The sequence below is a fragment of the Anas platyrhynchos genome, chromosome 1 (genome assembly GCF_047663525.1).
Source record: "Anas platyrhynchos isolate ZD024472 breed Pekin duck chromosome 1, IASCAAS_PekinDuck_T2T, whole genome shotgun sequence".
NCBI lineage: Eukaryota > Metazoa > Chordata > Aves > Anseriformes > Anatidae > Anas > Anas platyrhynchos.
Genome location: NC_092587.1, coordinates 4,699,237 through 4,770,417, shown reverse-complemented (window position 1 = coordinate 4,770,417; position 71,181 = coordinate 4,699,237). Strand labels below are relative to the sequence as shown.

At 45.3% G+C, this 71,181-nt stretch overlaps 1 protein-coding gene and 1 long non-coding RNA gene across 6 annotated transcripts; one reads left to right on the top strand and one right to left on the bottom strand.

Moving 5' to 3' along the window:
• Positions 1 to 39,605: 39,605 nt before the first annotated feature.
• On the bottom strand, positions 39,606 to 67,408 carry GATA3 (GATA binding protein 3). Of its 5 annotated transcripts, none has more exons than XM_027460793.3 (6): positions 67,231 to 67,408; positions 57,655 to 58,276; positions 54,503 to 55,039; positions 51,575 to 51,720; positions 46,337 to 46,462; positions 39,606 to 40,111 (listed from the first exon to the last, which is right to left on the bottom strand). In XM_027460793.3, the coding sequence occupies exons 2-6, from the start codon at positions 57,893 to 57,895 to the stop codon at positions 39,827 to 39,829; spliced, it is 1,335 nt and encodes a 444-aa protein (XP_027316594.1). In that variant the 5' UTR covers positions 57,896 to 58,276; positions 67,231 to 67,408; the 3' UTR covers positions 39,606 to 39,826. The 5 variants fall into 5 exon arrangements, with proteins under 5 accessions (XP_027316594.1, XP_071899383.1, XP_027316601.1 ...); XM_072043282.1 differs by lacking the exon at positions 67,231 to 67,408 and adding an exon at positions 60,814 to 61,628; XM_027460800.3 differs by lacking the exon at positions 67,231 to 67,408 and adding an exon at positions 58,912 to 59,075.
• On the top strand, positions 58,459 to 61,178 carry LOC140003406 (uncharacterized). Its single transcript, XR_011811966.1, has 2 exons — positions 58,459 to 58,679; positions 59,071 to 61,178. It is a non-coding gene; the product is annotated as an uncharacterized lncRNA (long non-coding RNA).
• Positions 67,409 to 71,181: the final 3,773 nt, after the last annotated feature.

Genomic DNA, 71,181 nt, shown 5'->3' with positions numbered 1-71,181 from the left:
AATCAGGCTCAGTATTGGGTTAGGGAGCGGCAATAGTTGTTCCATAATTAACTCTGAAACCGGGTTCTCATTAGACTTTGCTTTTCATAAACACCCTTCCCTCCACGCATGCCTAATTTCCTACTACTCATCAGGGAGGCTAATAGGGACTGAAGTCAGTAGTAAAGCTCCCATGGGTTCCACTAAGGCAGATTCACACCCACATCAGAAAGGGCAGTGAACTGGGTGCATCTCTTTAACTATCTTTTTTTTTTTTTTTTTTTTTTTCCTAGATATATGCACAGCACCTTGCAGCACGAAGATCAAGCCAGGCTGCTGCAGCCAATGAATGTTAAATGCCCGTCACAGTGACACTCTTAAAAGGGCAGGATATTATATCACCCTCCACATTGTGTGAAGTGTTTGCTCAGTGTCAGCTCTATTCAAAACTACTGTCACATCTCTCTTAGATTTTTTTTATTGTCATTCTCTGCTCTTTTTCCTTAGGAATATACATGCACCCTTGTTTATTCACCCTGCCCTGCTTCTGCAGTGCAATAAATGTGGGCAGATTTCTTGTCCCGCATAGAGCAGACCCTTTCTCCCACATCAGGATCAGGCCCATCTTATCTTGTTCTGGCTGTGGGAGTTTTGCCAAAGAAAAAAGGCTAGGAGGACAGCTGCAGGAGATGGGAGGATGGGGGAAATGGGGCTCAGAGGCAGAGTGGAGCTGCTCTCCAGAGGTATAACTCCAGTTCTGTTCCCTCTTATGGCTGTGGGATTAATGTCACCATTGAAAAGTAAGGCGGACACTTTATTCATTACACCAGTTGTCTGTACGGGGTGGATCTTATCCTCCTATAACAACAGGATGCTCTTCTCTCAGAGGTGCCTGTCCATTGACCCTGCCTGGAGAAGGTCCCATGACCCATCTAGTTTAGCCTGGAGGTCCAACATCAACCTACCTAAAATTAGGAGAGCTGTATGCCACCCAATGTCTGCCCTAGCAGCAGGGTGCTACCCATGGACAGGGAGGACACAGGAGGCAAGGGGGGGAGCTATGCTTCTAGTTCTTCTCCCCCTCCACCCTGGCCCTGTAAGTACACACTATGTTAAATCTGCTTATCAAACCAAAGGGATCATATTTTTGAGCCTCTTGAAATGAATTAGCCTCCAGTCAGCAAACTTTAGCTAAGGAAAGTCTTCTCAGTTGATATCCTGTCTAAGGAACCAATAAAGAGGGCCAACGTGTGGTCTGAGAGCCCAACACAAGGCAGAGATGTCCTGATGAATGGAAAGGGATATCCAAGGCCACATTTATAAGTCCTATAGTTGCCCAATTCATGACCCCAGAAGAGGAAAGACCTCACTGCCATTGCCTGTGATGTTTATCCACACATGGTGATCATCCATTCCAGGGGCGATGTTGCCAGATGATCCCATCTTTCATTGTCCCAGCTTCTGAAGAGCCTTTTTCCTGCTCTACCTTTGTTCCTCTTCACCTCAGCCCCCCTACACTCAACCATCTCCCCTCCCATAGGCCTGAAAACCAACCACAAGAATGTGAGGAAGAAAGTTTCTGTGCCTAGGTGGTGTTGAACAGCACAGCCGAGTGAATGTCTGGCCATGGAGGGTGGAAAGTTAATTGGAAGGAGGCTTGGTGATTCCTCCTGCCAAAAAAGTGAAAAGCAAAATTCAACAGAGCAAGCTCATAGTGATGAATTCCTCCAGCTGGTTCAAGCAGACACCAGCTTCTGGGAAAAGTTCTGTCCCAGCCAGGGACGTGACATGGCCAAAAGCTCTTTCAGCTTTGGGAATGGGGTAGTGGACCTGTCCATACAGTGTGTGTAGTGGGAGGGTGATCTCCCTGCCAAGACTCAACGAGGGCAAAGAAGGTGAAACAGAAATGAAGTGACCCAAGCCATGTGGCAAGCAAGTGATGGAGCCCAGTACAGCATCAGTGGATGATGAATGGTCACTGCTAGCCTCCCCAGCACCTTCTAGGTAGCCACTTGTGGTATCCCTAGGAGTGCTGCTCCTACAGACATCAGGGGCTTCTCAAATCAAACCTCCCAGGCTGAGCAGCCATGAGCAGTTGTGTTCCTGTTGGGCATGGTGAAGCTCACCTCTCCCAAGATGTCCCCAACTCATTCGTTCAAGCAGGAATGGTAAAACTGTACATACGTACAAGGAAATAACAGTAGGGTTTAACTGTTGATGGGAATGCTTGCTTGCTTGGCAAGAAGACACAAATTCTACTCCCACTTTTTTTTTTTTTGAACCAGATGACTAGGGTGGTTTGTTAGCTCTGCTCCACAGGTCAGCCCCAAACCTGCTTTTTGAAGAAATGGTGGACCTGAGAACTGGTCCCAGCATGTACATGAGGATCCCTTTGGACCAGGAATCTTCAGCTGGGGGGTAGCCCTAATAGCCAGCTGTCTGCCACCCCCTGCCAGCTCCCTCCTGCTTTGGCAGGAAAGCCTGCCATGAAATGCCACAAGTTCTAGCCAACATCATACCCGAAGGGCCATCGCAACCAGTCAGGGCAAGTTAGAGCAACCCCAAGGCTGCTTGATGGCATGTTTACCAAGTCCTGTGTGTCCTCCACAGTGTAGAAAGAACAGAAGAAGAAAAGGTGACTTAAAAGCATCCCTGTAGTTGGCTGACTCCGGATTTTAGCGTTATGGTGTGTACACATACATGTATGTGTGTGCGTGTGCATGTATCAATGTGAAGTATGGTGAATATGTGTGAATGAGTTCAGAGCCAACATTACAGCTTCGGGGGAGCCAATCCAACATTGTTACTCATCTAATTCCAAAGAGCAGTTATTCCTTTTAGTCAAAGTTTTATTTTTGTTTCAAATGTGATGTGGTTACAAACTCATTCCCTTGTATAATTTTGCTTTCCAAGTTAATTACAAGATGTTCTAATTAATTATATTTAATGATTAACGTACAAACTCACAAGGAATGAACATAGCTTAGAGAACGTTTGCTCTCAAAAGATATGTCTAGACTAGTTTGGTTTATCAGGAAAAGGTTGAAAAATTAAAATGAGAGAGAGCCAGGGAGAGAGAGCAAAAATACACTGTGTAAGAAAAAATAACAATAAAAAAAGAAACCCAATTATGTCCAAACAAGAGCATATTTTTCTTTGGAGTTCAAACACCACCTTTAACCATCTCCCCACCCAGGATCTGATTACTTTTAATGGGACTCTGCTTGTGATTTAAGTTGTTGTTCATTTGTACAGTAATTAAGCTGAGTTGAGTTGGTGTCTATTACATCATGGTTTATATTATGAATTCACACTGCAATTATGCGCGTGTGTGCAAGGGTAAGTGAGCAGAAAAAGGACCTTCTAGTTAAGATCACAACTGATAACTCCAGGCTGGGTTCAGCTGAGCTCTGCCACGCACTCCTCCAATCTCAGCCATGTTACCTCAAGCCATCCAAGTGACACATACAGGAGTGGGGACATTGCTGCCAGACATCATAGTGACACATACACAGGAGGGTAATGCCCTTGAGGTAGCAAGATCCTAAGAGTCCGTGAGGCTGATCCTTCACCCCTAAGGCTAGATGGCTACTGACTCCTGGGCACTAGTCGTTGAGCAATGAAACATCTAGCCCAGCAGGAGGATCATTTTAAATGGAGTATCCATTGCCATGGGAAACAGTTAGGAATAAGAACCAGAAGCATCCATCCAGGGGTAAAGGGAACACATATATTTATAGTACGTGAACTTCTGCTTGTAATAGACACACATCATATGTACATATATGTTAAATACATAACTTCTACAAGACATTTAGATTTTATATTGGTAGAATGGATCAAGCCAAAAGATGTTTCAAAAACAGATTTCTAAAACTACTTTTCTTTTTCTTTTCCTAGTTATTGTGTCAAAATCAGCAAATTAGCAGCAGGCTGGGAAACTTTCCTAAATATTACTGCCAAAAAGACTACAACAATTTTTTTCAGGAAATACATTCAGAGCCCCCAGTATGAAACATGTGGGTGCTGTGTTGGAGTTAGTGTTTGCAATGTCATATTTTTTCACAATCTATCTGGGAAAAAGAATGTCCCTCTACAAGGTGCTGCATGAACACAGACTCTATTATTTGTCCCAGACATCTGAACACTCATGGGAAAGGGTACAGGTGTGCCAGCTTCCATTTTGTGCAGTGAGATCAGGCAAGCATCACCTCCCCAGATTTATTTGCACCAGCTCAAATGCTGTCATCTCATTACCAACTTCCACCAACTATTGTACTGGTACAGGCTGAAGGGAGAGAAAAATCTTGTTTTTCCAAGTCACGATGAAGTTGTCAGACACTACTGACAAGAACATGAAGAAAAACACCAAAACATCTTGTTTCTTACTGAAAACGTCACTTCCATTCCAGTATTAGATAACCCTGCCTTGCTGCCCCAGTTTTCCCTCCTCAAGATTTTTACACCATTAGGAGATCTGGGAAGTGGCCACAAGTGGATTATGAGGGTTCAAGAAAATAACAACAGCTGAAAAAGGCAGGGAGAAATCACTGAAGATAGGTGAGGAATAGACAGATGAAGATAAGTAGGTGAAAATGGATGAGGAATCATAAAAGACCCTTTTCGGTCTTCTAGAAACAAAGCTGCACAAAGCAGGATTTTAGGAAGGAAAGAGTTAACATTTGGATAAAACAAGCATCACTTTTAACCCCCTTTCTATTTCAGTGCTAGGATCCCAGATAGGATCCCAAGTCCCTTTTTAGCATCTCAGGCTACAATCTTGAAAACATTTAACTTGAGCTACCCTAGTAAATAAAACATGCATGGGGCTGTTCTTTGGCCCAGAGGCCAACTGGCATGGACTGACTTGCGCCCATGCTGATAAATGTCTTTCCTTCCAAAACCGGGGCGCTGCATCTGAACTGCCTGTGGTGATGCTGCTTGGCCCGGGCTGTCCCTGGACCATGCCCAGGCATTGTCTGGGAGAGTTCTCATTGGAACAGGGCAAAATCATCTCCAGGGACCATGCTAAGGGTTGGATAGTTTGGGAGAGCGTGTGCCAGTACCTGGGTTTGAGCCCTGGCCTCATGTAGTTTATCTGCACTGCCATAGCTTTAGGTGCTTAAATGTAATTATTTAGGGACCTAATTCCAGTGGATCTCCCTGCACAATGCACCCAAAAACAGGTTTCATAGCAGTCTGCACATGGCTTCAGAGCCTGCCTAAACACACCACTAGAGAACACTAAGGGGAAAAGAGAAAATGGAAATGTTTAAAATCCTGCCTCCCTCTAGGCTGTATATACCATATTCTGGTGTGCAAGAGGATATCTTCCTTCCTTTCACAGAGGATTCATTGCCCTGACCCCTCTCCTGGACTTAAGCAAAAATTTTTCTTTCAGAAACCTGAGGAAGGGGCATGCACTTTCCTCTTCCCCGTCTCTTTTATCCATCTTCTGAAGACCTCACAGGCAATGTATAAGCACTGGGTGAGCTCATTCCTTAATCTGAAAGTATTTGAACTGTTTTACCAGGAGCACGCATGAGCAAAGGTGTAAGGAGGAAGGTCTGATATTCTGAAGGCAGAGGACAAATAGGAAGTGTTGAGAGATGTTAGCCAGAAAGGGTTGTTATTGTAAGTTATTATTATTAAGAAATTGGAAGCAGGAAGGAGAAAAATACAAAGAAGTAAAGATTGGAAGACAATCTAAAATACTGTAGCAGAATAAAAATTTGCTTTACTGTTAATCCCACTGAAGTCTCTAGCTTGGTGTTGTCTCAGCAGAACATATTCTGTGAGCAACTTGCGAAGTAATTTGAGCGTCTCTGAAGTGCTTTGGCTTTCATTGGCTCATCCAGTATTAAATCATCTGGCAATGAAGAAAAGTGTTTAAAGTTAACTTCCATACAGAACAAATTCCTCTGGAAAACTCTTGTCATTCAGCCCAGTTTACCCAAAGTCTGGTAGCCTTGATTAGGCTGGGGTTGAGTTTGAATTTTGCTACTGCACTTTCATTTTCTCTTTAAAAAGGGAAAAAAAAAAATATATAGGGAATTTTAAAAAAAAAAAAAAAGTGCTGCTAGCTTCTTTGGACTTAGTCAGTTGGTGGAAAACTTAGATGTTTGAGTGAGGAAAGAGGGAAGGAGGGAAGACAAGGCTGGTTCTAGGTTTCTGACTTGCTTGTCTGTCATTTCTGCGTGATGAAATTGCAATTGTAGTTCCCCCAAGACACTGGGGAATAAAAGCCTTGCGTAGGTGACACGGCAAACCCTAGAAAGCAAGGTGCATTCCTTCTCCATACTGCCTTCTAGCCAAGAGCTTTAGTTAGAGACAGTTCTAAAAGCATCCTGGTATCCCCAGTCAGCGGTGGTCTCACAGATACCCTCTACTTCCAATTCCACAAATGGATCCTTCTTATCCACACTAGTCTTTTCTGCTCTACTTTCAAAATGATAGGGAGGCAACAAGGCTTTTGAAGTTCCCAGAAGCCCTGTTTCAGTGCTCTTTCCTGCACACACCCACTTAGCCGGCACTGGGAGCTCCCCATCTGCAGGCAGCTTGATGCATCTTCCACACATCCACCTGGTCTGAGCTGGTCCCATAGACTTGACACCTGCCACTTGCTCCCAACTACCTTCATCCCTTTCAACCCCAGTAACCTCATCTCCTTTCCCTTGTTTCCAACCCAATTCCCTGTTCTTACTAGCTATACTGACAGTCCTGCTCATCTCTTCCTACCCGCGGGCTTGGGAAGCCGAAACACCCCCGTCAGGTAACACACCTAGTTAACTGTGTAATGCTGTACCTATGGGGCAATTCCATCCCAGCACCTGCAGGGATCCTGATTACACCCTAAAACATGATATTTCAATTTCATTATCTGATCGGGCATTAGCAACGAGCACCACTAATGAGTATATTAGTCAGTTCCTTTATTAAACTAGCGGCAGCATTTGATGCAATGACCTCCTGATGTAGCTCTTTGATGCCATGTGATTTGATTTTTATTTCTTCTTCTTTTTTTTTTTTTAATTGAGAAAGATACAGCAAGGCAAATGGAAAAATGGTGAGGAGCAGAATTAGCACATCAGCAGTGCAGGCAAATACATGTTCAGCAAAGAGGGTGAGTTTTATATGAGCTGCAGAAAAGGCAAGTGGCGAGCTCTAGCTAGCTAGCTAATATTTGAATATACCCATTCATTATTCCTGCTATTATTATTATGAATTTGTTGTTGTTGTTACTCTATTACACAGCCAGTCCTGTGGACTGGTTTTGCCATCTCCAACCTGGCGATCTTTCACCCTTCTCAATTGTTGTTTGGCCGTATTACCACAGGGTTTGTTGTGCAAGAGGCAGTGCAAGCACAAAACAAAAAGGGGATGCCAGCCCCAGGGCATTTCCAGGGTAGGTGTCAGATGAGTGACAATGGGCAGATACAGATGGACAGAGGTGCATAAGGAAATGGGGACACGTGTGGCTAATTCAGAGGTGAAGGTTTAGAGAACAGCTTTGGGCTTAGCCAGCTACTGACTCCACCAGGAATGTACTGTGTTCAAGCATATACATTCCCATGTCCTGGCAAAAACCCAGGCTGGAGAATAATATAGAACATCCTACTGAAACTCCCATTATAGTTTTCACTAGAGAAATCATTGCAGTTTCCCTTCCAAGATGCTCTGGTAATGTGATCACAGCCCTGGATGACTCCTGCAGCCCTTTCCAACCAGGACTGTGTTTTCACAGATTCTATCTCGGGTCCAGTTCCAACTTGATAGTTAATCATATGATACTGTTCAGGGCTCTGTCAGATAATAACTAGAAGTATCAAGTTAGCTCAAACTGAACTATTAGGTGTTTTGCATGTGTGAAAATGCCTTGCATGGGCTTCCAAAGGAAGCAGTGCACTGGCTATAGATTGATTGTGACACTGTCCTGGCATGCTGACATGTGAAACACATTTGTAGGATCTCCCTGGCTTTGGGACTTCAAGGTCTGCTCACTCAGGTTTTTGGAAGATGCTAAATACACAAGAGATCTTAACAGATTTTTTATCTGCAGGTGTTTTGCTCCAGGAGGTCAAGTAGCACCAAGGCAAGCTGGGAACAAGAGGAAAAAAATAGCTTTGCTGGTAGATATTGGAAGACCAAACTTGCCTACTTGCTACATGACTTTGTACCCAACAATTTAAAATCCTACTGCCACTGTGTCAAGTAGAGAGCCTAAATTTAATAGTTATGTGCCAATGAACAGTTGTCGTCTCCCTCATGACAAAGCCCTCTGCTCCCTTCTGCCACGGGGTATGGTGCCTGCACTGGCCTACTGAGAGTCACCTCAACTGGGTTTGTGCTGAGTCCAAAGGGTTAGTTCAGATTCCCTTTCAGTGAAAAGTGGGTCTCACACTGAGGTCTGGGGTTGAAATCTTTCCAGAATCATGGCCTCACATAACTGCCGCAAGGGGCCCACAACTTCCTTTGACAATCAGGTTCAGCAACTGGGTGCTTCACCACCTGCCTTCATGTTAGCATTGATTTTTTAAGGGATATCTACAGAAGACCAATCAGGAGCTAAGGCCCCCTCCTCCCATATGCTGGAGTCAGGTCCTGACCTTTGTAGCTCAGCCAGACTGGCCCCTTTTATGTTTTTTAGCAAACTTGCTGCTGCAAATTACCCACCCCAGCCACACATCCCCACATCCCCAGCAGCCCTCCAAAGGCCAAGCTGAACCCCAGCACATCCAGATCTGCAATGGGCCTGCTTCCATCTGGCTGCCCAGTTAACATCCTCATGCTGCCTCCTTAATTATAATCCTTTTATTTTATCTAGCCCCAATTGTAACAGTTGGTGAGTCACCAGGCTCCATAACAAGACGATCAGGACACATTTCATATTACACTGCAGTTTTCATTCCAGGGCGTGGGCTGAAGGCGTTGTTTATTTATTTTAATTTGGTTCGGTTTGGGGTTTTCTCACATGTGATGGAGTACAGAGATTTAAGCAGGGGGTAGAAGGGTGGAAGGGGTAAAAAACAAAAACAACCTGAATCCATCTGGATCAATTAAATCTTGTTGAAAAGTTTTCAACCCCAGGGTTGCCTGAGGTAGGTCTAATAGTCACACTCTGGCATTTAATGAAAATGCTAATGATTTCTCCTTTGGAATATATTTTCACTTCTAGTTTGAACAAGATGCATCTCTCCAATCAATTCCACAAGCTCTTTTTTTTTTCTTCTCCCCATTTTTGCGCGTGCCCCTCCAGGGCAAATTAAGAAATGATTGCCTCTATCCAAAAAGTAGCTGAAATGCACAGCCTTGTGCTTCACGTCACAGGGGTGGGGAGGAAAAATCTTTGCATGGGAGCAACAATTCCATTTGTGTCTGACTTGCATAGGAAAAAATGGTGTCAAACTGTTCTCACTCTGGCTCACCAGGGAAAGCTGCAGGCACACGTCTCTGCTGGTGGAAACTACCATCAAGCCAACAGAACTGGCTTTAGATTTACAGCAGCTGAAGACCTCACCTACAATGTTCAATTTTCTGTTTAGTAGCTCACTATAGCCGGAATAAGAGTGCGAAAAATAAAGAGGAATGTACAAATATAGGATAAGACTAATCTTTCCCAACTTCTAAGCAGTAGGAATGAAGATCAGTGCTACAGTTCTCCACACACAGTGAAGAAACATATTCTCTCCATCCCAAATTAAGCACCAAACTTTCTGATTGAAGTTGTAGTACAATGACTGAAACAAATGCAGCAAGCAGGAGAATTGCCACAAGTCAAACCAAGTAGAATTTGCAAAGGAAATTCAAACAAATCACAGAAGATTCCAGTAAAGGATGCTAATACTGAACATGGGCTTAGAGGCATAAAAGCTAATGGGAAAGAGGAGATGGGAGGGGAAAGAGACACCTTGAAATTGCTGTCAGCTCAAGGGAAAAATAAACAATCTCCCTATGGAGGTCTGAGAGAAAAGTCACAGAGAATCATTATTTTTGCCTAGAGAAATATATTAAAAAAGGCCAGGGCATGTGATTGCCCTGCTCAAACCTTAGTCCCTAGCAACTTTTCTCCTGTGGCACCAAGCAGTCTCACTGGCAAGCTGCGGCATGGATCAGGAGATGTTATGTGCCAGGCATCATTCCCAGTACCCATGGATCACTCTTCTTTGGTGAGGAGGTGGATTTTAGAGTTTCAGTGTGCCATCTCAAGCTCTGCCATACATCTTTAAGATCAAAGAGTGAGCCCTGGACCAATTTATTTATTTGTCTAAATATAGGCACAAAGTCTGGTTGTGAATAATGTTAAGAGGTCTATCAAGTCACACGTTGAAGTAGTTGATCCAGAAAATGCAGGCTAGCATCAGCAATAAGCCAGACTTTGGAACACCTTCAGCAGTAAAGAATAATTAAAGACATGGATGTAAATGAAAATTGCAATAAAACACAGCGTGTTTTCTGACAAAGATAGATTGTTCTGAACTGACCTGATAGTTTTCTTTGATAAGATCACTGATTTTCTAATGAAAGGAAATGCAGTAGATCTAATCTCTCTGGACTTCAGAAATGCATTTGTTATGGTACCTCCTGGGAAATTATTAAGTGGTAGAGTATAGAGATTAGGAGTAGAATTTTATGATGGAAAAAAGAGTGACTACGGAGGAAATGACAACAGACAGTGTTGAGAAAGGAAGTATTAAACTGGAAGGAACTTATGACTACAGTTCTTCAGAAATCAGTTTGGGGACTGATTTTATTTAATATTTCACCAAATGTCCCTGTCACGAAAAGCACAAGAATGTTATCAATATTTGCTGCCAACAGAAATTCAAAAGGCACTGCTGTTAGGATATCAAGTTGTAATAGATGAAGTGCACTTGCTTGAGAACTGGAGGTTCAGTATTGAAGGGGCAACGCATCTCACCTAACTTTATCTGCATTGAACACGTAGTCCAAGGTAGCTGGTTAAATTCCTGGTTGCCTATATTTAGGAGATGAATTCAGAATACACAGATGAAGTACTGAGATGATGTCAAGAAATGGTGAGCCAATGTCATGGGAAGAGAATAAATGTCTTGGCTTATTGCTGTGAACAAAGAAAAAACTAAGAGACAATAGCATTGATTTATATAAATACATCAGAAAAGTAAATAAGAAAAAAAATCTATTTAAACTAAAATATAGTATGGGCACAACAAATGGCATAAACTGAAACTTAATGAACACAGGCTAAAAAATATAACATAGACTAAGATGAAGGATCCAAACAGCTTCCAGTTAGCATAATAAGAGCAAAAGCGTGCACACAAGAAACTTCCTTCCACATCAACATTTTTCAGTTCATGGAAAAGATTAAAAGAGAGAATGGAAGAAACTTAGAGACTCAAGAGATGCCCTCCAGTTTTCTGTCTGTATGGGAGAGAGAACAAGTAAACTCAGGGAAAAACCTGTCTGGTATGCTACACCAGAACTGCATGGTTGTCCTTTTAGCACCTGGTACTTCCTTTTTCTCACTAGACTGTTGGTGTTTCACTTGTAACAATACACTAATTGAATAGCACGTTGACAGATTTGCATGCCACAGTCCTCCAGCTCCTGATTTCTTTGTTGCATTTGTGTACACCTAAGCCCAGGAAAATAAGATTAAAAAAAAAAAAAACAGACTATCAGGAGAAACAAAAATACACACAGCACTTCCAAACTAGTCTTGAGAGCAAACAATAGTAGGAAGAAGTGAAGAAGTAACTACCACTCTCAGGACTCTCATATGATCAGGTCTGCAAAGCAGATGCAGGAAAGGAGATTTGCAAAGCAGATGCAGGAAAGGGGATTTCAAGACACAAATAATACCTGGGCCTGAAATGGAAGCTTTGCTGTAGAGAGAAAAAAAAAAAAAAAAGTGCTCTCCAACTGAAGTGGATTCCTTGTGTTGCTCGAAAGTGACTGGCTCATCCTCGGTGTAAAGGAGCGGTATTGTATTAACCGGTCTGTATCAGTTTCCTTTCCAAGGCCTGAGATGTCAGGTTATATCACTTCTGACAGACAGCACAGGCAGGGTAACACAAGTCCCTGATGGTGCTGAGCAGACACCCAGCTGTGCTTCCTTGGGGCTCGCATACCCCATCAAGGCTAGATGTGGCTGAATAACATTGGTCAAGAGCTAGAACAGGTGGTGGCAGTGGACTGATAAAGGCAAGTGCCTGGATTTCATGGGGTACCACATTAGCTTGATGTTCTCGCTAGGATCCCTGATGTCCAGCTCCCTTTTCTCTGTGAGCTGATCTTGGCCAAAAGGGAACCATGAAATCACAGCATCCTTAAGTCTTTACTTACAGTGACCAAAAAATGCCCTGGGAATCCATACAGCTGAGAAAGGTTTGGAAGATGCCTGATTATCAAAACATAGGCAAAAATGGGTGCTCTGGAAGTAGGTTAATTTTTTTTGGGTCTATCATTGTTCTGCCTGCTCTCATGTGGTCTTGTTTATGCTTAAACCAGCATTCTGAAACAAGCACTGCCAGGTTCTGCATCATGACGGCTAGAGTTGGCTCTTTCATTATGTATCCATTCCTAACTGAAAAAAAGGCATTTGCCCCAGGGAAGAAGGAGGTGAGCTACTGTCTGAGCTCTTCTCTGTACCACCCTCTACCTCACATGGCTTCAGAGCCAACATATACAAAGTTTCCTTTGCCTTCAACCTACGTACCTGAACGTAGTCCCACTCCCAACTATTTCCTCCCTGCAGTTGTTTGCCCACTTCTCAGAATTACATTTCATTTGTGTATGGCTTGGATCCAATGGAGAAAAGAAAAATCTCCAGCGCCAATGCAGTTGTTTGCCATGGACCTGGGTTTTCTCAGTACAGGACCATTTGCTTCCTAGATAGTCCGAGACTCACAGCTGAAAGTTCTGAGATTTCCCTGGAACTCGAACTGGGAATTATCCCCAAACCCTACATTTAAACAGGATAACGTCAGGGGAATCTGGACCTCCTTTTGATCCTTATAGCATCAGCCCCTCTCCAAGCTCAAAGTAAGGCAGATTGTGACTTGCATTCTTGGCCCACATGAACATCAAGATAGATGCTGAAGACTTCTTTGTTCCTTGAATGTCAACTGTAAGTGTGAGTCATTGCGGCTTCGGTAAGGAGGGAACCTCTCAGACAAGGTCTTTCTGAGAGATGACAATTGATAGCTTATGCAGAAGATCCAGTTTTAAAGATATGAGGCTAGATTCTCAAGGACACTTGTCTCCCATTGATTCCTAAGTGCCTTATAAGATCCAGTCATAATGACTGAACCTGCAAATAATTAATTTCAAGATTTGTTTGCTAATTTTGAGTGCTTTGTTTCACCTCATTATAGTGTTTAATAAAATAAAGTATCCATATATTGCCTAATTAACAGCTTAAAGCTCAGTTGTACTCTATCTCTTGAATAGTGGTTCTTTTGCTTCATAAGCTGGTCCGTCCATTGACTTGGGACGCAAGGTGTGATTGTTAGACTCTCAGTACAGCTCTATGTCTTTTTCTCATTAAGTGAATTCAATGGGATTTCTTACATGAGGGTGGAGTAACTTAACAATGAACAACTTGGCAAAATTGGGCTTTATGTAATTACTTGAGGATTTGGCCCAACGTACTGGTACAACATGAGATGTATCTCATGATCTTTCACTTGCGTAACCCTCTTCCTCTTGTTGTTTATTGTCATCCCTAGCTGGGTTAGTTCCTTGGGGCAGAGACCTTTTATTTAATTAGTCTGGAAAGGGCCTGGCACACCTACAGAGCCATATTAATAATGAGAAACAGCACTAACCTACCCACAAGGAGATGTGAGCTTCCTTACAAGATATGCGACAGGGTACGACCATAGTGATCAGTCATGTTCCGAACCAACAGGGCTTACCTGGGATTGTCTTGGGTGGGAAACTTATCATCATATGTCCTCAGGCTTTTTTTCCTCTTATGTTCAGAGAAATGTCATTATGATAGATCATGCACTGATTAGATTTACCTCAAATAATAAGCTAATAAGTGTTTCTTCCAGCCTCTGGAACTCCAAGACACTGGAAGAGGGAAAAATAGCAAGTGGACAGCAGGTCTCATGGAGCTCATCTCCAAGATTTTTATCTCACAGTTGATTGACTACTGATAGAATAGCACTAAGGTTATAGGAGGAGTTCCCCTATTATTTGTAAGAAAAAGGAAGAGAAAAAGAAAAAAAGAAAAAGAAAAAGAAAAAGAAAAAGAAAAAGAAAAAGAAAAAGAAAAAGAAAAAGAAAAAGAAAAAGAAAAAGAAAAAGAAAAAGAAAAAGAAAAAGAAAAAGAAAAAGAAAAAGAAAAAGAAAAAAAAAGAAAAAGAAAAAGAAAAAGAAAAAAAAAGAAAAAGAAAAAGAAAAAGAAAAAGAAAAAGAAAAAGAAAAAGAAAAAGAAAAAGAAAAAGAAAAAGAAAAAGAAAAAGAAAAAGAAAAAGAAAAAGAAAAAGAAAAAGAAAAAGAAAAAGAAAAAAAAGAAAAAAAAGAGGAAGGAAGGAAGGAAGGAAGGAAGGAAGGAAGGAAGGAAGGAAGGAAGGAAGGAAGGAAGGAAGGAAGGAAGGAAGGAAGGAAGGAAGGAAGAAGGAAGGAAGGAAGGAAGGAAGGAAGGAAGGAAGGAACTTAAGCATGTGTTTGTGCCATTTTATTTAAAAATGCCACAAAGAAAACTGAAGCAGGAAGTGAATTCTGTGGTGTTGGATAGGGCATTAGCAGAGTAAACCTTTTCCTACAGGTAGAGCATTCATGTCATTCCTGTGTGGATTCTCTAATGTCTTACAGTGACAAATCTCACATTGTGGCATTTCTTTCAACAAAACCTCCAGCTCCAGTCAGTTGCCTGCTTCCCTACAACCTACATGAGCTGAGTATCTTTAAATCCTTACCTCTGTTGTAAAATGTTACTGAATTTGATTAATGGCTTCCAGAGTTATTGTGTGGACAGACATGGAGAGGTGCACACCCATCCCAGCACAAGACATGATCCTATAGGCCAAATTTCCATCAAAAGGAAGCTTAATGAGAGGGACATGGCCAACTCCACATTGCTTGCTCCCGGGGTGTGAAACACTGATCTGCACCCACACTGCAGATCACTCTTTGTAAAGAACCTGACAGTCCTCATTTAGCCCATGTGTCATGCCTTGCCAAAAGCTGCATTCTTTCTTTCCTTTGTCACTGCTTAAGGAAGAGCCTAGCCTGAACCTAGAGGTGTCATTGACTTTCCCTTTTTGTCCCATTCAGCACTGTAAAACAGAGCAGGAAGAGCATGCTACATGTGTGGGTTTTTGCTGGATATACTGCACAGCCTGAATTTCCGAGGCATGTTTCAGAGGCTCTCTCTACTGCCAATGGTGAGAAATGTAGGCACTTCCAAAGAGCAATTCAGACATTACATGGGCTGAACACAGGCTTCTCTGTCAGGAGCCCAAAAAGCAGTTGAATTCAGCTTACAATGGAAGTAACGTGGGTTTTGTTTGTTTGTTTGTTTGTTTATTTTTAAGCTGAAAAAGGCTCCAGAGTCATCAAACCTTACCACTTTCCTCGGTTTGCGTGATTCTTTTAATATATTTCAGGCTGTGGATGTCAGCTTTTATCAGAGACAAAAGACAATCTGAATGGCAACAAAACTAAGCTGGGAATAAAACCGAAGTCTATTAAGAAAAAAAAAAAAAAAAAAAAAAAAAAAAAAAAAAAAAAAAGGACAGAAAGAGAAAAAAACAACAATGCACACTAAAATATTCCATATGCTCTTATGGTGGGTTGCCCTGGGCACATAGAGAAAGATTGTAACTAGGCACAATCTGATAAGGTAGAATGTGAACTGCTAGCTACTAGGCAACCACCAAAAAAAAAAAAAAAAAGAATGAAATAATAATTAAAAAAAAAAAGACAGAATCAGCATACACATAAGAAAAAGGTAGAAGAGGGAGGTGAAGTTGAGTTTCTGTGCATAAAATATCACTATTCACAGAGGAGCAGATGTTAATAAAACTTTTCAAGGGTTTCCAAGTGAGCCTGTGAATGACGCTGCAGTTTGGAGGCCACACAAGGATGTCTGTTGTAGTCTAGCTGGTTTTCTTTCCCTTTTTGTTTGTTGCACACAGTGGAGAAACACACGCTAACCACATAATCACAAGACACCCTTGGCACCTCCTTCTCCCTCTCTTTGTACGTCTCACCCCATTGTCGAGCCTTGTCATTAATAGAGACCTTGATCCTGCAATATGAAGCATGCATGGGACAGTTCTCACACAGAGAGCAGCTGTTCAGGTGGAAAGCCATTTTGCACTGGGATGCAAGGAAGGACACAAATTTTTGCACCAAGGTCTGCAGAGGTAGTTTTGCTCCCAACTTATGGCTCTTCCAATAAAACCTGTGGACGTTAGCACATAATTAGAAGTTAAGCTTTGGTGGATCAAGGCCTGAAATCACTAAGAACAATTACTTTTTCTTGGCTCTAGAGCTCTGATTGCTGATTAGGAATCCAACGCACTACTGCAATGAATATTAATGCTAATAATAATGTAGTAGACCTAAGCTTGCAGCTCTGGTTCAAGCAGACTTCCTACTGAAATTAGCCAGGCCTCCACATATCCTGAGAAAGTGCATCTACTTACAAAATGGAAATGTGATCCTACAGTCCTACCCCATGGTAGTAGTCAGGCCTAGGAACAAGGCCAAACAGCTCAGCAAGATGAGCCTGTACTAGGGCCATTTTACATAAAGAAGGAGTAATCATGGAATCACAGCTCTCTGGATTGGGACCAAGCCCCTGAGTCACAGAGCAGGACCCCCCTGTTGTAGTTTCTGTAGAAATGCAGAGCAATGTGGGAACATGGCCTCATGGAAGGAGACAAAAGGCAAAATCCCTTATTCTGGGTTTTTCAGGCAAGCTCTTTCACACCAACCTGCTGTTTGGCTTTGAGCAAATCACTTTGCTTGCTTAAGTTTGTTGTTTTTTTTTTTTAAATTAATACTGAAAATGGGTTTCGACACATTTTTCCTCACGGGGGTGTTGGGAGCCTGAGTTAATAAGCTCTTGCCAAGTATTAAGAGATTCTCAGATGAATCTCACTTCCCCTGGATGTGTACCATGCTCGTTGTGGCTGTGTCTGAATGCTTACGCATGTATAATTAAGAAGGACCATGATAACAGAAAGTGCAAAGCACTGCTCCTTTCTCACTGCATAATCATGTCTTGGAGGTGGGTGGCCCAAGAGGAAAGCATTGCATCAGGTGCAACACAGCTTGCTGCTGGGGTATGTTCTGAGAACAGTCAGTTTTTGTCTTTCACTGAAATGGGGCTAGGTATAACCTTTAGATTTTTCACTATATGCTAATTAAACCTTCCCTGGGCATTCAGCTATTCCCTCCAGCCCCTGCTTGCTTTCTGTGCGCAAACCCTCTACAAGCCTACACAGGCACCCATCAACTTTCATTTTAATTTACCTGCAAAACGCACATGCTCCTGCTTTCATGTCAAAAAAAAAAAGAAAAAAAAATAACCTAAGATATAAAAACCATCGTGAAAGCCAGTGGAATAATCTGTTGCCTACAAGTCAGACCTGGGATGGTAGGAATTAGACCTCCCACATCACGTTTGCTTGGAGGGCTCTCTCTTCCCCTTAGCCTGCAGTGGAATTCCCATTCCTACCACTGCAATGGAAGCCAGGCCTGGCCCGGTGTCTGCATACCATCCCTTCTGTGCTGCAGACTGTTTACTTCAGAATTTAAAAAAAAAAAAAAAATGGGGGGGGGGGGGAATGATCCTGAACTAACAGCCATCCCTTTGTTGTGTGTGGTATAGGCAGGGCAGGTGGAAGAATCCTGCATTGGTTGGAGGCCAGGTTGCATGGCCTCCCCAGTCTATTGTCACTGGGATCTGGGTGATCTCAGGTGAGACAACATGATGGAAAGGATGAAAAGGCAGGCTGGGTCAGGCAGTCTGACAAAGTGGGATCGCTATGTTCCCTAGCGTCTTGTCCAGCTTTAAATGCTAAATATGATAAGTGCCTGCTTTTCTGTGACAAATGCTTCACTGCCCATAAGCTCTCACAGCAAGAAAACTCCTGATACACAGGTTCAACTTAAGCTCAGCTTTGCCCCATCACTTGCTGTTATATTATGTAGCCATGACACTGTATTATATCATTGCTGTTGGTACCACACTTTGTATCACCAAAGATAACCCTACACACATGTAGAAATCTCTAGATGGTTATCACAGCACACTTACAAAGTGGAGACACCACCGAACCAAGTGGTATGATTCAAGCCCACAGTCTCTTCTCAGAGATGTGGGCCTCTCCTGACCCAGCAGCCACCCTGATCTGTGAGGAGCACTGGGTTGCTGTTGCCCCCAGGGTGTTGTTCCCCCTTCCCCACTCATGTCTCACCCCAACAGCCAAAATGGCAGGTTGGTGGCTTCCACCAGTCTCCATGCACTCATGTGCCAGACTCCTTGGTGAAGGGAGGAAGGAGGAGGATGGTGAGCAGAGCCAGTGTTCCAGGTTCCACCGTCTGCAAAATTGAGGGCTTGAAAATACTGACTCAAGTCAGCGGGTGCCAACTCACTGAGGCCCATACCGCACCCTCTCTTTTTGGCATACCTGCAGCAAACACTGGGGAGCCTTCAAAATGAGGGCTGCACAATCATTACGATCTACAAAATGGCTCGCAGAACTTTGCCAAACTGTGTGCTTCAGTGAGAGATTGGGGAAGGCTGGAGTTGGCAGGAGGATTTTGGAAAAGGCATGCAGTAAGGTCTCAAGATATTTGGGTACTTCACCTGATGAGGTTTCTGAGAGAGTATGATGAGAACTGGGTGGATGGACAGAAGACAGCAGCCATGTGCACGAGCACTCATTGCCTCCTACATATTCAGCCACACAGACACGGGAACAAAACCATGAGGTGGGCATTCAAGGATGGATCCACTTAGTACACCAAAAGTCCTACAGCAAACGCTCCCCTAAATACATAGCAATGCATATTACACAGTAAGTCAGCAGTAGCTGCCCTACTGGGAGCAGTCCTATGGAAAAGTCAGGCTGCAGAAAGGAGAGAAGATCACAAACTAGGGTACACAATTCAGGTTAAGAGGTGGGGTGGGATACAGAAGGTGAGCAGTGAAGAAATAGCCCAAAAAACATCAGACTTTTTGAGCCAAGAGAGGATTTTCCCTCATGAAAGAACAGGCCACCCAGAGACACAGGTTCCCACCCAGAGCCATCAAGGATTTTCCTAGGATCTTGAACTATATTCTGGATAAGATGGTACAAAAGGGCTTTCAACTCTACCAATCCCTGATGTGGTTATTGGTATAGTGGGAATTCAAGGAATTATTTTAAGGAATCAGAAAGGATGTCAACAGGAACGTCAATGTAATATAATAAAATCAATTGAATTGCCTTTTCCCACTGCCTCCTGTTGGAGTTCCCTTTGATCCAGGAGAAAAGCAAACTTTTGGATAGGTCACCTCTCCTTGGGAGGTCCTGGGCAAGGAGGACATACAGAACCCGAACATGCAGAGTCACTTATGGAAATGGGAGACGCTCATCCACTCTTCGATATGATGGGTTTGTTACAGCAGAGATGCCTGTTAGCTTGTTTTGCATAGCTAATGAATTAGGTAAATATTATTAAGATTCTAATGCAATTCCCATAGACCTCTTGACAAGGCAAAGTATTACACAGCTCTTCCCAAAGAAGACCCAGGTCCTCACCCACATTCAAATCCCGTTTCTCATCAGCCTTCCTCAGATATCCCATATGGCAGATGGACAGAGGGCTGCCGCTGCCCAGAAGAAAAGCAACAAGCCCAGCAACGCACCTAGGTTCATGAACCCCTTTGATAGCTGCATATTTTTTCCTTGTGGTTTGCAGGCAGAGGAGATGCCTTCACAGCCATTCCCAGCTGCAAAATATGGTTGGCAGTTCTCTGACAAATTAAGAATCTCGCTCATGATCCTCCCCTTTCAGTTATCCAAAAGTCAGATCATTACTTTCCATAATGGGTAACGGCTGTTTGCCTACAGGGCAACTTGTGATCTCTTGGGCTTGCCATGTAACTTATAAGTAATTGGTGGTTTACAGATACTATGAAGCCTTGTATTTTTCCTTGGGAGACATCAGACAAGACGAGAGAAATTATTTCTAATGGTGATTGTATTAATCACAGGAAGAGGAGGTTTTAAGAACCACTGACAAATATGAGCCCATAAGGAATAGAGATGAACCTGTCTTCGGATACCTAAAGGTGAGAGTAAGGGATTGACATTCCTCATCCCAAAGTTCCTTCACATGCTATTTACTGCCTTTGCTACTTTTCTAGACAAACATCATATTTACTTCCATTCTGCTCTCAACAGGTCTCGGTACAGCACCCATCTGTAGGCATTCAGACACCTTTCAGTAGCACTTGAAGGACAACGACCAGCATCTTCCTATTCAGTGGTGTCAGTCAGAAGCAATCATCGGAAGGCAGGCCACAGCAGCAATAACCTTCAAAGATACCTAGCTCAGCGACCTGGGGGCTCACATAACCTCTAGCTGGAAAAGTTGCAATGTTTCTGAGCCACCCAGGACCTCTTCTACAGGGACCAGTTTGCTGTGGTCTCTTGCCACCTAGCTGTACTGTTTAAAGACATAATCAAATGGATTCCTGAAAACAAGCCCTGTCTGTAAAGTTCCTTACAACCCCTAACACACCTGCTAAGGCAGCTATCGCCTGGCTATGCACTATCAAAGGTGTAATAACAAGGCAGTATCCTGCTAAAGCTCTAGGGGAAAGCTTGAACAGAAAAGCCTTCATAGTCTCAAGGCAAGGAAAATATTATTGCACTTCCACAAAGCAACTTCCCTTCCTCCAGAACAACCACCTCAGGTCTTTCATCTCGGTGAGCTCTTCACATTTATTATTTTAGAGCTTTTTCACATCGAGAAATGATTATTTTTGTTCTTGCTCTGAGATCACTCCTTATTGTTAGTTAAATAAATCAAACTCATGAAGAAAATAGCAAATGCTTAGCAAAAGTGTATTTCGTCAAACTGTCTGATCTTGGGGATCCCAGGTATTTATTCTACATGGAAAACCTACTTAGCTGGATTTATATATATATATTTATTTATTTATATATATGTGCACACATACTATATATGTATGTGTACATACATAAAAATATCATAGGTGTCTGTATACATGTATATGTAGTGATTATTATCAAGTCTCTTTCTCTTTGCTGCTGGAGGAGATCATGTTTCTTGAGTCCAGACCTAAAGACTGTCTCTTTCATAGGTAACAAAGACAAAAAGTCCCAGACACTTCCATTGACTCCATTCCCTTGGGAAATTTAAGTTTTGTCTGCAAGAGGGGCAAACACTTCGCTGAGAAGGGGAGGAAGTGAGATCATGTTCCCATCTGCTTCACTCCGTGCTTCACCAGCAAAGCCTCTCTGCCAGGCTCTAGGAAGGCTGATGCAGGTGGTAAACCCTGAAAAAAAAAAAAAAAAAAAAAAAAAAATAATAATAATAATAATAATAATAATAATAATAATAATAATAATAATAATAATAATAATAATAATCCTACATTTCTGGATGACCTAGGAAATCCTGAAAATGTCCCTGGATATACCATCACTTCTGTAGAGTCCCTTAGTGCCAGGTAGTTCCCTGCTGCCTTTTAAATGTCAGGGCTGTGATTTCATGGAGCAGATTAAGATTTGCTCTTTATTCACCCTTTGATCAAGACTAACTTCCAGTGCAGCCAGTGGGATCTGCTGGCTTCCCTTTTGGATCTGCCCCATTTTGGGTACTGGTTTCTGCAGTAACCGTCCATGCACGCTTTAAGGCATGTTTTTGTTTCTCATCTATCTATTCACTCAACAAATTAGTACAGTCTAGTCTTATGCAAATTGGAGGTTCGATTTCCTTGTGTACATTGAAACTCTTCCTCTGCCTTTACCAGCCAATGTGCAGCTACTGTTATTTCCCTGCTAGGATGGGTTTTCATTGCTCGCTGCAGGCTGTAGAAGTTAATACATGTGAATACAGTCCAAGTAAGCTAAGCATGTGTTTTACTATATACAGAGAGTAAAACATGGGGACAACAGAGCAGGAAGGGGTGGGGGGAAAAAGAGAAAAGGTCAGATTTGTTTTCTTTCAGATAAAGTGAAGTAAAAAATAGAAAGAAATAATAATAATGAAGTCTGGTCGACTCAAAGGAAAGAGTACAATTAATTACTACACTGTGCCCAAATACAAAATGGAAGCTGACTCCCAGATGCCTTTAAAGAGTGGTGGAGGGTGCCCTCTCACACGTGAGTGCACAGAATGGAGAAGAGATATAATATCCTTTCGATAGCACCCAGAGTTGCCACAAAGTCCATGGATCAGTTTGTTGGGTGAAAAATAGAAACCTGTTTATGATACCCACAGCAGGCTAGGAGAGCATAGAAGTGAAAACGAAGAGGAAAATTTTATGAAGGCAAGAGAGTTTACAAAAAGACAATCCCACAGCAGATCATGGCCTGGATCCTACAGCCCCAGCTCCGTGCTCCAACCACTAGGCAATAAAACCCGCCACCCAGCTGCTGTTTTACTTGACTTCAGTTATGCTAAACTGGGGCCTAATTTGCACGCAACTGTTATTTTGTCAAGGGAATTGTAACATGTCCTTTGCCAGCATAGTTAAAACACCATGATAGATGTTATTCTGATGACAGCCATCAAAATAAGTAGATAGATTAACAGACAGATAGACAGAAAGAGTTTGAAATAAGGAAGATACAGAGAGAGAGAGAGAGAGAGAGAGATGGATAGATAGATGAGCAGGAAGAGCTGGGAATATAAGAGATTATATAGATAGATAGACAGATCTTGGCATAAAGTACTCATATCAAGGTGCAGTTGGCAGGCCTGATTTAATGCATCATTTGTTCAAAGCACTCATCTCCCTCCCTCCAAGTAAAATGAAGTTGTTTATGTGCTACGGAACAAATCTGTGTGTGGGCTCCCTGGGTCATAGGATTGCATGAGGTGAAGGACCTGATCCTGCCAAGTCCCCTGCACCCTTGTGCCTCTCTGAAACACAGGGTGAAGGGACGGTGCCCAGCATCAGCACCCGAAATGCCAAGTGCCCTGGCAGACCCGGCCAGCGCTGGAAGGAGAGCCAGGACATAGGGAGGAAGGAAGGAGGGTGGGTTATGACTTACCCGCATCATCTCATAACCTGCCTCAAGATGTATTTAAATTATAAATAAGTAGTAAGATTCTTTCTGTCAACACATTTCAATTTAGGACTTCTGGTTTGGCAAACAGTTTCACAAGAAAGCTCCTTACAATACCCAAGGCAGTGTGAACACAGCGGACTCATGGCCACTCTTCTGCATCACAGAGCACCCTTTCCAATTTCACCTGAGAAATACTTCTTGTAATTTGTTTAAACTTTGGGGCTCTCAGGAGGCTGCCTACCCTTGCTTTTCATTTAAAGCAACTATACCTTGCTTCTGTGCTGCATTAAGCCCCAGTATAAATGTCATTTTGTCAATCCAATACCAAAGCCCTACACGATGTTTTAACAGAGACAGCTTTATGTAAAGCTTGGAGCTTAGGAAAAGAAACAATGCAAATAAAAGAATGTAATTCTCCTATTAAATAATCTTGCTTTATTCTCTCTGACTCCTCCACTACCCATCCCTATCAGCTGGCCCACTTCTGCTCTCTTTCAAGGTAGGGGCAAAACTTGCCCCAGTTTCAATGAGAGCAAAAAGTTGTGCAGCTCACTTCAGCCTCAACTCTAAAATTATTTTGGGAGATTTTATTTTGCCCTTTACCTCCGTAAACCAGGACCTTGGTCTGTCACCCACAGTGAAGATTCAACTTTTCAGTCAAGGATGTCAAGGCTGGGTGAAGGTTTCAACTCCTGGGAAAAGCCCCACCTCCAAAGCCACTCACAAATGAGAGCCTGGGTTTTGTTCTGCAAGAGCTCTGCAGAAGTGTGCTGGAAACCCACCCAGACCAGATGGCCTCATGTGGTATTTCAGCACATCCTGCTTCTTGTCCTACCTTACAGGAGTGAAAATGAAAATATGAATATACTTTCCAAAACCTCAACATAGTTTTGGTGCAAGGGTGGGGAAGGCAAAGCTGCGGTTTTGTTTGCATTGCACATCCACAGAAAGTTCAGTGTTATTTTTTGTTTGTTTTGCTGTTTGTTTGTTTGTTTTTGCACCAGGGCCTGATTCACATTTTGTGAAATGTCTCAGACAAGACACCACTGGAACATGCCATTTATCCGTAGGGGAAAAAAGGTCATTTGTCAGCCCAGTTTGCCTAGTTGTTGTAGTGACTGCGTTCTTGACTGCTTTATGTGGACAGATAACTTCCATCTCCTACTGTAATTTGAGGAGGAAACACTTCAAGAATCCCAGATTTTCTCCTTGCCTGGAAAACTGATGGTTCTGATACCATGGGCCAGGTCACATCGTGTCTTGCATTCATTTTCGGTAATAGCTTTTTCCCTCAGCACTGTGTGGCAATGCTTAATTAACAAATGCTCAGACCTGAGGAAAGACGTCGTGAAAGATTGGAGATGTTTGAGGTGTATCACCAGAAGTATTTTCAAAGAGGTCACCAGTGGTGACTCACTTGAGTGAATTACTGTATTTTCCAGTGGCGTGGCCAAGCATAATAAGTGCAGAGAAAAAAAAAAAATAAAAAAAATGACAGATTCAAAGCAAAGCAAAATGGGAAGTTTGAAGGTTTTCATTTGGCTTTAATGAAACAAACAACAAAAAAATCATTTGAGTCAGCCCAAAATATTTTTTTCAGCTGAAAATGAAATGCTGAGTATCATTTGGAAGTCATTTAAAACTTCTCTTTCTTTCTTATCTTCTTTTCATAATTAGGTCAATCCTTCAAAGTAAATGCCATTTGGAAAGAAAAAATGCAAAAAAGCTTCAGTTTAAAAAAGTCAGATCAAATTGTTATTTTCTTAAAGGAAACATTTTACCCTGAAAATATTTTTATTCCATAACTTTTAAGCAGTTCCTTTGTTTTTTTTGGTCACAAATTTCCGCAAAAAATTCAACCTGAGTTTTGGTCTTTGGCAAAAAGGTATCAAACCAGACCAAAAGTAGAGAGAATTTTAGTAGCCATTATATTAAAAGGCTTGCAGAAGCATGATGTCCACAAGCAGAAATCCAGGGTCACTACTGAGCTTGCACAGGACTACAGGACTGTTTGCACACCAAAAGAATGGTCAAGTGTCAAGCAAAAAGCTTCAGTCTTGTGACCCTCACATTTTCCCTTGTGGTCTTCATGGCATAAAGTTTGAAAATGTAACAAAAAATCACATTTCCCATGGAATCTGGGTATTTGCCCACCTAAAAGGGTGAAGATAGGTGGAGGTAATATTGCCGTTTTATGTGTTTTTTTTAACTTTTTCTTGAAATCTCGGGGTCGAATTATACCTGTCCCACTTACAAATATCTACCAGAAAAAAAAAAAATCTTAAAGAAAGTGCTGTTGCTTGAAACATGCAGCACAAATGAAGATTTATTCTTACTATTGGAGTGCTTTTGGCTGAATGGCCCCGTGTGTGTGTCATGTTGGATGCTGGATATTTTGCCCCTAGGGTAAGGGGCACAACCCACGTGTTTATGCATGTGCTAAAGCGCAGTTACCCTGACCACCCTATCAGCCTATCTCATTATCAGCCCCTCCATCTGCCTGTATATTTCATATCATCATTCTCTATTTATTTATATTGCCATGATATCTGAGATCCTGCCTACACTCAGCTGCCAACATCTACAGCTCGTGTGCTGCACGGGAGGGGAATGCATGAGGAGCGGCTGCACGGCTCAGCCCAGCCCCACACGGTTGTATAATGAAGGCAGATTTGAAGCAGCCACTTGCACAAAGTGTAAAATCTGTGTGGGTTTGCTTTTTTTTTTTTTGGCTGGGGGGCTGTTTTTCAACAAGGTGGATATGTGGGGAAGTACAAAAAGGTAACCATCCTGCTTCCAAACAAGCTTAAATTCTCTCAACTGGTGTCAGCAATTATTTTTTTATATATTTTTTACTTGATTTTTTTCTTTTACATTTTTTTTCTTTTACCTCTGACATTTGTTTTTCAAACATTCATTCCCCAGCCATGTGCTTCGCTGGTCTCTGGGTGTTAAGTACAGGGAGGTAACATCTAATTGTGGTTTTCCTGAGGGTGCTGAAACATTTTAAATGCATACAGGCTTGAGGTCAGTGTCCTGGAAGTGTCAGCTTTCGCCCTCGGAGGAAGCTGGTGCAAGTGGTACCTCGTGAATCACTCTCCCAAGGCCGTATACCTGAGATTCTCAAATTCTGCCTGAAGGAGGGGAGAAACATGGCTCAAACACTATTTATCACCCCTGTCTTTCAACAGTGTTAGCGGAGTCATCCAATATCTGCGGCACTGCCGAGAGACTCCGGCCCATGTCTGCAAGGAAGGTCATGCAGAGGTAACCGAGCACTGCTGCAATTAACCATTTCTCTTGACCCAACAGGTTGTTCCCCCTTTAAATCAAGTTCTGGGCACAGGCTGGGCATGTTCCTGAGGGATTTGGATGAGACAGTGTCTCTAGAAATGGGAGATAAATAGCAACATGAGAAAATGATTTTTACAAGTTCCCTACTGGGGTTCTTATGCAGAAACCCCTGTTCCAGGCTGATGAGGTCCCTGTTAGCAGGAATTGAAATTAAATTTCAGCACTGCTTTTAGTACAGTGTGTTTGATTCATGTTGTATCTCACTCTTAAGGCCCAGATGGCCTTATAAATGTCAGTGAGCTTTGCCCCATGTCAAGTAGGTGGAGCTATTATTAGCAGTAGGTCAAGTATAACTATGATATTAGATTGGGATTTACGCTGAGACATCCCTGCATTCCTGGATTACAGGGGAGCAGGTGGAGGACTTGTGAAAATGCATGACTTCGGTTCATCTAGACCCACTTTTCTTTCCCTGCCAGTACCCAGAAGAAGTCAATGCATCCTGATGTCTTAGTAGTCATCCAGATTCAGCCCTAACATACTAAAGTAATGCCCAATCTATGAACCTGCTGACATACCTACCCTTCAGTATGAAACTTTGGGGCCCTTTGTAAGATGATTCCTTGCATTGCATGGAATCTAGTTCTGTCCCTAGAGTCTCTCTGTTGATCTAAACCACCTTCTTTCAAGGACGATGATGCAATAGTGCTCTTTTGCTTGTTGAAAGGTCCATGTAGATCTGTACCACCAAAAGAGAGGAGAGGAGAGGAGAGGAGAGGAGAGGAGAGGAGAGGAGAGGAGAGGAGAGGAGAGGAGAGGAGAGGAGAGGAGAGGAGAGGAGAGGAGAGGAGAGGAGAGGAGAGGAGAGGAGAGGAGAGGAGAGGAGAGGAGAGGAGAGGAGAGGAGAGGAGAGGAGAGGAGAGGAGAGGAGAGGAGAGGAGAGGAGAGGAGAGGAGAGGAGAGGAGAGGAGAGGAGAGGAGAGGAGAGGAGAGGAGAGGAGAGGAGAGGAGAGGAGAGGAGAGGAGAGGAGAGGAGAGGAGAGGAGAGGAGAGGATACCTACTGAGCAGCTATTAAGTTACTCCAGGTAGCCTAACCTCTCAGCTCCTCTACTTATTAGTGCTCTTCTGGCAAGATGGGCACAGAGATCTTCATGCCAAAAATCCAGTGGGAGTAGTACAAATATTTGCCAGCTGAATTGATATCTGTGCATTTGAAACCCGTTAGATTTATATGCTCAGACAAGAAGTCCAGCTCTTGGTTGTGTGTGTGTGCTGTTTTTACGCAGCATCATTATTATTGCTCATCATTCTGCCTGGACAGAAATTTGCTATCTCAATTCATTGCTATTGGTCAATATGTCACTCACAGATAAAATAAAGCTTTCCTTACACTGAACAGCTCTACAGGATGTCTAGTGAGAACAGTAAAACGTCACGATCTCTGTTAATGTGGGATTTCTAAAGTCAGGCCATGTTGACCTGGCTTGATTATTGATCACAAACAGAGTAGATTAAGCCAAAGTATGACCTGGAAAAATTTACCCTTCAGTAGAAGAAAGGGGTGGAGCTGGTTCAGAGACTGAATCAAAAGCTAAGGAGGGGAAAGAATAGTTCCAATACAACTGAAACTGGAATTTTTAGTTTTGTGATGATTTTTTTAAAAAGTTAATTATAGGTCAAGACAAAATATTTTGTTCAGTTTAAACTTTTTTTTTTTGATTAATTCATTTTTTTAATTTAAATCATTTTTTAATGAAGAATACCATTTAAAAATGAAAAATTAAAATATTTTACATTGGAAACATCAAAGTGAGCACATTTCCAAGAGAGAACCATGTCAAGAATGTTGAAAAGAGACATTTGGGGATTCATTTCCTCACAGATTTTGCCAGTCAGATTCAAGCCCAGGTTTTGAAATGAGTCCCCATCACTTTGGCATGCTATTTTTCTAGTTTGTCTGACTTAAGAAAAAAAAAAAAAAAAAGAAAGAAAAAAAAATAAAAGCTCCAGGGAAACCATGAATTATTTGTTTGCTTCACCAAGAGCTTAGTTCCTGTGCAAGAAATGAATGCAGTGACATAATCCAATACCATCTTTAGAAGCCAGAATTACCTCTCATGTTATTAATCTTTGGGGTTTTCAGACTGGCGACTGAAATGGCTCACCAATTTTTGTACAGTCATGCTTTGTGGGTAGTCATGCTTGCAGACTTAGAAGAACTATCAGGTCTTTACCTTCAGATAACAGTATTTCTCAGATAGAACATCACCTAGTTCCTGCCATGGAGAAACAATATTAAGTACAAGTATTGTAAAAGGGATTTGGGCCTTTCTGAGGTCACTAATTGGAGCTGGACTGGGTCTGTACTGTTATGGCAGCCACTGCATGCTGTGCTTTTAGCTTGGAAGCTTTTAACATCACACTCAGAAATGTATTGTTATTCTTGCATAAGTAGATACAATACTTCACATCTCAAATGATTTCACAATCTTTGATGATACTAATTCAGCTCATTTTTCAGATGTACAAAAAAAAAAAATAGAACCTAATAATTTACAAAACTAAGCATCAGATCCTAAACCTCTCTTCCATCATCCCAGATAGTTTTGAAATCTAATGTGATCAAGAAAAACAATGAATATAATGAATTATTTTTTCCTTTGTAATAAATACGTGCCTAAATGATGGTAATTTTATCACTGGGCAAATGCACAAATTAAAACAGGACTCAGGATTCTTGATTAGATTTCTGTTGTTTAGCAGCACTTTTTAACAGTGAAATAACACCCCCTTAAGTTGTGTAGAGCATTAAATTCTACGTAGCTGAGAATCAAAGTCTTTATGTGTTTGTTTGTTTACTTATACAATGGCATTTCAAGCTCCTTTAGCATGATTGCTGTGCCTGGACATCCTCCAATTGCATGCTCAGATATTAGATAAGATAAATGCTAAAATAATGTGTCTATAATTATTGCTGATGATGCCAGAAGGCTTTTTGATACCACGTCTAACACAAAAAAAAAAAATCGTAATAGAGCTAAGGGAAAATCATTGCAGCACCAAGTGTAACATCGACAGCATTGTCAGAAATGAAAAGGCTCAGACATGAAAAGTTCTAGGCCCTGGGATTTTGCTGGGATGTTATTTCAGGAGAGGAACGGTGCAAGACTGTCCTTCTCTACCTACTATATTCCTTGGAAAATTCTTTTTTATTGAGTAGAGCCAGATCACTTTAACGAGAAAATCTTCTGTGTAAAGGTTAAGGACCATCAAAGTCATCCTTGCATTGCACAAAGGCAATTCTTGCAAATTTTGGACTGATACCTGAGGTGGGTTATCTCTCCTACCTCTAGCTACTGGCAAAGCAGATATCTTCAGCAGAGTTACTCAGTGGAAAGAAATGGGCACTTCCAGGATGTGGTTCACTTCATCCTAAAATGACTGTCTGAAATAACTATAAGATTGAAACCTTAGCATTGCCTTTTCTTTCCACTTACTGTTGAGAGAGTCCAGAGAACTACCTATAAATAAATCTCTCCTCTGCAGGATTTAAAGTTGCCTGGGAAGAACTTCAAGCCTGATGAAACATGACAGTGGACTACATATACCTGAAAAGGACATTTCTCCCACTGGATATTTAGTCTAGTCCTAGGACATAACTTCAAGCAAGAGGAGGTGGAGGAATATACGAAATGAACCAGGTGGCATGATAGACATTCAGAAAACCGTTGTAAGAGACCTCAGGGGGAAAGTCAGTTAGTTTCTGTGTCTACAGTGAGTCACTGATCATCTCCTATAGTCACTGGTGAAGGATGCAGAGATTTTAAGTACACATTGTTGGTGTTTTTGTTTTGTTTTGTATTGTTTCTGGAAATTAACTACAAGGAGTGTTTTAACTCAAATGTTATTTCCTATTTGACCTAGCTTCACCAGTGGCTACAATTTAGGACGGAACTTTGTTCTTTGCATTAATTCCAGCCTTAGTTCTACAGTTCCACCACTACCAGAATCAATTACATTGATGCACTTGAGGGCAGAGATGACCATCTAAAAATGTAAAAGGACAGAGATGACCATCTAAAAATGTAAAAGGACCCAATCCAAATGCTGATCCCACTCCACTATAAATAAGGTGTAGCTCCACCTTCCTTAGCTATAAAGGAATATATCAGGATACTGGTAGTGCAACAAAAATAAAATAAAATAAAATAAAAAATAAAATAAAATAAAAATAAATGTGACAGAGAAGGATCAGTTCACCACTTTTCCACCTCTTTTTTCATTGCTAGAGGATACATGTACTGTGAACATTTTGGAGGAAGACCACCATCATCACAACCTCCTGCGCTGAATATCAGTTGAATGTGCTCAATATTACATCCTGGGCTTGAATCTTCTCCTGAGAGTTTCTTTTTGAAAAGCCTCACACTCCAGGGCACGTAATGGTATTTATTGATCACCTCTGACAGGTTGTCTGTTCCTTTGAGGACAGAATGGCTGACAGCCCAGAATATCCACTATCCTCCCTTTGCTCATGATCCAAAGTTGACAATCAAGGTGGGAGTCTTTCCATGAGCATTTGTATCTCAGGAGATGGGCCTTAAAGAAAAGAAGAGGGACTTTTCAGAAGATTCTTCTTCCAGTAGATCTGAGTAGATTCATATTTTTGAATCAACTGCTGAACCAACTGGATCAATCCTGCTGTACTTCCTGGTGCAAGCTGCCTCTGCTTTGCTGAACACAAATAACAGTGGCAGCAAGTCATTACTTGGGCGAAGGCCCAAGGTCATGGGAAAGTCTTCCGGATTGAGTGCTTAAGACAGGGGAATGAACTCAGAAGACACTTGACTGTAGGTGCATTAGAAATGAGATCATACATTTTTGCACACAGGAAAAGACGGGGTTTGATTTAGTAGAAGAGGTACAGAATAGACTGTTTTGCAGCTCAGTCTGCTGAGTTATGTTTGTGGGTGTTGTTCCTCCTGAGATATGTTTTGATATGCTGAGAAGTGCTAAGGTTCGTGTAGGCCTTTAGGTCTATCACAGATATCACTGCTCCTCACCCACTCCTGCAGCTAGAATGATGCAAATGGCTCTGCAGGTGGGCAGTGTGCAGAGAATATCCCCTACTTGGTTAGTGCACTCTGCCCATATTTCCTAAGCTATAATCAGATACCAAGCTGAAAATTGGCCAAAAACATTTGGAAGACATTGCAGAGCTATCTAAAAACACATAGAAATTTTTGTGATTATCCTAAAGCCGTGGGAATCCACTTATCTATCTGGGTCAGGTTCATTCCAGACATTCATCAAAATCAATAATCTATAGGTGTGATAGATGTTTTCCAGCCTCTGTCACTGGATTCACATCAACTACCATCTTCTCATTGTCTTAAAAGAAAAATGGTCTGTGCTCCCAACCAAGCAGGAGATTTACTGTGGAGTAGAGAGAAGATTTGGGTATCCAGTGGCCTGGAATTTAGTCAAAGCAACCTAGTAATTTCTAGGAGTGAGCAAAGAATATGACCCGGCAACTGATTTTAGTAAGATTGGGATAAAGACCTGGCCCTCAAAGTTTGAAAGCAGAACTGAGTTTTTTTTTTTCACTTTACACACACACTAAGGATGCATGACATCATGTCAGAGATATGGATCATGTAGACCAGAGAGAATGGAAAGGAAATGTGATGAGAACACAGGATTTCATTTGTAAATCATATAAGTCATTGTAAAACATTTTAAATCATCCAAACTACCAACACACTCTCCCCTGACCCATCCTACTGAAGTAGAATAAGCATTTATGTGCTTGACCAGCCTGACATCTTCAAGCGTGGGGGGTGAAGACATACCAGTGGAAGGCCTGGAAAGCCTGTTGGAACCTATCTGTCTTCCAACCCAGTTGTCTCTTAATAAATAAATAAAATCCCCCAAAAGCCAGCTGCTTCTTCTGGAACAGGTCAGGAACAATTTGAACAGACTTCCTCTGTATCATGGACAAGTGAAACCTGAAATGTGCTGCTAAAGCCAGAAGCCAAACTAAACCTGCATGTTGTCCAGTCTGAGGACTAGAACAGAAAAAAATAATATTTTGGAACAGTGATTCAAAGCATAGACACTGAATTTGATGCTCAGCATTTGCATGACACTTCAAGTCACTTTGCCAATGAGTAAATGAGAGGTGTCCTTAGCAGAGCTTTCAACTGGCTTTGACATGCCCAGATGCAAAAGGCAACTCCACAGAGCAAAGAGAACAGCCATTCCTGTGAGGCTTCTGTGAAAGACCCATACATATGCAACAGGGACAGATACACATCATTGAGTCTCATAGGCCTTCACCTTTCTCTCCCATGACTCTTTTGGAAAAGGCCAACTAAATACAGACAAGGTTGACAGGCCTATATGCATGTATAACATTTTTTGATGTGCAGGTTTTTGTAGAAAAGCTGCCCTATGGAAATTTAACAGACAATAATATCCCTGTTATGTACATCTATACAGTATGCACAGTACAAAAATTCTTATAGAAAGGTTATCAGTGTCTGACAAACTTACTTGTGTTTTCATAAAGGAAAACATCCTGCCTGCTATTAATGGAAAGGCCCTGGGTGACTGTTCAGAAATTCATCATAAGTTCAGTCTCTCCTTCCTCATTTTTGGCTTTCCCATGGGTCCTGTTCAACTCCTACTTGAGGATCCTCCTCTCCCAAGGCTCAGCATAATTCTGTATTCCCCTCCACTTCCTGTCCCAAACTGGTACTTTAAAAAAAATCTATTATGAGGCAGCTGCAACCCAAGATCACAGTTCAGGACCTGTGCCTATTCATTACTGTTTCCTCAGAGTCCCTAAATATAGTTTATAATCTATCATAAAATCTATAAATCTGCTCTAGCATGACTTTGCAGGAAATAAATTCATCAGCAACCATTTTTGCATCCATGCAGAAAAGGGATGACCTTCTGCAACTGGCATCTTCTTCAGTTCACCTCCCGCACAGAAGGCTCCTCTGGCTCACTGGCCATGGCAGTCCAAGCATTAGAGGAAAGAGAAGAGTCTTGAGGAGGAAAAAGAACAATCTTGAGAAGCCACCAACAGTCATTGACACACACACATGCATTTAATGCAGTTCATATTGCTTCTCCAGACTTCTTAATTATTCATAATGGTCTCAGCTGAGAGGGGAAGCTTTTGTATGACTGGTGAATATTAGGGGAGAGGGTAATTAAAAGCAGAATTGGAGCTGAAGGGTTGTATCCTGACCTGAAATAAAGCAACATGGCTCATCTAGCAGCCCTTCTCCTTGCAGTCAGTGGGACCAGCCCAATTTACACCACTGGGTGATTTGTGGCTTAGAAAGCTAAAAGTTATCCAGTCAAGTAGTGTAAGAAGATTAGTGTGGTTCTAATACAGAAATAGTTAAGCAAATGATTGCACTATAATACTGCAATATAGTATTAACTGGAAACTAAAACAGTTCATGGGCTAAGCCTAAATACACATCCAGAAGTTTGGCTAATTATCCATGTTAGAATGAATGTCAGTCTGTGAGGCTCACAAGCAAGCTTTCCCTCAACATTTCAGTCACTTCTGTCTTCCCAGAGGACAGCTTTTCATGAATTATTTCAGTGCCTCTGGAGTCGACAGTAACCCAGACTGGAAATGTAAAAGGACAGGTTAAATAACCAGGTGTTTTGTACCTTGAGAGAAAAAAAAATGAGTTGAGCTGCAGGTCAAAGCCTTAATTTAAACTTATAACAAGGGAAATATACACCTAAGATGGAGTGATCCAACATCCACCCAGAGTCTGCGTGGCCTCAGGGGGTTGTGTGAAACAGGTATAAATTTGCTATACATTTGTGCTGTGCCTTGGTTGCCATATAGTACCTTAGATAGCCACGTGGTCACACACAAAATGTTGGACAACCAATAAAGACCATCAGATGTCAACAGTCATCCCCCAGTTCTCTAGGTCTAGACACGCTTTCACATAGGCATGACACATACCACATTTCCCTTTCTGATAAGGTATGGAATCCACACTACTGATCCATCTATACATATACACGTATTTTTTTTCCAGAAGAATGCAACAATGACCAAAAAAACTTTCATAAAAGAAGTGTGAAGATTAAAAAAAAAGAAAAAAGCATTAGGAAACACCAGACTGAACTACTCACCCTCCCTCCACCTCCATTTTTCCTTCTGCATATGGCACTAACACCCAAGGTTTTTTCCTTTGCCTCACTCAGGGCACAGAGAAGGTAATCCCACAGGCTGGTGGGGTTTCAGTGACGCTCATTAACCTGCATCCAAGCGTTTCACAAGTGGTGTATTTATTTTCACAACACATCTTTGAGGAGAGGAGTTTTTATCTGTTCTCCTGATTTGGGGACAGAGGGAAATGGAAGAAATGAAGCCTGGGATTTGCACTTCAGATTGAAGGAAAAAAAGAAAAAAAGAAAGAAAAAAAAAAACTTTTACAGAATTTGGAATTATGCAGCATTAAACCCAGGCACAAGATCCCCTTGCTTCAGAAACCACCGAGAACACTGAACATTTCTGCAAAACAGACCTCAGGGTGTGAAACCAGGCATCCCCAAGAAGGACGATCAAACAATTAGTGCTCGTTCCCATATGACAAGACACGAGAAGTTTCACACAAGGTTGAGTTTCCCAATGCCATATAGCACCTCTGTAGAAGAGGTAAGAATAAATATGATTTATTTTAAGTTTTACTTTACAGCTCTTTTCCATAAAAACATCTCCACTTTCTTATTCCAAACACTAAAAAAAAAAAAACGAGAAGTTTCCTCTAGTCCCATCACTGCCCACCCTCACTCTCCCCCAAACTACAATTCCCAAGCGAATCAGAAGTCTCAGTGACCAAAAAGGAGTATGTGAACACACCATTTAGGGTAATGTGTGAGTTAGCAAGTAGTGCAGTGAAATAGGAGTGAATGTGGAGGGAAAACCAATCTGCACTGAGGACACACAGGCTGTATCTTAGGAGGTATTTTCAGGTTAGTTCTAGTCTGGGCACATGGCCTCAGCTCCCATTACAGGCAGTAGCACATTAAGAAGGGATCAACTAAAAGGAAAGCATATTGGATGATCCAAGGTACAATACCATCACCCTAAACTGGACCTACTGTGAAATTGCTTCAAAAGTGGCTAAACCTCAGTGCTGGTGTAGATGCATCCTAAGACAACGCATAACTCAAATGCACAGAAGAAAAATAAGTGTTTTCTGCAACAGCACTTTGTGTCTCTCAGCCTTGAAGCAGCCTCAGTAACCTTAAAAACATCCCTTCAATATTTTGTGTGTGCTTGTGTGCACATATGTATGTGTGCACATATGTACTCTCATAGCAACATTGCAAGTGAGAACTTAACTAAAGCAGATAAGTCAAGGTAATAAAACTGAAACTAATACTTAGGCACTCTTACTGCACTCATTAGGGATCTTCAGTAGAAAGTGGTTGCCACAGTCACATCAGCACAGCAACTGTTACTCATGCTAATTCACAGAAGGTAGTTTGCCTGCATAAAGAGCACAAGATTTGACCCCCACTAATGACTTCCACTGTGTTTTCTACACAATATAGATTATCGAAGTAGAGTCATGACTCAGAGGTCTTTCCTGCTACTACCTGCCCATCATCAGTTCTTCCCTGCAATTTCAGAAATGAAGAAATGCAGAGTCACTATTCACAGGATGTTTGCCCAGGAAAAATGCCTCTTGGCTTTTCCATAATCCACCTTTAGGAAGGAAAATGGAATGGGAAGGGAGGGGAAGGGAAGGGAAGGGAAGGGAAGGGAAGGGAAGGGAAGGGAAGGGAAGGGAAGGGAAGGGAAGGGAAGGGAAGGGAAGGGAAGGGAAGGGAAGGGAAGGGAAGGGAAGGGAAGGGAAGGGAAGGGAAGGGAAGGGAAGGGAAGGGAAGGGAAGGGAAGGGAAGGGAAGGGAAGGGAAGGGAAGGGAAGGGAAGGGAAGGGAAGGGAAGATAAAAGGCATAAGTGAGAAACTGGCAGCCACTTGTGTTATTTAGCATCTTGGACAGTAAGCAGTGTGTGCAATGTAAGTAATCCCATTCATTCAGGTCCCAGCGTTCGGATACAAGATATCTGAAGTAAGGACTCCCTAAAAAAAATTAAAAACCTTTTCAGGATGCTCATTCTCTGAGCTGGCTACAACCCCGCTTCCTCTCACTCAATGCCCCTAAGACCAATGAAACAACATCAGAGGGAAACTGCAAGAAAGTGTTCCCAAATTTTAGGAAAAAAAAAAAAAATCAAGAGCCATCTCCTTCTAAAGCAAATGGAAATATTCAAACATAATAATACATGAGTGCAAGATTTTGTTTGATTTACACTATTGCTGAGGAGCTGAAACAAATATCTTATTTCAACTGCAATCTGTTGATGAACTATAAGAGAAGAAGGTTGTAGCATCACGAATTAAAAAATAATAAAGCTTAATATCAGCAAAGATTATTATTTTCTTTGATTTGTCAGACTAATTGAAAATAGCTTTCTAGTTAGAAGATGATTAATTAGGAGCCAACAAGATTCCCATCTTTATCTTAGTAATTCTTCACTGTGCTTTATTTCAACATTTAGTCTTTATGCTTAAAATATTCCTTGAGAAAGTAAAAAGGTGATTAACATAGGATTTTAAATGTGTGCCATTTGTTCTGAGCTTTTTACATAATTTTGTCAACAGAGTCAAAAGGAAATAATATACAACATTACAAAACAATTACTGCCTGTTCCGCTTACATCTGCCAAATCCTCCTTTGTGGTAGAGGTATTTTAAGTAGATTCATTTAGAAATAGAGGAGAAAAAAATAAATAAGGGTTAATACTCTTCCCTTCTTTTCTTCCCAATTCCCAAAACGAAAGAATTTTGGACCTTGTGTACAATCACCTTGAAAGTTTTGAAGTGGTCTTGTGAGCCTTTCTCACATGAAACATCCTTAGTCCCATAAGTCATCCTTCAGAAGAAGATGAGCCCATGTCACTGGTACCCTCCACGGATTTTCTCCCATGAAGAAAGGGTTTCAGAATAGCATCTTTTGCACATAGGTATTTGCAGGTCACATTTGTGGAGGGTTTTAAGGTTGGAGGGTGGGAGTGTATTTTTGTTGTTTTGTTTTGTTTTTTAATCATTTTCTCACAGTCTTGGCAACCTCTGTCTTATCACATCATGCTTATATCTCCAGCAAAGGGACCTGGATGATAAGAAGTTTAACCCTTCATTTGGAAAGTAAATGCCCAAACCATATGACAGTTTAAAGAAGTTGTGTGGGTAAATACCAAAGACTAAAAGGACTGTTTCCTAAGGATTAAACCATCAGAAATCATATGGTAAGAGCTAAGCACTACTATTAACAATAATATTAAGATAAACTGTAATATTTCAAAAAATCTCATGCAGGGAAGGGTTCCCCCAGTTTTTGGGGTTGTCCTCTGTCTACCATCAAACCCAGCCTTTTGTAGCAAGTTCTGCTCATTCCTGCCAGCACAAGGTCATGGTTTGGACCATCTCAGTCTCCCATCAAGATCTTGATTTAGACATCCAGGTTACACCAGCAAGTACGCAACTTCTCTCCAAAGTCTCGAGGCTTTTCCTAACCCTGCCCAAAAAGTAGCCAGGACTACAACTGTCCTGCTGTACCTTTGCACTTACCCCAGTCCCAAGATGTCACTGATATAGAGGTGGCACCATGGTGAATGAAGAGCACAAGGGACATGTCCCACGTGGGAGGAGGGAGCCCAATGGGAGGCAGTGGGGTCATGGTGACATGCAGCCCATTTATTTGGAGATGATTTATTTCTTTGTTTTGTTTTGTCAGTTTTCGTTTGTGTGGTGTGTTGTTTTTGTGTTTTTTTTCTGGTTTTATTTGTGTTTTTTTTTTCTGTCAAGCCACCATAAACACTGCATTGACCATCCGCATGAGTCAAAAAAGACACACATCCCCATCCCCATAGAAACTGTGCAATAAGTACCATCAAAACAAATTCTAAAAATAATAATAATAATAAATAATGAAGAAAGAAACAAATTCCCTTTCCAAACCCAAGCACAAAACACTTTTAAGTCAACAGAATTTAATCTAGTTTATTCTCCAAAAAAAAAAAAAAAGAGGAAAAAATATGAAAACAAAACAAAAAAGCAGGTCTTATCACTAGCAGTAAATAAATTTGTACAACCATTCAGTCTGTATAATAGGATGAAATAAATCTACATCTTTCTTATTTTGGTGCGTTGAATTATACATACAAACAACAATTACAGGAACTTGTTCACAATGCGTATAGACCTGGAGAATGGCTATCTGAAAACCCCTTGTTGGCAATGTCCGCATGTTAACACTGATTGCCTGACACCATTGGTACTTCCTATGTAAAAGGCCCATGGCCCAAAATGAATGTTCTCCCTACAGGTTTTATTTAATTAGTTATTTATTTATTTAGTTAGTTAGTTAATGCATCATCAAAACCGTTCTAGCCAGCCCCCTCCCCTTCCCCGGAAATGAAAAAGAAACCAAAATTAAAAAAAAAAAAAAAAAGAGAAAAAAAGAAAAAAAAAAATAAAATAAAATAAAAGGAGAAGACATGACTGGCAGTTGGTCCATTTGTTCGTAAGACCGCGTTTCCTCTTGGTCTGCATTGTTTGTTTTTCTTGTTTTTAAATTGTCCTCCCGTCCTCTTTTTTTTCTTTTCCTTAAAAAAAATCTCTCGAAGTCCTTCATGCCTTTATCTTTACAGCTCTCCAGATGCAATAAAGTCTTCCTCAAATGTACAATATTTCTTACAATATAAGTTATATGCAATGTTCAGCATTTTTTATTTTATTTTATTTTTTTTTCACAGCACTAGAGATCCTGTCCAATAGGGAATGCAAGTTCTGAATGGCTTATTCACAAATGGTATCCAGATTCAGTGGGTAAGAATACATAGACGCCATAGTGAGTTCCTTTAAAAAGTGGCAAACATCACTTTTTTAAAACTTTTTTTTTTACTTTTTTCCTTTTTTTCTTTTTTTTTTCCTTTTTTGTGCTTTTTGTAGTTTTTTTTTCTCTTTTTATTTTATTATTATTATTATTATTATTATTATTATTACTTTCGCTCTTACGCCTTCAAATAACATTTTTATTTTTACTTTTTATTCTTTTTCCCCCTCCCATTTGACTCGGGACGTCAGACCCATAACCACACGCCTGCAAAAATGCAAGTATATAAAGTAATTCTCATTTTGAGACTGTAAGCATTCAGCAGGGGAGTCTACCGCTAACCCATGGCAGTGACCATACTGGAGGGATGGTGAGGTCCGAAGGAGAGGCTGGATGGAGGATGCATCGGTGTCGGTGTAGTCAGCATGTGGCTGGAGTGACTGAAGGGTGAAATGTGGCTGATAGAGGACATGTGTCTGGAGAGGGCAGCGGGGTTAAAGGAGCTGCTCTTGGGAAAGTCTTCAAGGTTGTCATGGACCTTTTTGCACTTTTTGGATTTGCTAGACATTTTTCGGTTTCTGGTCTGAATTCCTTCTTTCTTCATAGTCAGGGGTCTGTTAATCTAAACAAAAATAAATTATTTTTTTTTGTGCTTCCATCCCTTCTCCCCAAATTACCATGAGATTCACATACCCCCATACCCAGAAAAGTGCCCAGGTTCAGCTGAACATCCAGCAACCCCCTCCTCCCCTTGCCTGCCCCACATACCATAGCTACACAACCCCATACCACCCCAAAAATTCAAACCAGGGTGAAACCCACACCTAGGAATTGCAGAAAATTCCAAGTTTGGCTGAAATTTCTAAAGATAAAACAACAGAAAAGTACAGAGCCTCACAGGAGCAAACCATACCCAAATAACTTGCAGCAGCTGAAAAATTTCAGCTATCTGCACATTAGGTAATTGCAACGTGTTTAAGAACAAGACCAATCATTATCACCTTGAAATATTCCCTGCAGACAACAACTCACCCCCAGGCTTCCTGACTGATCTAAAACCATTAACGGCAACAGCTGCTGGGATTTCAGTGCTCCCAGGGGTCTCAGACTTTCACAGTGGCATTAGGGTGCTGCTCAAAGTCTTCATAAAAGCGACAGGTATTTGAATTCCTTGCTTGTTTGGGAATTATTTTGCACTGACCATCCTTTCAGGTTTACCTTATCCAATCTGGTTTTATCTCTAAGGCGTCTTAGGTTTATTTTTGGCCTGAAACAGGTATCTGTGCTGCGTGGTAGAGCATTTCCTGCTTGAATGAAGATATATCTGGAGAAAACCAGAGAGGTGGTGGAGTGTCCTCCTTGGAGATCTCCAAAAGCCACCTGGACTTGGTTCCTGGGCACTCTGCTCTGGGTGGCTCTGCTTGGGCAGAGGTTGGAGCAGATGGACCCAAATGTCCCTTCCCACCTCAGCCATTCTCGGATCCTTCAAACCTAAAGCATGACATTCTCCTGCAAGGCTGTTGGCAGCAGCAATGACTGTTCACACACCCAGCTAAGAAATGGTAGCAAAGGTTCTATAAGAAACTCCTGTTGCTGCACAGCCAGCCAGCATCACAACATGCATTAGCACAGGTGTCATGAAAGTCCACAAAAAACACACTTGGGAAGGGATTTCTACATCCAACATCCATAAAAATCCCTTAAAAATCTGTACTTGGGGAGTGACATGAGTCTGTGCTTCCTCTGCAGAATTCCACCCAAGGCAGAAGGAAGCCCCCAGGAGCGCCCAGCACCCCACAGAGCTGAGCACCACTTCTTTTAATACATGTGGGCACACAGCAGTGCTGGTGGGTGTTCTGCAAACTGGAGAAAAGGGAGAAGAAACATTTGCTGTCCACCAAGAACTACCATTTCAGCCCTATCAAAGGACAATGGAAAGTGATTCCTGCAGGGATCCTGAGCAGATCTGCAGCTGCAAGATCTTCAGCCAGTGCAAGGAACAAAGCGCTCCCTTCTTTGAGATCACAGAAAAGTTTAGCTTCTTGCTTATCAGCCCCTGCTTGGTGCTTTTCCCCACAGCATGAGAACCATTCAGTGATTTCTCTCCCCAGGGGGGCAAGGATACAAAAGGTCCCTGTTACTGGTGGAGACAGAGGCACGGGGAGAGGAAGGAACATCCCAAAGTTCGTCATCTCAGTCTCAATGAGTGACCCCAGGCTCTCCACACCAGCAGTGATGAGAAACCTCACCTCATCCTAAAAAAAATGGGTGAATGGAAGGCTGATTACCTCTGGATAAAGGCAGCCAGAAGGAGCAGCCTGGCTTGCCAGCAGCTAAAGGTGGGAGGGATGAAGCTGCCCATGTGCAGGTCAACAGCAGCCTCAGGGCAGCAACAAGCCAAAACCTCAAATGTCATGGGCTTTAAATACAATATCACCCTTCTCCTTGGCTTCCTGTCCTCACCAAGGGAACTGGGACACGCACACAAGGAAGGCCCTTTGCTCCAGCCTGAGATGGGAAAACTTTGCCTGCTCTGTTGTAAGTCACCCAGCAGGGATGTGCTGCCCACGCTTAAAAAGCAGGAGGCAGCCCCAGGTGAATCCCACCAGGCAGCAATGACAAAGCAGACCTGGAAGTCCTGATCTCTGATGAACTCAACTCAAATCCAGGGATTTGCATCATGATGTGAAGGCTCAAGGGCAGCCAGAACTGATTTCCAGGTGAAGCAGCAAACAAAAGCTCAGGAGCTTGTGGTGGCAAAGCTACATTAGCCTGGTGCTGGGACTGGTGCTGTGCTGGCCCTGGGATCAAGCACAGGGGTCCTGGCCCTGTGATGCTTAGTGCTCTGTCCTGCAGAACACTGACCACTTCCTTAAAGCAACATCTTTCATGTCTTGTTCTATTGCAGAGAACAGATCAACCCTGACCATGATTTGATGTGAACCTGAAGGATGTGAGTTTTGCTGAGGGTGGTGACAAGCCATGGTCAGCCCTGCATCAGAGATCATGCTGTCATGGTCTCACCCTTCTAGCAGGTACCAGACCCAAACAGATGAAGATTCAGATAAATGTCAGGAGGAGAGAGACCAGCAGTCACAACAGAAAGCTGGAAACATTTTGTGCTGACTTCAAAAGCCAGTCATAGCAAAGTTAAAGGGGTCCCCAAATCATCAAAGCCGCAGACTCATCTCTGCTTCTGGGGTAGAGAAATGAGAGACCTGGAGGGAAGACCTTCTCCATGAAAATTCATTGTGATAAAAATGACAAACACATGCTAAATTAAAATTAAACCAGCCCAAAGCATGTATATGAAATTCATTAATTTCAGATGGAGCCAATTAATTATGGGCAGGAATTATGCTCTTTGTTTCATCATATGCAAAGCATTGACTGCCCTGCCTTTGGATACTGTGAAACAAAGACCTTTTCTGAGGACTTTAACCAAAATTAATGGTAGCTAACTCGTTTCTATGGGTGCAGGCCAGTCTGCTGCACACTTCAGGTGAGGTACAGGCACTCCTACCCATCTCTGAAGTGAGTGAAGGCCGATCCTACTTCTAAGAAGGACTGAAATAACAAAGACAAGAGCCTCACATTCAACAAATCAAATCCAGGGGATGGTCTTAGATATTATAGGTCTGATCTTGCTCTGACTGGAGACAATGGGATTTTGCCATTGACCTCAATAAGGTCCTGTCACTGAAGCGGATTTATCCTTTAGACATAGTCATTACAACGTTGGGTTAATCTTCCAGAGTGGCTGTATCGTAGAGAGCTCTCTGGGATGCCACAGGATGAAAGGCATCATATCAATGTGAAATATTAGTCATTGTTAATATTGGTGTTAATGGAGCTGGCTCTTGTTGAAGTCAGTGGGAGAAACGCAAACAGCTTCACTAAACACACCTCAAGACTGTTATGATTATTGCTAATATCCTACTGACAAATAGGTTAGCTTCAGCCTTGGGAATCAACAGCAAAACAAACTGATGTAGCTCATGAAAAAAATAGTTTTGGTGTAATCCTTCACTGCAATCCTTCCTGGCGTGGACTTAAAAAACAGGCAAGTTTCATCTTCATATCAATCCATTAAAACAACCTAATGATCTGAAGGTCCAAGAAAAACTCATTAAACTCAAAGCAATTAAAAAAAAAAAAAAAAAAAAAAAAGGAGTTTCCTACAGCCTAGCCTAAACCACAGTGAAGCAGCCTTCCAAGCAGCCGAAGGACTTCAGCTGGCATTGACATAAGATCTGTGCAGACACATTCTGCTGCTCGGCAGGGACATGCTATGGTGAGTCTTTGAAATCTGTGTATGTCCAACGCCTAATGGAGAACCGATGCAGACACAAACACACAAAAGGAGAAGGACCACAGCCTACACACATTGGTCTTTCACTCTAATCTACTAGACCAATTTACACAGGCCAAGGAAACTTGTCCTTGAGTTGATTAAAGGGTGATGCCAGTGCCACTCAGCAGGCAGTTAGCAGAGCTCCTACTGTCCTGTCTCCCAGCAGCCAGAAAATAGAAGGCATCTCGGTGAAGCTACCACCACCTTACCACCAGTCCCCGAAAAATAAATAAATAAAAATTTTTAAAAAGCTCATATTTTATTTCTGAAGTACAGTGTAGCCTTCACAGCCACACACTTCGTAAGCCACACTGGGCTGCAGAATAATGCTTAAGTGCTCTGCCCCTGTAAATCTGTAAAGCTTAGGGTGGTATTTTCAAGGACAATCAGCAGCAACATTGCCCATCTCTCACTGTAATAATAATGCATCAGCTACTGGGAAAACGTGAAAAAGAAAAGGATCTACCCACTCATAGCTAGATTGTAGTACCCTTGCCTAGTTCTGTTGCTGCACACAGTATCTCAGTCCTCTAGGGGTTTCATTTAAGCAGGTCCCATTAACGGAGTTGCTCATAAGGCAAGATACTACTTGACTTCAGTAAGTAGCTGTGCTGAGCTTTTCAGCAGCTGACGGTGTGTTTAATGAGTATGAAAACAGTTCCAATGTGCTCAAGGCCTGCCCCATGTCACAAATTTCACAGCTGGATCAGAGCTTCCCTAAACAGTGGATCTAGGGGTCAATTCAGGCCAACTAGGTTCACAAGTTGGTGTAAAAAAGAGAAGGAGAGAGAGAACGGGTGCTCTCACAGGCATGCTTCTGGAGAACCCCAGCACCCAGACACCTTAGGGGGATTCCTCCAGTCTGATGACTAGAGTGCAGATGCACCTGAACTTAGCATTCTACCTCCCTTTGTAGTCATGGGGAGAAACTGAACCCTTTTTGGGGGTGCAAATCATCTTGTCCAAACACAAGCACCTCCACCACATCCAAAAAGTGGCACTTGAGAAGACCCTATTTCCTTCTAACGGCTTCGTTGGGGTACAAGTGAAGCAGCTCAGTTATACGTCCCTGCTGCTGCCATCCCGAGCTATGTGATATAAGTCCTACCCCTGGTGGCTGCACAGCCCCAGTGAAAACAGAGCACAAGCATAGACTCCACCAGCGAGGCTGGCTGACCTTGCTGCCTTCTTGCCAAAATAGCAAACAGAGAATATTTTCTTGTGATACTCTAAGAGGTTTCACTCCTCCTGCCTAGGCCAGCCTTTTGTTTGCAGTGATCACACTGAAAGTTTGATGACAAGCTTTGTTTGCTACATAGGACTCAAAACGTGCTGAGACGCCTGCCCACTAAAGGGTAAACACATTTTCCTTTTTTCCAGGGGAGATGCCTCTCACAGAACAGGTGAAAAATTACCCTGCTTTTTTTTTTTTTTTTTTCTACTTAATCCAAACTTGTTTACTCATCCCAAGAAACCAAAGAGCCTGAAATAACAAATGGAAGGGACTGAAACACCACAAGGTTTGGCTGCCCCATGAAACCCGATCCATCTTTGATGTGTTTGTGTGGGTAGACATGAGGGCAAAACATAGCCTGATATTTCTAAGTCAAACATAAAGCAAACGACCACTAGAAAACCCCAAAAAAGAGTGGTATCAAAGCACAGAAATTGCAAGTCTCTTCCTTCTTCTGACATTATAATTATTCTAATGCCACATGCGGAATGAGAGTAACACGAGTTGCCTTAAGACTCCTTTTTACCAGTATTATTGGGGAGAAGACTTTTCAGATCCCTTTAGCTCTTTCCCTGGGGCACATATCTCTGGTTCCTGCAAGCTGGCTTTGCATGGTGATATTAGATTAAATCTGCCAGGCATTTCATTTCTCCTTCCCTTCCATGACAGATGCCTTAAAATTCACATCACAGGTTGAGCAGACTCTACAACCCACTAACTAAATCAAGCCCTTTTTGGTTTAGGAATCGCTTGCGTCAAATGGGGCAAATGCAAGACCTGAATAAATCATCTTTGGGGACTGGCGGAGGGACAGGACAAAGATAGCCACAAACCCAAGAAAGGCCTAAATAGTTGCTGGCACATTTTGCTTTTTTGGCGGAGCTTATATTTGCTGGAGGAACCAAGCTGTGCGTAGAAGGGGTATCGGTTTGCAGGACGGCGTGTTGTCTTTTCCAGCACACTGAGCCCGATCAGCAGTGGATAACGTCTCTCTGTGTTGATCCACCCCTCCTTTCTTGGCTCAGGCATGGGAAAGCTCTAATATTCCCCACGGACTGTCCTGTTTTATACCTTCCCAAGTCCAATCGACTACATTCGAGGGGATGTCTGCTCATTGCTCCAACCCTCAAGGTCCCCAAAGGGATAAAGGAGGTCTCAGCACCACCCAAGACTGGAAATCCTCGAGACGAGGAAGAGCTTGGACCGTCGTCGAGCATGGCAAGGGAGGCCCCACTACCGAGCGCTACCGTCACACTTACATTGTGCAGCTTGTAGTAGAGCCCACAGGCGTTACAGACGGGATCGCCGTTGGCATTTCTCCTCCACAGGGTGGTGGTGGTGGTCTGGCAGTTCGCGCAGGACGTGCCCGCCCTCCTGGCTGCAGACTGCGGGAGGGGGGGGGACACGGGAGGGAGAGGAGAGGGAAAGAAAAACGCCCGCATTAAAAAGGTGCAATCAGCAAAATCGCTGAGAAAGAAAACATCAACCATGCAAGACTGACGCACGTCGGCAGAGGCCTCCAGAAACTGGCTTGTGAGAACAAATAATAATTCTGGAAAAAATCCCCGAGGTACTTTAATCCCAAATTATATATGAACTGAATCGGGTGCCAAAGGGCATCCTAAAAGTGAGTGCTAAACCTCTGATAGGACTCATCAAAATTAGCACTGCTGGCACAGCCCATTCCAGAGGGGAAAATAGTATTTAAATGCCAACATGTCTTTCCATCTTAATTCCCTCAGACCCCCCAGGGGTCTAATTCTGCAGTCAGGGCCTGAACCAACAATTGCAGGAGTCAATGGCATGAGTCACGCCAGCTCCGGCGAGCGCCGGATGAGACCCGCGCCGTGCTTGGTGGGCAGCTGCTAGCTGGGTCCGACCGCAAGTGTGGCCTGGTCCCATAAATTCAGCTCCGCTTCAAAGGATACGTGCTCCAGATCGGAAATAACACTGCGGCGAAGAGCAAGAATCCCAACTTTTTAATTACACCCTTTTGCAGCCTCAACCTTCATGTTTATTTAAGAACTGGTAATGAGGCTGAAAAAAGAATTTACCATTTCATAAAAGGGGAGGAACAAAAAAAAAAAAAAAAAAAAAAAAAAAATGTATAAGTGTCAAGGTGTATAAAGAAGCTTTTTTGTTAGCTGTGATAATGATTTAGGAAAACCAAATCTAGCCAAGTCACTTCTCATTCACATGTATGAATTCATGCTTATCATTTAAAAACTGTAACTTTGGCATACAAATTGTCCTTCTGCCACTGAAGGAGGAAAAGGAGTTTGCACACTTTTATATGAATGTGGATGCATGCCTGCGTGTGTGCGAGTGCCTACAGCTCCCAAAAAAGACCTTTAGATCCCACTCCTATCTCTTCTTCATCAACATGACACAGTCCCAGAGCTCTGATTTCATCCCGATGTGCTGCTTTCAATGGGACTGCTCATGTGCTTAAAGTTAAAACATGTGCTTAAGCGATTTGCCAGATCATAGCAATGCTTGGCACCTTGCAGAACTGAGCCTTTAATGCTCTCTTTTGTGCTCTTACTGTTTCAAATTTACCCCTCACCCCACACAGCAGCACACTGTAGCACATCCAACTTTAAAAAAATAAAAAAAGTACCGCATCTTTGGATACCGTACAGCAAACCCAAAATGCAAACATGGACACTGGCACAGCGCTAGCATTAATACCAACTCTTGTTAGGTCATGTTGCAATTTTAATCATAATTGAATGTGGCGTAGGTGGAGAGAGGACGGGTTGGTTTTGTTTTAGATAGAGTAGGAATATTTTTTTCTTTTTTAATTACACAAAAAGAACTGCCTGAAAAATAAATAACGTTGTGCCCACGAGCATTAGGAAGTACCACAGAGTGCCTGCTCTGAGAGCAAGGGGCTCTCACCAGGCAGTGTGAAAGGTTTTTTGATTGCAAAAATCCATCCAAAGAGGTTGAGGCACCCCACCACAAACAGCAGAGCCATAAGACATGTTTGCACACATACACCTTTGTCCTGTCCTCCTAGAAACTGTGCCTGAGCCCCAGATTTGCTTCCCATCGAAATCCCTGGGTTGGTAGGCATGTTTCATGTACAGCATGGACGTACCTCCATGCAGAGCCGCGTGCTCGCCACAACCCAGGGGCCATGCACGGATGGCTTGGAGGCTGGATTGAGTCTCTCTGTGGCAGCTTTGCCCTTATCAGACCCAAAAATCAAGCCTAAGGAAATTTCTAAAAACCAGTGATATTTGACTCAGCCCACACAGGGGAAACATCCCCTTTGAAGACATTTGGGGTTTCTACGCAGCGCTCACCGTAATTTCTCATATGGTAAATGCATTTAAAGACAAGCTTGGTCACCACCTTGCTACCTTTTCAGGATTTCAAGCAGATCCTCACTGGCTAACTTTAAATACACAAATAAATCACAATGTCCACTGTCTTCTCTAAAACCTCTTCTATCTTCCACATTCTCCCTGCAAAACTTTGGCATCGTAATCTGAATATTTTAAACCCTGTTCTCTTTCAGTCCCAGACTGTACCTTTTACGCTGCACCAATTTAAACCAGAGACACCAGCAGCAGGCAGGAAATAATGAATAATAACTCTATTGTAAAAGCTCCCGGGAATGGTTTCCACTGATACTCATCACTGACCCAATCCTAACCATGTTATGGAATGGCAATAGGGTGCCCAGTGTCCTCTGCAGGACCAGATGTTGGATAGCAGCGAGGACACAACTTCGTGCAAAAGCTGGCTGTGCTGACGCTGATGGAAAGGTGGAATCAAGGAGGGTGCAGAAAAGAGGAAACAAGCGCTGATAAAGGTGCTTATTTTAGGGGTGTTTTCTGTGTCCAAATTTACACATGGTGTCCAAAAATTTGCAGGTGACAGCTTCCTAAATTAGACTCCATTCACCAATTCCCTCAGAGAAACTGCCTATAGTCCTTCCAGAACCAGAGCAGCCGGACAGGGAAACTGAGAGCTCTGCATCCACATGGGCAGGGAAAGGGAGAAAATTCAGATGAAGGTTTTGTCTCAGCAGTGATGGGGTTGCCACAGGCTTTGATGAGGATGGGAAGGGTTTCCAAGAGGGATGGAGACCCTTCAACCACAGTGGTGGTTCAGTACAACCTGCTTAATCCTGGCCCCCCCCAACAATGCCTCCAGACCCACAACTCTCTCCCCCAAAATGAAGCTGAGCTCCCTGCACCTTCTCAGCTTGCAAAGCTCGATCCATCATCTCCCATAAAGCCACCTATTAAACTCAACAAAGCTTGGGCTGGGTTCTCAGCATCTAAGGGTTTATTTGACTTCCCTCTCCAGCCCATCGGAGCCCTTTCATTAGTTGTAACACGCCGGGGATGAGAGCCTACAAAACTACCCTAAGGTCAGGCAGGAAGCTTGTGGCAGAGCGAGAGGTGCATGCCACTGCCCCCAGCCCTGTGCCTCTGTGCGCACACTGCCTGCCCCTGCCCACTCGCCTTCCAAAGCCAGGGAAGATCAAGTCAAGCCACGGGCACATGTGTCCCCATCCCTTTACAATGAGATGTGAATGCAGGTCTGGCTCTGGTGCCTTCTGATTTCTCTCTTTTTATTTTTCTTTTTTTTTTTTGAGAAAGCAGGAGAAATAAATATAGAGAGAAAGCAGGAGAAATATATACAATTATAGAAATATATGTATGTTTTTCTAGGCAGTTCTGGGAAAAAAAAAAAAAAAAAAAAAAAAAAAAAAAGAAAAATCCAAAGTTCTCACTTAGCAGAGGTTATGTGCAAAGAACGGGAAATTTTTGCAACTTATACTTTAACTGAAATGCCCAAGATAGGAGCGATTGTGCAAGACAAGGTCTCTCTTTACATTTTTCATTCTTTTTTCCTTTTTTTTTTTTTTCTCAAGAGTGACCTTTCAAAATGTATTTATTTATGTATTCAATTTTACATGTGCCGGGCTCGGGGTGACTCGGGACATTCTTTCATGGTTCCATCAGACACTGTGAAAACTCTACCCCCTTTCCAGCCGCTTTCCTATCCTGCCTCCCCCTCTGCTTGTTTGGATACACTCAAGCTCCTGTGTGTTTGGGCTGGGGAAACGGAGCTGTTGTTTATGAGTTATCTCCAGGGCCCAGATATCCGGCAGCTTTTTCCTAGGAAGTTAACTTTACACATAAAGAGAGAACGAGAGAGGGGAAAAAAATAAGAAAACGAAGTGTGTGTGTGTTTAAGACAGAAAGGCCGGGGGGAGGAGGAAAAGAGAATGAGAGAGCTGCCCAAAAATTAAAAATCCCAACCTGCACTTCCCTCCCTAGAAAGCCTTTCCTTTTTCCTAATGAGGCTATGAAAGATGAGCCTGAGCCCAGGGAGACCAACATTTTCTTGTACGGGAAAAGTGCGGGGGAAGGCACCAAGTGTCCATCCCCGAACATGCACGGCCGAGCTCCCGCACCAGCACGCCGCAGACATCCCATTCACTCCATCAGCCCCAAAACCCTGTGGGGATGCAAGAGCCACTTTTTCTCCACCTTCCGAGCAGCCCCCAGGAGCCTGCTCGCGTTTTTAATCTGAATGAAACCAAACGTGCCTTGATTCGAAACATTCAATAACTTCCCAGGCAGGGAACATATTTTTTTCCCCCACTTGATATATTTTTCCCCTTGTGGTTTGCCTGATTATTTGCCAAATATACTTCAGCGCATTTATTAGCCATGCCCACAGCTTCCAGACCTTTTTGTGGCTTCCAGGGAAATTCATAAATAGATCACTGGGGATGCTATAATATATTGCCTGTGTACATTACGGTCATGAGGCCTGAAACTATGAGTTCGTTATTATTTTAAATAGTTATTCAAGCATCTCTCCTTCCCCCAGCTTGTGTTGTTATGGGTGTACAGTTGGCTATGCACACCTCTGCCATCCCCTACCTGGTGGCAGCAATGGCATGGCTGGAGACCTACAGTGCCCGGGGACAAATGACCACACCAGGACCAAATGTTACCAGGATCATGAGCTGAGACAGCATCAGCTCAGGTCCCCTTCCATAGCACCAAGTAGTGTCAAAATACACCGGGAGCTGTCTGGGGGGGGGCCAGAGAAACCCTTTTCTCCTGATATCTCCTTGGTCACTGGGAAGTGCCCGTGTTCCTTGGAGAGAGCCACCATCCTCGGGTTGCCATGCAGGAGAACTGCACAAAGACCTCTGCCCTATCACAAAATAGGAGAAAGCTCATTTTTGGCTTACAAAAAGTCCTGGATCTTGATTTTTTAAATCTCTTTTGCAATTTGCAATAGGAACAGAAAACTGAGTCTCGTGCCACATGGGAGCATCCCTCTGAGCATCCTCCCTTCCAGCCCTCTGGCACGGTGGGCCGAGATTTTGGGGCTGGCTAAGTTTCCCTTCTCCATCCCAGGCTGTGGAGAAGAAGCACAAGTTGCAGAGAAAAATAAATAATAATAAATAAATAATTTAAAAAAAAAAAAAAAAAAAAACAAACACAGAAACTCACCAGTCTTCTCTTGGGTTTGATCAGGGGCCGGTTCTGTCCGTTCATTTTGTGATAGAGTCCACAGGCGTTACACAAGTAGTGCCCGGTGCCGTCTCTTCTCCACAGGGGGGTTGAGGTAGCCCCACAATTTACACACTCCCTGCCTTCTGGAAACAAGAGAGCACATGGATCACTTAGGGAAAGTAGAGGTGAAAGGGGATGGAGAAAGCTCCCCCCACCCCCCAAAAACCCTCCAAAAGACCCGCCTGTGCCAGACCTTGCCTGTCCTGTCCATGCTCAGGATGTCGAAGCAAAGTCCTGAGGTCATGTCTGAAGGACATCCTGGGCAGAGGTGGGGCCACTCAGACCTGGTGGGGGCTGATTCTGCCCACCCAATCCTCACACCCCCACACCATCAGCTGTATTGTGTTCTGTTCCCTCATCCAAACCCTAGAGCAGCTCGACGGGCTCCCATGAAGCTCTCACCCATCCCTGGGGCACTCCAGCAGGAAGGACATTAAGGAGTTGGCGGGTCCCCGTCACCTCTGGAGTAGGGGCTCCTATGGCTCTGTGGTCCCCATCTCACTATATGGACCAGACAAATCTTGACAAGCTATAAAAGGAGTTCCTGACCCTCTTGAGATACCAAAGTTTTGTCCATGAACCCCTTCCCAATGTGTGTGGGGACCCCAGAGTCATTCCTGGAACATCTCCCTGGCTTGCAGGGGGTGCACAACCCAGGGAGGCTCTTCCTTTGGCCTTAGGTCAAGTCAAATCTTGAATCCCCAAAATAACCGTAGAATAACCCAAACACCCTCCATCGCTAGCCAGTCCACAATCACTCTGCTGATACCCACTATTGATTTGCAATTGGTTTGCATATTGGTTTGCAATTAAGCTTTCACTGCTCAGTAGTCAGGGCTGCAGAAACCTCTCTGCCTTTCCCACTGCATGTAGAGCCTGATGGTCCAACACCGATTTGGGGGATCCCAAACGGTTCCATGCCTGTTTAAAGTCTTTTCCATCTTCTCCCCCTCCTTTTTGACACCCATTTATCCTCTCCCTCGTTATGGGGGTTTCCCCCAACCCACTGGCTCCCAGCACAGAGGGGATGTAGATTTAAGGGACGCCGTCATTCCTTCCAGCTACTTTCAGAGGGCTAGGTAGTCGGTTGCTGTTGTATTTCTTGCACCTAAAGACATTGGTAGGCCATCTGAGAGCTGCAGCAGACCTCCACTGGCCGGAGCAGAGCTAACCCAGCACACAGCTCCCCGCTGCCCCAGCCCGTGCTGCGTTCGAGCAAGAGGCATCCGCACCCTAACCACAAACGGCAGCCGTTTTTCCAGCACCTTTGCACTAAAACCCTCTCTCCCCACACTCCAAAAAAAAACCCTTAGAATGATTAAACAAAAAATGCAGCCGTTTCTCCCTCTTTCATCCTGCAAAAACACCCCCTCCCTCCTTTTCCTGCAGCCCTTCGCCTAGCCCCATCCCCCTTTGTCTGTGAGCTTCCCAGCTTGCTAAAATCGACTTTAAAAAGAAAAAAAAAAAAAATAGGTGTTGCTCTCGGGGTTGGTTTATCTCAAACCGCAGATGTCTTTCTAGAAGGTAAAGTAACAGAAAGTGGCAAAAGGAAAACAAGACGGAGGAGGAGGAGGGGGGCAAAACAGTTTGAAAATCCCGCGCAGCCGGTGCCCCGGCTGGAGCTGAGGCTCGGAGGGCACCGGGCAGGGGACGAAGCCGGAGCCCGGCCCCGCAGAAGCCACCGGTCCGTGCCGGGGCCGGGAGGGAGCTGCTCCCGGTCATCCCCGGGTCGTTTTTTTTTCCCTCCGGTTAGCCGGGGCAGCCGCTCTGAGAGCGTTTGAGTGTCTGTCCCTCTCTTTTGTTTCACTCCATCTCTCTCTCTCTCTTGCTTTCATGTACAAAACATACAGGTCTGGGGTTTTTTGTCACTCTAACCGCATCCGGACTCTATTAAAGTTCCTGGCGCTGGATAAACAATGCAACTGTCGCGTGCAGCAGTCTGAAAATAATTGGATTAGCTCAAACATATCAGCTAAATAGAGACAGTCCCTGCTCAGACAGACAGAGTAAATGTCACCCTGGAAAAACCCTGAAAACTGATCTCATTCATGCCAGGCAACCCTGCAGCAGCCTCCACGGAAAAAGAAAAAAAAAAATATATATATATATATATATATATTGAAAGAAGGGAGAAAAAAAAAAAAAGCGTTTTGACTAGTCGCCCTTTGCTCTGCACACACACACGGGCTCACTCAGCACCCTTTGGTGCCCACAAATTCACAATTTCCCCCCCAGGCGCAGCGGAGCCGCGCAGGATGCGCAGGGAGCCGAGGACCCCCCCAGCAGCCCTTCCTTGTCTTTTTCCCTAGGGGGGATGCTTCTGGGGTCCGGTCCGGGGGCAAGGAGCTAGTTGGGGCCGGGGGTGAGCTCAGGGCAAATCCCGCCCCCCCCACCCCCCCTTCCCTCTCCATCTCCCAGCCTCCCGGCGCCGCATGGGAAGAGGCCCTGGGCTGAGCGAGGCGGAGGGCAGGCGGGGGAAGTTGGCCGGGATTTAAGTGGCACTATTAAAATCCAGAGAGATACACTAATGCTGCGGTTCCCTCGGTTTCGCTTCCTCGTTAGACGCCGCAGCTGAGCACACATATTTTGGGCCGGCGGAGGGGGCAGGATCGGCCCCGGGGCAGGAGCCCTGGAAGGGAAGGGGAGACCTCGCATCCCTCAGGCTAAATAAGGGGGGATTCGGCTCAGGGCAAGCTGTAGGGTCAGCAAGTTTCCCCCTTTTTTCTTCCCACGAGTGTTTACGCGCATCCCTCTCTGCGTGGAGGATGTGGCCGTGAACCCTCTTTGCCACCCCTATTGCTTCCTCCCCTCTCCCGAGCATCTAGGACAAAAAAAATAAAATAAAATAAAAGCCAAAAACCCTACCTGTGCTTGACCGTGCTTTCGGTCTGGATTTGCACCCGAACCCGGTAGGCGATCCTCCTAAGAGGCTACTGGGGGGAAAAAGTCCAGAGCCATATTCTGGGACGTACGGCGGGTAGGTAGTGATGGGGTGATGCGCGGAGGACGTGGCTCCCCCTAAAGAGGCCATGCTGCTCCGAGAGTGGGACGACTCCAGCTTCATGGTGTCGGCCAGGGACACCTGATATTTGATGCATTCCTTCTCGTCCTGCCGGCTGGAGCCGGTGGAGCCGGGAGTGGAGATGGACGGATCCGGGGACACATCTTTGGGAGGGGTCGGCGGGAAGGTGAAAAGGTGCGGGCTGGAGTGGCCGGCGGATAAAGTGGAGGAGGAGGCGGGTGGGTAGACGGAGAGGGGTCCCGGTGAGCTGTGGTGGATGGAGGTTTTGGAAAAAGGGCTGAGGTTCCAGGGGGAAGCGCTGTGGTGGCTGCTCAGCGCTTTGCTCCCGTCCAGCCACGGCAGCGAGCCGTGCAGCAGCGGGGGGCGGCACACCTGGCTCCCTGCGCGGAAAAAAAGCACAGCAAAAAGCCGGTTACATTCCCCTTGCACCCCTGTGAGCCCGCCGGGGGAGGGTGCCAGCCTGCGCCCCCCATCCCTTCCCCTCCTTCCCCAAAAGCTCCGCTGGATCCCGAGTGCGGGGCGAGCAAGAAAAATCGCATCTGGTGCACACCCCTCGGCTTCCCCTCATTTAAAATTAAACTTTTAGTGCTGTCATACCTCCGAGGTGGCCGCCCTGATCATGCAGGACCGGGTAGCTGGGCTGGGACCCCCTGAGCAAAGATGCCCTGGGACACAGAAGGGGGATTTGGCCAGCCCTGCTTCACCCTCTCCCTCCCAGACATTCCCAGGCAGGCTTCGAAGGAAAGATCTCGTGTGAAATTACCAAGCCCCTACTGCAGAAATTATTTTTCTTAGCTGGAAAATAATTTGTCAGTCACTTCCCAAAAGCAGCCGTGGGCTACAAACCCTGGGCATATTCTGGCCAAACGAAGAAGACCAGAAGATGCCCAAAAACTGAATTATAACCTTTCCAACAGGGCTACTAAACTTTGCATGCTGCCCCAGTTTGCCTTTTTTTTTTTTTTTTTTAATCCATCAGGCTGTCCTCAAATGTTAGACAGCGTTTTCATGACAATATGGTACACGCAGAGTGCCAACTGTCTGAGAAGAAACTCTCCATCTCCTTCGTATCACAAAAGACTTTTCATTTGTGTTTTAAAATACAGACCCGGATTTGGGTTGAGGGAGACCACTAGATCTATTTAAATTTATGCAATCAAACTTTTTTTTTCTTTGGTTGTAAATGTTCTGAAGGGATCGTACCAAACATTTTTAAATAATTCCTGCCCTGTTGAAAAAAACATTCAAAGAATCAAATCTACCCAAGTCCACAGCGACTTGAGCAAATCGCTAGAAGCTGAAAAACACAGTTATTCACCTGGAGGAGAGCAAGTTTGTGCCTGCTAATAAAGCTCTGAAACACATTGACATCTAGAGGTCCTTAACCTCTTTAGGTATCGTGATACGTGTGTACAGACTGCTAAATATACAGAAGGAGAGATGCAAACACAGATCTATCGAGCTGCAGATAGCAAAGGAGTGGGTGCAGTGTGGACACATATGTTTGCATGGGAGCTTGTGCATGTCTAGAAGATCTCCAAGCTACTTTTCACCGTACCAGACATTTGTGAACAATACTGAAAGTAACTGCTCAAAAGGAAGGGAAGGTGGGTTATACGAGTAGAAAGGGTCAAGATTCATTATCTTCTCCAGGAAGTAGCATAGTAAATAATATTCAGGCTAGATCAGAGAGACCGCAGTTCCACTTTCTGCTGATATATTGGGAAAAAAAAAATGAAAAGAAGAGAAAAGAAAGAAAGGACAAAGGCTGCTGATCCTTAGAAATAATTGTTTTAAATGGACTAATAGGCGAACAATGCAGTTACTGAGCGGAGCCTAATGCAGCCTCGCACTCAACAAGTAGCCGAGGGCCGGGAGCAGCCCCCTGAGCCCAGCTCACTCATCCCACCTTCTTTGCCTTGATTTTGGGGTGATTTCTACGGCAAGCCTCAGGCTTTTTAGATTCCGCCGCTTTGGAGAGGTCACCCTGCGGCTTTGGAAATCAGCGGCTGGTAGTTTCCCTCTTTTTTATTATTATTATTTTCCCCCCTTTCCCTAACTTTTAATCATAGAGGCAAACTCAAGCCGCGTACACTGGGTTGCTCCGATCCTTCTTAAAAAGATAGCACCAAAACTTTCATCCCTCCTCAGACCTGGGCCCCATCGGCCCCAGGTATTTTGCCTCCTCTCTAAAAGCTGTGGCCCAGCAATAAAACTCAGGCTGTGGCTCACTACCTTCCTGCAGGACAAGGAAACACAACAAGGCTGGTGCCTAACCTGGTTGCACCTCGGGATTTTTCTTCTTTCTTGTTTTCAACACGCGCCGTGGTGCGGCCCTGGGTGAATGTGCAAAACTTTCAAATCAAGCCTAACAAGCTCCCAAGGTGCAAATGAAATATCCCAAGCGTGAGGACAACGGGGTCATTTTCACACCCCTGTTCTACAGCTTGCTTTTCTTCCCAAGATCAGTTACTTGTGCAAAAACTGAACACCGTACGAAAAGCTTGTTCACCTAAGTAAAGAGGAAAATGCCTAAGTGAGAGAGAGGGGGAAGAAAGAAAGAGAAAGGAAAAAGTATGACAGATGAAAGAGAAAGAGGAAGACATAGAGCAAGAAAGTGGAAAAGTGGGAGTGAGGAAAAAGAAAAAAGGAAGGGAGGAAGGACAGAAGGAAGGGAAGTAGGAAGGGAAGTAGGAAGGAAGGAGAGATGGAAAGGAGAAAGAGAGAAAGAGAGAGAAAAAAATGAAAGAAGAAAAGGAGGAAAGAAGAAAAGAAGGAAAAGAGAAAGAATAGTAATAATAAATAAATAAAAAAGTAAAGAGAAGAAAGAAAGCGGGAAAAGAAAGCGAAAAGTAGCCGGGTTGGGATACATTTCTCCCAAACCAACCCCCAAATCGCCCCCGTGCAGTAGTTTCCCAGGGGCTCTGCCCACCGGCAGCGGGGCTAGGGGCTGCTCTGAGCCGCCGGGGGCCGGGGGGCAGCGGGGGGCACTCACCGTGGTGGGCCGTGGGGTATCTCTGCACGGTGGCTCGCACGGAGTTGCCGTAGTACGGGGGGACGGGGTTGCCTTGTCCGTCGATGTTAAAAAGTACATCCACTTCCTCGGCGAGAGGATACTGCGTGGGGTCCATGTAGGTATGGCCAAGGGTGGGGTGGTGCGAGTCCGGGTGCTGCCCATTGAGCACGGCCGGGTGGTGGTGGCTCACCCACCGCGGCTGGTCCGTGGAGACCTCCATCTTCCGCGCTCGGTGCTCCGCCGCTGCTCTTCCTCCTCCTCCTCCTCCTCGGCAGGGCGCGGGGGGCCGGCGGTGGGAGGGGGAGGACGGTGCGGAGACGGTGCGGAGCCGGGGAGGGGGAAAACTGCTCGGCGAGTTCGGGGTTGTTTCTGTTTTGCTTTGGTTTTTAAATCGGAGGGAGGGGGGCTGCGGTGATGAGCGGCCGGTTCCAAAAATAAAAATTAAAAAAAAAAATAAAAATAAAGGAGGAAAAAAAAAAAGAGAATGTAATAAAAAAAAAAAAAAGGGAAAACAAATAAACTGAGGGAAAAAATATCTCTGCGAAGTGAGATCCCCTCGGTATCTTCCGCTCTTTTGCAGATGTTTCTCTTCTTTGATCACCTGTAACGAGAAAGAGGAAAGGGAAGGAGCAGAGAGAGAGAGAGAGAGAGAGAGTGGCAGAGAGAAACGTGCTTGAGAAGCTCTGAACTTTAGCACCTGACTTTTTAGGCAGCAGCAAACCCATCCCATCCCGCGGCAGCCATCCCTGGGAAGCGCCTGCTCTGCCCTGGACCCACCTCTCCCAGCGCCTCTTTCTCTTTCGCTCTCTCCCCGCCCGGCTCGCAGCAGCTCCGGCCGCTGCAGCTCTCTTGCTCTGGCTTTTTTTTTTTTCTCTCTCTTTTTTTTTTTTTTTTTTTCTCTCCCCCCCCACCCCCGTTTTCTTTTTTTCGGTGTCGCCGCGGTCGTTTGTTTATTTGTTTGTTTGCTCAATTTGCACCTGAGAAGCTCCGGCGGCTTAAGCCCGGTGAGAACTTGTGCCATTCGCTGCGCTGCAGCCTAGAGCCACTTTGATTGCTCATTAATTATTATGCAACCGAGAAAGGGAGGAAGAGAGGAAAAAGAGTGGGGGGGGGGGGGAAGAGGAGGGGGGGTAATGCGATAGACAAGAGGTTGGGGGTGAAGGGAAGGAGCGAGGGCAAAAGGAGGGGGGAAGAAGGGAAAAAAAAATAAAGTCGCTAAAGAAATTCCGCACAAACCTTGGTGGAGGAGCAGTATGTGACCCAGGAGGGATGAAGCTGAAAGTGCTTGATCAGATCAGATTGTGCTCTCTCGCCCTATTTTTTTTTCCCTTTTTTTTTTTTTTCCTCCCTCTCTCTGTTTTTTTTTTTTTTTTCTTTTTTTTTTTTTTTTTACAGGGAAGGCATTCTTTCTGAAAGGAGCAGGATGGCGCCAGCCGGCTCAGTGCTTACAGACAGCTGTGGCGAGACGCAACTTAAGGAGGTTCCAGTGTCATAAGCACGGGGAGGCGGAGCCTGGCCCCGGCTGAGGAGGGGACCGGCGGGGCGCACCCGGAGCCTCCGCGCTGCCCCCGCCGCGCACCCGCGAGAACCCCGCACCGGGCGGCGCAATTTCACCAACTTCTTTTTTCCCTCCCCTATTTTATTTTTTTTTCTTATTCCCTTATTCTGTTCTTTCTTATTATTTTTACTACTTAATTTTTTTTCTTTTCCTTTTTCCTATTTTAATTTTTTCTTTATTTTTTTTCTTTTTTCCTTTTCCTTCTTTTTCTTTGCCTATTTTTTTCCTTTTCCTTTTTCTGTTTTTTCTTTTTTTTCTTTATTTCATTTTTTTCCTTTTTTTTCCCTTTTTTTGCCTTTCCTTTTCTTTTCTTTTTTTTTCTTTTTTTTTTTTTTTTTTTTTTTTAGGGCTTAACTAACTTTTCCCGCTGGCCACCAAACTCTGCGAGCGGCACGCAGCTCCCAGACGTTATGTGATGGAGTGGGGCCGTTTCCCCTCTTCCTCCCCTCCAGCACCTCGGGGGCCTGAAGGTTCAAGAGCGGCCGGATCCCACTTCGGGTTGCATCGGCAGGTGCAGCACCTCCGAGGGCTGGCGACCCTACAGGCGGCCACTTCTTTTTGCGAAGGGCTGCCGGCGGCTTTAGGGCTGCTCCCTCTGAGGATTTGCTTTTAGGATATAAATGCCAAGAAGGAAATAATACAATTTGGGGACTTTTTTTTTTTTTTTTGCCCAGTTCTACCGGAGATGTTGGTTCTCCTTGACACCTACCGAGGCTTGGAGGGGACATGCATCAGGGGTTGGGACAGCTCAGCAGACCCCCTCGGGACGGTTCCCCCCCCGTGTCCCCGCTCCGTCCCGGCCGCCCCCGGTCTCGAACCCGCGGCTCCCCGCAGCGCCTCCCGCCGCCCTCAACCAATGGGGGGCGAGCAGGAACCGGGGCGGCGGGCGCGGGCCGCGCTGATTGGCTGCCGCCCGCCCCCCCCCAGCCCGGCCGCTGCCTTGAGCCAGGGCATCCCCTAGCGGGGACGGGACGGGACCGGGCGGGACGGGACGGGACGGGGAGGGATGGGGGGAGATGGAGGGGGCTGGGAATGGAGGGGGGGAGTGGGAAATGGGGGATGGAGGGGGGTTATGGGGGAGAGATGGAGAGAGGGGAGACGGAAATGGGGAGGAAGGGAGAACGGGAGAAAGAGAGGAAGAGAGGGAGACAGCAAGTGAGAATGAGAGGAAGGGAGAAAGAGAGGAAGGGAGTAAAACAGAACGAGAGGGGGAAAAAGGGAAAAAAAGGAAAAAAAATAAAGTAGGAGAGAAAGAGAAAGAGGGAGAGAGAGGGAGAGAGAACGAGAGAAAGAAAGAGAGAGAAAGAGAAGGAAAAAAAAAGAAAGAAAGAGAAAGAAAAAAAAAAGAAATAAATAAAAAGTGTGAAAATTCGAAAAGAAAAGAAAAGAAAAGAAAAGAAAAGAAAAGAAAAGAAAAGAAAAGAAAAGAAAAGAAAAGAAAAGAAAAGAAAAGAAAAGAAAAGAAAAGAAAAAAGGAAAATGAAAGAAAATGAGAAATAATGAAAGAAAATGAGAAATAATGAAATGATAGAAAAGGCAAAATACTGAAAGAAAAAGCAGCAATTCAAAAAGTCACTCACGGGGCCGCTTTGAGCCTGCTGTGTCTCCGCACAGCGACCAGCCGGAGTCTACCCGGGTGCGGGAGGAAGCTCAGCTCCTCTCGGCACTTTTTATACGGGGGGGTCTAATTAAAACCCGGGGTTCCGCAGCGGCGGCAGCGCCTCCCGCGCACCCCGCTCCCCGCCGCTGCGCGGGGCTGCGCGGAACGGGCGGCCGGGCAAGTCCTCGGCAGATGCGCGCTTCCCTGCGCCGATTTTTAGCCCCGATTTTTCACTTGCGCTGCCGGCAGGGCCGGGGGGGATCCACCCGAATGTGAGCGCGGGGCACAGAAACACCGCTGAGGTTGAATTTTCGGTTCAAGCATTAAAAATGGTCTGTATTTTTAGACGGCTATTTTTGAAAATACCGACTTGGGGCAAGTAGAAAAGCCGGGGACGGGAATCAGCCGTGAGGAGGAATCGGGACAACCCAGCCGGGGGGGAAAACGAGCCCGGTGGGGTTAGGGGCATCTAGGGGGTGTTGTGTACCGGTGGGGACAGCGGCCGGGGGGCGAACAACCCGGGATGGGAGGGGGAGCAAGTCCGGACCCCCCCCCAGCCCTGCTGCTCCCCTCGCTGCCCGGCGCCTCCGAGGCTCCGGGGGGAACCCGGCACGTCTGGCGGCATCCCATTAGGGGAGCAGGGGGGCGTGCAGGGGGGGTCCCGAGATGGGGGGCTGGGGGGATGCTCACGGCCTTCTCCGTGGATTTTTAACTCGCTCCGGGCTCGACTTCCCTCTCGCCTCGGCTCTGCATGAGCTGCTTTGCCTGATTTTATTTTTCAGGGTCCCGCGCCCCAAACCCTCCCCCTGGGGGAAGATATTTTTTTGGACAGAAGCGGTCAGGGGAAGCCCCTCGCTTGCAAAATATTGATTTAAAGGCAAAACAGAAACTTTCCGCCCCCCACCCCAACCCTAAAAGCGTTTTATAAAGGTGAGGCCAGAGTCTCTCCCTTTATCCCTCCTCCCTGCATTTCCCCCGAGCCCGAGCCATCCCTGCGGGTGGGGTTGGTCCCCAGCCCTTCGCAAAAAATCCCTTTAAAAGAAATCCCTTGGGAAGTGTTAGGGGGAGGGAGGTGGCACGGGCTGGGGGCAGGTGAGCTGAGACCACCCCGCTCCGCTACCGCTGCTGCAGCTCCGGGACCTACAGCGTGGGATCGCAGGAGGGGAATTTCCCTGAAGAGGTCACAAAATTGCTAAACCCTCGAGAAAATGAGCTTTTGCCCCCGTCCACGGGTAGGGGAAGGTTTTTGCAGCCGCCACCTTTCAGCTGGTTGGAGGGCGAAGAGAGCTTGACGCCAAATCAAATTAGCAGCACACGACAAAATGCAATGCAATGCAATAAAATAAAAGCGACGGTTGCAAGAAAAGATAAAATGAAATAAAAGCAATAAAATAAATCGGTCGCCCCAAAGCCTGCTCGGTGCCGGGGGCTGCCCCGACGGGGCGGGCAGGGGGTGGCGGGAGGGGGGGACCCTGCTCGTCGCCTCCCCCCTCCTGCCGCAGCCCCGATTTGGGGGGAGGGCACCCGCTTTCAGATCCGCTTTGCTCAGCCTGCCCTTGCCTCTCCCTCCCGGTTCCGCAGCCCCGATCTGTCTATCCCCTTCCCGGCCGGGGGAGAACAGTGGTGGGGAGGGCAAAAACACACACACTCCCGAAATAAATAAATAAATACAGAAATTATGCGCAAATCCGTAATTTTGTCCCCTTCCCTTCTCGTGATTCCCCTTTTCCTTTTTTTTTTTTTCTTTTCCTTTTCTCTTTTTTTTTTTTTTCCTTTTTATTTTTTTTTTTTCCATGATCGCTGGCCTTGACCGTCCTTTTCCCAGGCTGTGGCTGCAGATCCATCACCTCGCCCCCCACACACACCCGGCAGCCCCCAGCAGGGTTTCCAGTGACAGCCCGGCGTTAATAGGATCCCTTTGTTGGAGCAATTAGCCTCAGGATCGCCCCCCCCCAGCCGCCCCATAAGGCTCTCGGGGGTTAATTCTGCCGGGGGAGCCGGGCTCCAGCATCCCTCCAAGCCAGGGGCTGTCAGGCTGTGCGTTGGGGGGGTTGCAATGGGGTGAGCCCTGCCCCTGAAAAGTCAAAACCCCTTTGGCAAAAGTCCCAAAAATAAAAATAATAATAAGACTCGGGGAGATGGGGCGGGTACCAGCCTACCTCTCCCCTAAAAGTGAGCATTCAAAAGACACGATCCCCCCACCAACACCACCACCGCCCTATTATCCCCAGGCCCTGCTGTTATAATAGGTTTTGAGGAGGTTTTATGGGGCCGGGGCCGCCCCGCTGCCTCCGGGCCCCCTCTGCTCCATCCCCAACGATGCCCACCCGAGCAAGTGGCACCGGCGTGGGTTTCGCTGCCTTTTTTTTGGGGCGGGGACAGGCAGAAAAAGCCCCCTCCTCCCCTTTTACCCCCCCTCGCACCCTCCTTTTAGACGACAATTGACTGCAAGCGGATTAAGTTACGTTTGCCGGGCTGGGGTTTTTACAGGGTACCAGAATAGTACAGGTAAAGCTGTACAAACAGCCGGGAGCTACGAATCGGAGGGTTATGGAGAGGACACGGCCCAGGGCAGAGCTCCCAAGATTTTTTTGCCTTGCTCTCTACCGAGGGAATGGGGTCGGGGAGGGAAAGGCGCTGCCCCATATCCATCGCCCCCTCCCGGGGCACGCAGCCGGGACCAGCCCGGTGTGCGGGGAGCTGCTGAGATAAGGCCGGTTTAAACAAGGCCGGCTTAAACAAAGACGGGGAGAGAAGGGAACAGTTCTTTTTTATCCTCTCTCTTCTTCTTGTTTTTATTTTTTTTCCCCCTCCGTCAATCAGACAAGGAATTGTGATCTCTTCCCCCAACGCCACCCTCTCTCTAGCAGGATAAATGAACCACAAGCCAGTAATAAATAATAAATAATAATAATAAATAATAATAGTAATAATAATAATGTCCTACAGAAAAAAAAAAAAAAGAGAGATATTAGACTGATATTTCTGCTTCTCTTTCAAGGCAGCTTGTCCCCCGTGAGCCTTCCCCTCTGCTTCGAAACCAGCCACATGCGTGGTTTTTTTTTTCTTATTTATTCTCTCTTCTTTTTTTTTTTCTTTTTCAAATGCACATATGTGTACGTTTCCGTTCGCGTCTAATAATTCATTTATCTCCCTTTCGTGCAGATCGGGAGGAAGCAGACACACACAAACACGCACACAAAGAAGTGCCGAGCCATGCAAATCGAGCGAGAGCACAAATCAACTTCTGATTACATCGGCTCCGATTTTTCCCCCCTTCGTGCAACACAGCAGACGCACACATTTTTTTTTTTTTTTTTCAGCACAAATGATGCTATGTGATGAGGAGGGAGGAAGAGAGGGGAGGAGGGGGGGGAAACCCTGCTCTGCCGAAGAACAGAAATTCGAAGAATTAAAATTGGGAGGAGAGAGAAACCGGGACTTTTCTTTCCCCTCCTCCCCCCCTCCTTTGAAGCTGAGAGGAGGGCTACTGCCCCGGGACACTGCAGGAGTTTAGGAAAAAAAAAAAAAAAAAATCTGAGAAAGATCAAAAACCGGCTCCGCAAGTCCCAGCGGCGACCTCTCCCCCCGCCGCATTCCCCAAAGTGCGCGGCGCAAACCCGGAGCGGAGCCGGGCGAGGCGGCGGAGGGGACCCGGGGGGGTCCCGGCTGGTGGCCCTGTCACCCCCGCTGCCTGTCCCCGTCCTGCTCCGGGACGGGAGGCAGAGCCCAGCTTCCTTCCCTACCCGTTTCCCTGCTTCTTTTTCCCTCAGCGCAGCCCCGGCTTCAGGCTCAGCACGGTAAGTCCCTTTTTTCCCCCCTTTTTTATTTTTTATTTTTTTCCCCCTCCTGTCTTTTCTCAGAGGGGTGGCTGGAAAAGGGGTTCCAGCTCTCTCTCTTTCACTCTTTTTATTTTCCTTTCCCACCTCTTTTTCTTTTTCCTTCCCCTGCTTCAAGCTCCACAGAGAGCATCTGCGGACACCGCTTCCCCCGGCACGGCGCTGGGGTAGGGCACGGCTTCCGAGAGGTTCCGGCAGATAAACAGATAAAAAACGATTAAAAAAATAAAAGAGATGGGGAAGGATAGGGAAAAAAAGAAAAAAAAAAAAAAAAAAAGAGAGAGAGAATAAATACTTCAAATCCCACCCCCAAAAAAATCCGGTGAGGTTAAGGAAATCCGCATTACCAGCCAAAAAAAAAAAAAAAGAGGGGAAAAAAGGGAAAGAAAAAAGAAAATGAGCCGTTGTATTTCCCCGCCGCTGAGGCTTTAAGCAAATGATCTCCCTACAATAATCAGCCGGCGGCTCCCAGCGCCGGGGATGTGCGTCCCGGGGCGGGGAAGGGGCTCTCGCTTTGCTCGCCTCGGTTTTGCCTCCCAGGAGCGATTTAGGAAATAGATGTGAAGGTGAATTGAACCGGTTTCCACACAGCCCGTGGAAAAGGTGAGGCTGCCGTCGGGTTTAATGACTTTTGGGGTTCTTTTCTTCCCCCATAAACCCCAAACCCTGGGATTTATGATGAAGCAGAACACCCAAATCGACGTGAGAGGAGGCGGCGGAATTAACACCGGCTCCTTGCCGAGATGGAGGGACATATCCTGACCTTCCGGCACCCAAACCGGAGCGATTTGCTCCGGGAAGAGCCCGATTGCCGCTAACTCAGAGCAGCCCTCGCACCCCCAGTGCCCCCAAAGCAAACCTCCCATGTCCAGAGCCCCCCGGCCCTAACCCGCTCCGTAAATGTGGGGCTCGCATTTAGTGTCCCAAGCTCCCAAATTCAAATTGGAGGGAGGGGGACACACGTCTGCCCCGATTTTGCACTCCTTGTTGCTATAAAGGAGTCTCGTCCCTAATTCCTCTGGGGTGCTGTCCCCCAGAGGTGCCCCTATAGGCACCTTTCCGTCCTGGGGGCCGAGCGGAACCCCCAGGGGAGCTGTGAGGAAGTAATTTCTCCTCGTTTTTTACCCCCCTGAAATTAAAACACCCCTTCGGCTCCGTTAAAAATAATAATAATAAAATAAAATAAAAAACATCCCCGGGGAAAATGAATGAAATGTTTTGCCCCAACCGGGAGCAAAGTGCCGGGGGGTGCCCTGCCCTCTTCCTCCTTCCTCACCAAACCCCTTTTGCTCCTCTCCTTCTGTCCCCAGGATGCCGGGACCCTCCGTGTCCCCCTCCACCCGCCCAGGTGGCCGGGGTGCCGAGCCCCAGCTCCGCACCTGCGGCCCATAAATAATGGTGAAAACAAGCAGGGCCGGCGGTTATTAATTAGCCGGTTTCATTAAAATCCATCCCCCAGAGCCTGCTGCCTGCGCACGGACACGCGAAGGTAAGAAGAGAGAGAGATGGATGCGCACACATATTTTGTTTCCCTTGTTTTTAAAGGCGTTCGGTGACAGCCTGCGCTCATTTTTGGACAGCCCAGGTTGCCCCTGGGCAGGACGGTGGCAAATTTCCTACAAGGGGAGGATGGAGGAGAGAGACCTGAAGCCGGGAGAAAAGGGAAATTCAGCCTTTAGCCTTCGGGCACCCAAAAGCCATCTCCCCGGTGGGATTGGGGACAGGGAACCGGGCGGGTATTCGCGGAGATGCGGGGTGCGGGCCCGGAGCAGAGCCATCCTCCTCCTCACCTCCTCCTGGAGCAGGGATAGGCATGATTTGGGCTGGCGAGGTATAAAACAAGGGAGAAGTGCGTAAAGGAGAAGCGGGGGAGCTCGCCCTAATTACACCCTATTAGAAGCATATATATTTGTTGTGTGTTATATACCTTTGTTTAAATACATAGCGTTAAATATATAGCCTGTAGGACGCACACACGGTACGGATCGCCCAAAATCGGGTCCCGGGTGGGGAGAATCGCGCGTGGGGACAGCGCGGAAAGGTGCGCAACGCTTTGGGAATGGGGGGCTGCGTGGCTGCACCTCATTTTTTTAATTTTTTTTTTTATCCCCACAAAAAAGCCGAAATGGGGCACGGCAAGGCTCCTGCTACCTCCCTCCCCATACCGAGGTTAATATTGCACGGGCAGGGCTGACAGCGCCGTGCCCCATATCGTGTCCCCCCAGCCCCAGCCATCCTCACCCCACAAGCCAGGGGCAGCCCAGCTCCTTCTCGCTTCCTAAATTTCTCGTCCCTCCCGGGCCGGGGGTGTCTTTCCCCAAGGTCACCGGGCAAAGCCGCCCCCCCCCCCCCCGCACACTCCCAGCAATAAGAGGCGGGGAGGGGGGGGCTCGGGTTGAGTTTCAGCCGGCGGCTGCTGCCCTTTGAGCCCAGCTCCCCTCCTAATTCCCTCCACGTGGAGAAGGAGCAAAAGGAGGAGGCGAAGGGGGTGAAAAATAAAGAGAAGAGAGGGATGGGGAGGCAAGGAGAGGGGGGGGACGGGACACGGATGCACTGACCTGGGCAGATGCTTTTTATTTTGTCCTGCTCCGCTGGAGCTCTCAGCGCAGGAGTGCGGGAGGAGCGGAGCGGCGGCTGCTGGCATGGCGCAAGCTCCCACCCGGGGGGAAAACCTGGGGGAGCCGCATCCTCCAAACGCCCACCCTGCCCTCCTCCTCCTCCTCCTCCTCCTCCTCCTCAGGGCTGGGCTGAAGAGCAGAGCTCTTCCGGGTTGGGAAAGGGCAGAGAAAGAGGGAGAGAAATATGATGGGCTATTTCTCTGCACACCCAACCCGGCTAAATCACAGGGGGCGGGCCGGGGAAAGGGGGGGGGCGAGTCGGGTCCTTGGGGCTCGCAGAGGTGTGAGCGTGATGAAACCCGTCCCGGCAGCGGCTGTCACTGCCGGGAGCCTGCAGAGCCTGGCGAGAGAGAGAAGGGGAAAAAAAATTAATTGTGCCTGTGATGGTGCAAATAGCACCGGAGCGAGCCCACGGCTGCACCGAGAGCTTTCGAGGAAAAGCGGTGACATTGGCAAGAGGGGGCTGAGCCTGACCTGTTGCCCCCCCACCCCCTTCGGGAGGGAGTTATATCGAGTCATTATTATTATTATTATAGGGGTACGAGATCCATGCAGAAAAAAATAAATCCCCACGCACCCCTTGCCACACCTGGAGGGTATCTTTCTCCCCACTGTCCCTCTGTCCTTCCAGGGCTGACTCCAGCACCAAATTTCCCCCCTTCCCTCCCTGCTGCCCCTCTCCCCACGGAGAGCGACCCTGTACCCCAAAGCTGGGGCATGTTTCCCCCCTCCTCCACCCCTCATTGCGGAAAAGCAATCCCCTCTTCCCCCCCCCGAGCTGCTCTGGGGTCGGGGGAGAAACCCCCACGTCCCTGCATTAAGCCCCCTCCCTCCGGCCTTTCCCCATATTTCTGCCGGAGGGGTGCTGGACTTCTCCCTTTTTCCCTTATCTGAGAGGCTGAAAAATCCCATTTTTTGCCCATTTCGCTTCAAAATAAATACCCCCACCACCTTCCTGCAGCCCTCCCCGGGAGCCCTGCCGTGTGTTGGAGAAAAAGAGGGAAAAAAACCGTCGGATTTGCTCGCTGGAAAACTTGCCCGAGGTTTAGTGGCGCTGGTTTTTCCTACTGAAGGTCGGTGCCTTTTGCTCCCATGTCCCCCCCTCCCCGCCCCGGAGGGAGGGGTGTAGCCGAGGAGAGGCGGAGGAGCCCCCGAGGAGCAGCCTGGAGGGGCTGTCGTGGGGGAAAACGTGTGTCCGTGGGGGCCAGGCTGTTGTGGAGGGTGGGCAGAGCCTGCCCGGCATCCGAGAGAAAGTGGGGAGGGGGAGAAAGTGGGGTGAACTCCCCCCCTCTTATTTAACATCACCCCCCACAGCCACCGCTGGAGTGAAAGGTTCTCGAAACGGGATGAAAAATGATCACTTAGTGGGGAAAAAAAAAATAAATATATAGATATATTCACACTCCGAGTCCGGGAAGGATTTTTTTTTTAATTTTCCTGCTGACGCTGGGAGTTTGCTATCTCCGCTTCTAGAGTGACTCTGTAAGGTGAAAGGTAACGCGATCGCCTCCCAATTCTATCTTTAGAAAACACATTCAATTAAGGTAATAACTTGGGGCTCATTAGGGCTAAGAAGGGAGCCCTCCCGCAGCCAAACGCCGCTGGAAGCGGCTCGGACACTCGACGGTAAGGGGAGGGCTAAGCCCCAAGCCCACGAGTGGGGTTTTGTTACGAAAAACCCTTCCCAAAGGAGTGTTTTGGAGCCACGATGCTGTGTTTGGCAGCGAAAGGAGTGGAGAAGCCGGGGCTAAATTCGTATGAATAAAGAAATAAATAAGTCGGGAGAAAAAAAAAAAAAAAAAAAAAAAAAGGAAAAGAAAGAAAGAAAAAACAAATAGAAATAGGAATGCAGCTTAAATCATTCGGGGTGTGTGTTCCCCATCAGCGGGCAGGGAAAATCCCTGGGAAATCTGCTCGCCGCGATTTGCGCTCCCCCACATCGAGCTGCGAGAGGGGAGGCGATACCGGCGAGGAAGACGATGCTGCCGGCTCCTTCCCAAATCGCACCGAGATAAAAATAAAATAAAATAAAAATAAATCAATAAAAGGAGGGAGGCAGCTGGATCTCGGAGGTCTGAGCACAGAGGGGGAACGAAAATTCAAGGATCCTCGTGGAGAAGACACAGGGGAAGAGCAAGGAGATGGAGTCCCTGCGCTTTTGTCTCCTTATTTCTTATTTCCCTGGCTGGGGCTTGCTGAGAGGGGGGGGGACCAAGGGGAGAAAGGGAATTTGGGCACAGGCGCAGGCGCGTCCACGCACATCTACACACATATATCCTCGTATATCCCCATATATATCCATATATCCCCATATATACCCAAATATTCCCATATATATCCATATCCACGCATCCACGCATGCCCCCACCCATCCCCACTCACCCCCTCGCCATCACCCCCCGCCCCGGGCCGGTCATTCCCAGCTCGGAGGGCTGGCGATTCACAGGTTAAACATAACTAATGAGGCTTTAAACGGCACCCGGGGTTTATCGGAAATATCGCAGCCCTTCCCCGGTGCCTGCAGTTTAGCTTCCCGCTGAAGCGCCGGCTAGATGGCCAGAAGTCATTTAAATAACTAAATAGCCGCACATCTACGGTGTGGGCGTCGTGTTTGCCAAATAAAGGGGGATGCTGTGATTCCCCCAGCCTGTGTGGCTGAGCACACCTCTTGCTCGCCTCTTGGCACCCGTTTTGCCGGCCAGGCATGGAAATAAATACCTCCACACACACACACAATCGATTTCGGCTCCGCCTGAGCCCAGATTCGCAGCCGGACCCTCCGTAAAGACGGTCCCATACATACATTGTTGGTCCCCAGAAGAGCTCGGCCGGCTGCAGAAAGGAGCTTGGGGATGGTTTATTCGCTATAATTCAACCGCCGAGCCTGCTCCGGGAAGAAAACCCACCTTTCTGGGCCCCCACCCCGGAGAGAAGTTGCCCATATAATCAATAATGCCCCCCTCCAGGTGTGAAACCCCAGCCCCACGGAGGTTATTTTTTTAATATCCTCGCCTCGATCCCCCTTGCCGAGGAAGGGGAGAGAAAGCCCCCACCGGCTCGATCTCCCCAAATCGGCCGGCTTGGCATTGATCCTGGGCTTTGTGTGCGCGGAGTATATTCGCTTGAAAACGATTTCCATTCAACGCAGCATCCTACAGCGGTGCGATCGACCCGGGGACTTGGTGCCAGCTCGGGGAGGGGGAGCGGGGTTGGAGGGGGGGGGGCTCGCAAATTAAAATAATTTCCGCCCCCCTTTCCCCCTCCATCGCCCCCGATCTGCCTTTACCCAAAGCGGAGGCTTGGAAATAAAGTCAACCCCAGAGCCCAACAAATAGCCACAACTGCAAATTCCCATCAATTACGGCCAAGGTGCAAAATATATTTATAAAAATATATAAAGCACGTGGAAGTGGGGAATTTTAATTAAATCTTACTGCGGCTCTAACAACATCGAAGTGATATTTCATTCGGAGCCCGCCTCTTGCTTGTGTTTTATAGCGTTTTCTTGCCTCTGACTTTATTTAAAATATTAGACGAGGTACAGAATTATAAATGACTCTTTCCTTATCTGTGCTGCTCACATATCCAGGATCAGAGGAGCTGATTAAGAAAGAAGTCAGAGGCAACGTTGGATTCATAATGATTCGGAATAATGAATCCTTATCTCTGCTTTCCAGATTATCACCCTTTCAGCTCCCAATGTTTTGTTACATGGGATAATTTATTGCATCTAATACATCACAATGAATCTGATGGCGGAAAGCGATGGGCAACGTTGGGGGAAAAGAAAAAAAAAAAAACGGGGGTCCTTATTTTAGTTTAGTTTTATCCTGGGGGCAGCGAGACGGATTTTTTTTTTTTTAATTGGGAAAATATAAGGTAGATCTGATA

Bases quoted from the DNA above. Each gene is read 5' to 3' on its own strand.
- GATA3 (XM_027460793.3), bottom strand. From the start codon at position 57,895: ATGGAGGTCTCCACGGACCAGCCGCGGTGGGTGAGCCACCACCACCCG. The intron at 55,040-57,654 runs GTGAGTGCCCCC...TTTTCCGCGCAG, and splicing joins ATACCCCACGGCCCACCACG to GGAGCCAGGTGTGCCGCCCC. The intron at 46,463-51,574 runs GTGAGTTTCTGT...CCCCTCCCGCAG, and splicing joins TCAAACCCAAGAGAAGACTG to TCTGCAGCCAGGAGGGCGGG.